Source organism: Cornus florida, unplaced genomic scaffold (genome assembly GCF_030987335.1).
Source record: "Cornus florida cultivar Cherokee Brave unplaced genomic scaffold, ASM3098733v1 CherokeeBrave_3.0.0_Hap2_Chr05, whole genome shotgun sequence".
NCBI lineage: Eukaryota > Viridiplantae > Streptophyta > Magnoliopsida > Cornales > Cornaceae > Cornus > Cornus florida.
In genome coordinates this window covers 70,677,771-70,749,859 of record NW_026775575.1, presented here as the reverse complement: position 1 = coordinate 70,749,859, position 72,089 = coordinate 70,677,771, and the positions used below count along the sequence as shown (strand labels likewise).

Sequence of the window (72,089 nt, the reverse complement as noted above, 5' to 3'; positions counted from 1 at the left end):
ACAAACCCACCCACGTGAAGCATCAGATTTTCCTTTCTTTCCTATCTTTTCAATTCTTTTTATTTCATACCCACTCCAACATTCCATCAAAAACCCACGTGAGAAGCCAATCAAGAAAATCAAGTTATGGGACCCACGAATCCCGTTTCTTTTCTTTCTTCCTTTTTTATTTTTCTTTTCCTTCTGCCATCATCTTTCCACTCCACAGCACACAATATATATTTAATATGCAAAAAATTGCCAAAACCAATAACCCATTAAATCACAATTTTTAGTGGACCCCACAAAAATACCATTGATCTTTGGCAGCCACCTTTCCTCCACCAGATGCACAAAATACATATATACATACATATATATATATATATATATATATATATATATATATATATATATTTATTTATATATAATATATCAAAATATACATATAAACATGTGACAAAATAAAACCCATTAGAAAAAAAACTCGTGGGACCAACGACTGCATCATTACAACTCTCTCTTCTCTTTCAATTTCCAATTTGGCACCTCCTTTCCAACTCCATCAGATCAGATCACACACACACACATACATACATATATATATATATATATATATATTTATTTATTTATTTATTTATATATCGCAATTTATATATATATATATATATATATATTTACTATATTATATATATATATAAAATATAATAAAAATGCAATATATATATAATATAAATATATATTGCATTCCTATCCCCATCACCATTCCTTTAATCCATTTCGCCAACTTGCTTCATGTGACAAAACATATATATATATATATATATATATATATATATATATATATATATATATATATATATATAATATAAATAAATAAAGTAAGAAATACAAAATGCAACCCAACATCGTTTTGGTGGGACCTGTCCACCACTACCACTTCTCTTTCCTTTTCCCATTTAAATTTCAGCCTCTTCCTGTCACATGCAACAAATACTAATGTAACAAAATAATAATAATAATAATAATAATAATAATAATAATAATAAAATAAACTACAAGTCTCCAATTTAAAATTAAATACTCAATTTTTGACAACTAAAAATCATAAAATTTAAAATCCTAAAAATCCGGGTTATCACAATCTCCACCACTTAAAAAGAATTTCGTCCACGACATTCAGATCTTACAGTCTTCATATAACCAAAAACACCAATAATTACAAAACCAAATCCATAAATCCTTAACCCAGGCGATGTGAGATATAGTGATATGTAGGACGTTGTGGTAGCTGACAATGCTAGTCACCCGCCCACACCCTCCGTAACCGTTGTGTTAGCTAGTCGATGCGTCACCCGCCCACCCACTAAAAAAAATAATAACAAATCTGGGCTACCTACCCAACCACACCAATTAACCAACCAGTAGCTGCCAGTGAACGCCATCAGCCCACACACACCCAGTTACGAGTGGTAGCTCACCAGTACTACACACTTGCCCACTCACACCCGTCTACATCATCACTACACTCACACTTTCGGCTGGGTACATCTCTGATACCATTTTGTCACGACCCGGAAATTTTAACAAAATCCTCAATTTATACAAATTCTGATAAATCAAAATACACCCAGGATCACAAAAAAAAATACCATCTTTTATACAAAGTCAGTTTCCTCAAAAATACAAAAAAATTCTCCAAATAATAAAATAAATCTTGCAATGCCAACTCTTCAGTCCTAAGCCCGAATCTAGCAATCCTCGTTCATCTTCAGTACCTGAAACTGGAGGGTGGTGAGACAAAAAGTTTCAATAGGAAAAACCATAACAAGAATTTCATGGAGGTTTAATAAAACAGCTTCACAAAACATACATAATCATGTGAGTATATAAACAAAATAAATATGCATTTAATCAAAACCTTTAATCAAATCATTTGAAACAAAACCACCCCATGCCATTCAAGGTATAGAGAACCTTACCCTGAAAAAAAAGATTAATTCCTCACTGAATCATCAAAGCTTCGAGCTCCAAGACCTCCTCTACAGACTCTCGGACCTCTATGCCTTTCCTCAAACTCTTTGTCATCACCACTTTCTGTTTTTCTCTAATTTTTCTCTCTGTTAACTCTCTCGGCCCTCCATTCAACTCTTTAATTTTTTTCTTATGTTCTGCATAAGCACCAAGTCACAACAACCAAATATATAGGCAAATTGTACCGACCTAAAAAAAAAATCAACCAACAAACCCACCCACGTGAAGCATCAGATTTTCCTTTCTTTCCTATCTTTTCAATTCTTTTTATTTCATACCCACTCCAACACTCCATCAGAAACCCACGTGAGAAGCCAATCAAGAAAATCAAGTTATGGGACCCACGAATCCCATTTCTTTTCTTTCTTCCTTTTTTATTTTTCTTTTCCTTCTGCCATCATCTTTCCACTCCACAGCACACAATATATATTTAATATGCAAAAAATTGCCAAAACCAATAACCCATTAAATCACAATTTTTAGTGGACCCCACAAAAATACCATTGATCTTTGGCAGCCACCTTTCCTCCACCAGATGCACAAAATACATATCTATATATATATATATATATATATATATATATATATATATTTATTTATTTATTTATTTATTTATTTATATATAATATATCAAAATATACATATAAACATGTGACAAAATAAAACCCATTAGAAAAAAAACTCGTGGGACCAACGACTGCATCATTACAACTCTCTCTTCTCTTTCAATTTCCAATTTGGCACCTGCTTTCCAACTCCATCAGATCAGATCACACACACACACATACATATATATATATATATAGTAATGGGATTGATTTCGTGGTTGCATTTTTATTATATTTTATATATATATATTTATATATTGCAATTTATATATATATATATATATATTTATATATATATATATATAATATAATAAAAATGCAATATATATATAATATAAATATATATTGCATTCCTATCCCCATCACCATTCCTTTAATCCATTTCGCCAACTTGCTTCATGTGACAAAACATATATATATATATAATATAAATAAATAAAGTAAGAAATACAAAATGCAACCCAACATCGTTTTGGTGGGACCTGTCCACCACTACCACTTCTCTTTCCTTTTCCCATTTAAATTTCGGCCTCTTCCTGCCACATGCAACAAATACTAATGTAACAAAATAATAATAATAATAATAATAAAATAAACTACAAGTCTCCAATTTAAAATTAAATACTCAATTTTTGACAACTAAAAATCATAAAATTTAAAATCCTAAAAATCCGGGTTATCACAATCTCCACCACTTAAAAAGAATTTCGTCCACGAAATTCAGATCTTACAGTCTTCGTATACCCAAAAACACCAATAATTACAAAACCAAATCCATAAATCCTTCACCCAGGCGATGTGAGATATAGTGATATGTAGGACGTTGTGGTAGCTGACAATGCTAGTCACCCGCCCACACCCTCCGTAACCGTTGTGTTAGCTAGTCGATGCGTCACCCGCCCACCCACTAAAAAAAATAATAACAAATCTGGGCTACCTACCTAACCACACCAATTAACCAACCAGTAGCTGCCAGTGAACGCCATCAGCCCACACACACCCAGTTACGAGTGGTAGCTCACCAGTGCTACACACTTGCCCACTCACACCCGTCTACATCATCACTACACTCACACTTCCGGCTGGGTATAGCTCTGATACCATTTTGTCACGACCCGAAAATTTTAACAAAATCCTCGATTTATACAAATTCTGATACATCAAAATACACCCAGGATCACAAAAAAAAATACTATCTTTTATACAAAGTCAGTTTCCTCAAAAATACAAAAAAATTCTCCAAATAATAAAATAAATCTTGCAATGCCAACTCTTCAGTCCTAAGCCCGAATCTAGCAATCCTCGTTCATCTTCGGTACCTGAAACTGGAGGGTGGTGAGACAAAAAGTTCCAGTAGGAAAAACCATAACTAGAATTTCATGGAGGTTTAATAAAACAGCTTCACAAAACATACATAATCATGTGAGTATATAGACAAAATAAATATGCATTTAATCAAAACCTTTAATCAAATCATTTGAAACAAAACCACCCCTTGCCATTCAAGGTATAGAGAACCCTACCCTGAAAAAAAAAGATTAATTCCTCACTGAATCATCAAAGCTTCAAGCTCCAAGACCTCCTCTACAAACTCTCGGACCTCTATGCCTTTCCTCAAACTCTCTGTCATCACCACTTTATGTTTTTCTCTAATTTTTCTCTCTGTTAACTCTCTCGGCCCTCCATGCAACTCTTTAATTTTTTTCTTATGTTCTGCATAAGCACCAAGTCACAACCACCAAATATATAGGCAAATTGTACCGACCTCAAAAAAAAATCAACCAACAAACCCACCCACGTGAGGCATCAGATTTTCCTTTCTTTCCTATCTTTTCAATTCTTTTTATTTCATACCCACTCCAGCACTCCATCAGAAACCTACATGAGAAGCCAATCAAGAAAATCAAGTTGTGGGACCCACGAATCCCATTTCTTTTCTTTCTTCCTTTTCTATTTTTCTTTTCCTTCTGCCATCATCTTTCCACTCTACAGCACACAATATATATTTAATATGCAAAAAATTGTCAAAACCAATAACCCATTAAATCACACTTTTTAGTGGACCCCACAAAAATACCATCACCATCTCCTTTTTCTATTGATCTTCGACAGCCACCTTTCCTCCACCAGATGCACAAAATACATACATACATATATATATATATATATATATATATATATATATATAAAATATCAAAATATACATATAAACATGTGACAAAATAAAACCCATTAGAAAAAAAACTCGTGGGACCCGCGACTGCATCATTACAACTCTCTCTTCTCTTTCAATTTCCAATTCGACACCTACTTTCCAACTCCATCAGATCAGATCACACACACACACATACATATATATATAAATATAATATATATACACAAACGTATAAAACTAAATCAACCCACTAACTTCTCTTCTGATACACTATATATATATATATATATATATAAATATATATATATATAGAAAATATAATAAAAATGCAAACACAAAATCAATCCCATTAATATCTCAACTGAGACCCGCGAAATCCCCATCACCATTCCTTTAATCCATTTCGTCAACCTGCTTCATGTGACAAAACATATATATATAATATATAAATAAATAAAGTAAGAAATACAAAATGCAACCCAACATCATTTTGGTGGGACCCGTCCACCACTACCACTTCTCTTTCCTTTTCCCATTTAAATTTCGGCCTCTTCCTGCCACATACAACAAATACTAATGTAACAAAATAATAATAATAATAATAATAATAATAATAATAATAATAAAATAAACTACAAGTCTCCAATTTAAAATTAAATACTCAATTTTTGACAACAAAAGATCATAAAATTTAAAATCCTAAAAATCCGGGTTATCACATACTAAACATTCAACATACGTCATGGCAACAAAATCACGTATTTGTACAAATAGCAGACAGTCTAGATATAACATGTTCTTTCACATAGTGAGTGGATATAAGCCAAAATAATTAAGGTAAGCAAGAACTAGTATGTTCATAACCTAACAGTAAGTCAACATACGCATTAGTATTTAATCATACTGATTAGTTAGCATAAATAACAAGGCGTGAAACACGTAACATGCGCCGTCAAGGCTACTAAATAGCATACTCATATAAATGACATCTTAATATCCTAAGTGCTTTATCAAAAGAAATTTTATCATGCTGAACATTTTCATGCTTATCATATAGAATAGCATAAACATAACAACTAGCATGTTCCATCGCATCATAATTAGCTAGTAATCAAAATAAACAACACGAGTAGTACCAATATGCTCACAACCCATCATAAGCTAGCATGAATATTTAACATTTAATCATGTTCAACACTTAGCATAGTCCATAAATTGAAGGCATATAACATGTAATGACATAAAACTATCAATTAACATGCTTATACAGATATCAATTTAAGGTCCTAAGTATTATGTCAAATGGTACTTAATCAAATTGTACAAGTATGCACAATTATACAAGTATTAAATAGTTCATATAAACATGCTCTGTCATAAAACAAGTAGATAAAAGTCAAGGCAAATAACATATGTGGCAACAAGTATATAAAGGTCTAATCTAGCATACATCATGCTCAGTACCGTAAAATTTAAATCGTGCTAGATAAATAGCATACATGCATAATATAAAAACATGGTAAGGCAATTAAAGAATGCTAAATCATTTTAAACACATAGGCATCTAGGTACCTAAATCATGTTAAGTCATACAATGAAACTTTAAACACCTAGGCATATAAGTAAACAGGCATATATGTTAAACAAAAGATTTTCAAAATACTTAAGCAAGTGAGCACATAAGCATACAAGTGCTAAATAAATGTAAAGCATACTATCACATGTAACATACAAGTCATGCTATAATGATTAACGAATGCTTCTAAACACATAGTTACTTAAGCACGCAGACATGTCATGACATAAAACATGTTATTAAGAAGCACGTAGGTACCTAGTATGTCAACATATCCGAAAGAAAACATAAAACATGAAGACAGGTTACATACAATCATGTTAAGGCAAATAAGCATGTACAACATGCTAAGACAACTAAGCATATACGACATACTAAGGCGGTTCATGAAATTTTCTAAACGAATTGTCACTGAAGCGATGCTAAGACATACAACATATATATAACGTGCTAAGGCAGAAAATTATACATAACGCGTTAAAGTAACTAAATAAATTTGTTATGCTAAGATAGTTAAAATAAAGTTTCTAAGCATATTGTCACATAAGCACATAAGCATGTTATCAAGAAGTAAGTAAACATATCAAAGCAAGTTAACAAAAGCATGATATGCACCCAAACCCGTCATCCAAAGTTTTCAAACCCGAACACTTTGATACCACCTATGACGTTTCGAATTTTCTCAAACACGGATGTGTCAATGTGACCTGAAAGTTAACCCGATAATGGATCCAGAATGCAGAAGCAGAAACAAAAACAAAGTCTATAGGAATGATTAGTATCCCTAAGACGCCATGGTGACTTTCCATGAAATAATGGAAATAAAAGAAAACAATTGCGGAAGGGAAAAGTTAAAAATAGACCAAATATGCCCCAAGGGCAAAATGGTCATTTTTCATGCAAACAAAGTCTCAAGAGATGTACGTCATCCTTAAGACACAAACATGACTCCTCATGAAGCCACGGAACTTAAAAGAAAACAAAAATGCGGAAGCTAAGTTTTAAAAACGGACACGTTTAACCCTAGGGCCAAAAATATAATTTTAAAAAGTTATGGGTGCTATCGAGCATACCATTGGATAGATGGCGAAAAATTAATGAAGTTCAAAAAAAATTTTACCCAAAACGTAGTCCGGACGAAGGAGAAAAGACCTGACAAAAAATCGACGTGGCGATGGCCAAAGGGGCTACTGCCACCTGTTATGTGCCCAGAAAATTCAGACTTCAAACGTGATTTTTGACCCCGAAACAACCTTTTTTGGAAAAACACGATAAAGAAACCCCTTTAAAAAAAAAAATTCCAAACTGACCAAGTCGAAAGAAATTTTTTTTTTTGACGTAAAATTCCCAAAATACCCTTGAAATCACACTTTTTTTTTTTTCTTGAAGAAGTGCGCACCAGGAAATCACATTTGACGCAGGGTTTTGGAGGCCGAGACAACATTTTTTTGAAAAAGTTGTGAAGAAACCCCCCCTAAAATCACATTTTTTAAGTGACCATGTTAAGACCTGAATTTATTTTTGAAGAAAAATCCCCAAATTGCCCCTAAACCAGATTTTGCGAAAAATGTAAAAATGAGAGTAACCAAGTGTTCAAATGACTAAATATGAAATTGTGCGCTAAAACGATTGTGCACACAAGTATAATAAGTGTTTTAAAACATACGGGAATGGTCTGTGACCCCCAAATATGCTCAATTCAAAATATGACATGCCAAAGCTTCCCATTTTCTAATTTATCATATTTAAGCATATAACCAAATAGCATAAAAGTAAAGCATGAAGTTCTTGACCCTTAGCCTCATCACATACATGTCAAATAAGTCTCAAATGATGTGTTAAGACACTTATTATATATCCCAAATAAAAATTACAAGTCTTGACATAATGAACCCAAAGTAAAGCAAAATCATGCTAGTAAGTGCATGAATGGAAATACTCTAATCTCCATAGCAAGCTTAAGGATGTTATACATCCCTAAAACATGGTTCTTTACCTGAAAAATGTCCCAACAACGAGAGTGAGCAAACAAGTTTACTCGTAAGAAATGAACATGTGCACAACCTAAAGTTTTGTAAGTCTTTATAAGTTGATATAAGTCAATCCATGTGGTTCATGCCACCTAACGTCTATGTTCAAGGTGAGACTAAGGGATCATCCTAAACTATATTAGAACATCCATATCATAAACCACAATGTAAAAGCAATTAAACTACATTGTAATATCAAATGCCAAATAACAAGATGTAAATTCACAAAGTACACAACTTGGAATTTAAATGCGAAATCAAACAAGCGGAAGAACTAGGACAGGCAGTCACAAAAACGAGCAAGTTTAACTGGGTAATTACGATCCTTAAGGAGCTACCTAGTGCGCACTTATGACTAAGAGAGACCGTGTTCTCGTACTAGAGCCGAACCCTAGCCATCACATAAACTTATGTCCCTACAAGCCTTCCAAAATTAACAAATTGTGCACAATAAGTATATACACATATACTAAATGCACTTAATCAAATATCACACACAATCAAAATATAGAAACACACAAGACATGCCCTAGGTCCTCAACCACCATGGCATGTAACATAATAGGCCTTGAAAACATCAAATGTGCAAATAAATCATTATTTCATTAAATGGAAGCTAGTAAAATAAAAATTAATAAATTCCTCTAGATTGCAAAATATCACCAAATGACATGCAATTAACACATAATAAGCAATATATCATGAATAATTCAAATATCAAATCAAAAGTTTAATTAAGCCACTAAAACACTTATTTAATTTTTAATTAACTTAATTAATTAAAAATCTCTAGATTTCAAAAGTCATCCAAAAATTACGAAAATAATATATGATGAACTACAAGTCATGGGCTCTCCAAATATCATATCATTAATTAAATCTAAGCATGCTTCAACTATGAAATTAAATCATCATTTAATTAAAAGAAAAACTATTTCTAGATCTAAATTTTAAACATGCATATAAGTTATATAAACCTCAAAAATATGTAAAACACTAAGATTATAAACATGAAACACCCCCTATCTAACTTGAGATGAAAATCTCAAATCCCATCAAAATCAAACTCCAAAAAATGCGACGAAACTCCGGGGTTTTGGCGGGGATAACAAGGAGAGCAAGAAACCTTCAAGAACAAGACCCAAATCCAAGCTGGAACTCTCAGCCCAAAAATGAAAGTGCTGCAAATCAGAAACCGATCGGATATAAATGACCTCGTCGTCGAGGAGATCAAAAAAGTATAAACCGCGAAAATGAAAATCAAAGAGGAAATAGATGAAAAGAGGAAAGAGAGAGGGCAGCCTCCAAGTTCTAGAGATGGTGGCTGCTGTTACTTAAGGAAATAAAAAGTTAGAGATGCTTTCTCTTTCATCCGCTAGCCCTAAATAGGTCAAAAAGGTGTCTTGAACAGTCCGAACGGGTCCCGTCCATGTCCAAAAAGTGAAATCAATGAAGAAGCACTCAAATGCCAATGGTCCATGAACGAAAAAGTTTTGAAATGGAATTCTAAGGTCAACGGAAGAAAAGGGGTAAAAAACCGAGTCCTGAGCAAGGAGATATGTCCCGGACAAGATTGACGACTAACGAGGTTCGAAAATTCAAATTAAATGAAATAAAAATCACAAAAATATTCCAGAAGTGCCAAAGTCAATAAAAAGTGAAAATAAACCCCTTATGAAAGTTTGAACTTAAAACAAGAAACTTTTCCGAAAACTTTCTATAATTACACAAATGCCCCTTCACTAGATAACTCAAAAAATAAATTTCTCATAAAGCCCAAAATGAAGTTTCATTCAAAAGATACATTTAAAAGAACCTTAAACACAAAATTTTATCAAAAGATAATTACAAAAAATATCCCAAGTAAAGAAAAGAATTTTCAAGAATATTTACATTTATGCCCCTCCACTAGATAACTCAAAAAGTAAATTTCTCAAAAAGCCCAAAATGAAGTTTCATTCAAAAGATACATTTAAAAGAACCTTAAACACAAAATTTTATCAAAAGATAATTACAAAAAATATCCCAAGTAAAGAAAAGAATTTTCAAGAATATTTACATTTATACCCCTACGGGCAAAAGTAAACATCTAGCATGCTTTTCTACAAAAGTAAAAATGTGGATCACCTAGAAATCAAGTAAAATGAATACATGCAAGGTCGGAATCAAATCCGAACACGACCCGATAGGTTACGCAAAACGAAAAGATAGTGAAAAGTGACGGAAAAAGAAAATTCGAAGAAAGAAATCAACCGAAAAAATTTATCCGTAAAATTTAAGGGAATGGAAAAAAAGGAAAATGACCAGGTCATTACATATGAGGTCCTCAAGATACAAATTTCACAATGTAGAAAACCATATCTTACAAGTTACAAGCAACAAAAGTTTGTGGACAATCTTATAAATTAAACAAATTGCAGATTACAAACAAAAAGCTCTGTTTTTACAATAAATCCCTTTGAAGAAGTCAAAATGGAAAAATTACCCTTAGTAAAGAGAACTCATCTATTGTGTAAACTCAACTTTTAAACACTCCATTTGCTTTCCCACATACAAAAAGCTTGTTTCTTACTCCCATGTATATATTTAGCAAGACAAAAACATCAAAGAAAGTTTAAGGTCGAATAAAAAAAACAACCCACCAACCAATTAAACAAACAACAACAACAACATCAAAGCTGGCCCAGGGGAGTATAATATGACTAAGACAAAAGTAAAAAAACAATCAAACAAACAACAACAGCAACATCAAAGCTGGCACGGGGCACTATAATATGACTAAGTAATTGCTATGAACTTGCTAACATGGTGTGACACGGGCATTTAATTCCATGAACAACAGTCCATCCACGACCGATTCTTTCGTGCAATGTAGTTTCCATCTGTATTATTAAATTTTCCTCTGTTTAGGGGATAATATTTATACGTTGATTAGGTGCCCAATTGACATATAAATTTATTAGTTTATAGAGTATTTGTACTGATTTATCTGGCTCACCAATCTACTCTTTCTGTTTCTATTTCCATAAAGTGGTAGTACCTTTAAAATTTGGAGTTGGGAACCTTTAGGTCTCTCTGAGACAGAGTAGTTGAAATTTATCCAATCAACTTGAATTTTTATATAATCTGATCATATGTATATCATCTGCCACCTTATACATTAGACTCTTTTATTACCGATGATGAGAATGTTATCATCCTGTTTTTTTAATGATGACATATCATTGACAATTGATAAAGTAAAATTTGGGTAGGGATAGGGAGATGATATTCACACTCCCCTTAATGATAATGCACCCTTTTCTGTCTTTTTCTTAATTTAAATGCCAAAAAATATCTATAATACTTGATTCTTTCACAGCTAATATAATTTATTAAAAAAAAAAAAAAACTTTATTTACCCACATTGGAAAACTAATATTGACTTCATTTGTGTGTTTCAATAGTGTTATGGGACATCATAACATGTAAAAGGAGCAAAGAACGAACATCCAACCACACAGCTGACTCCAAACAACAAATTAGTTATCTGTTTGTTGAGTCGACAAAAATTAATAAGCATTTTTAACATTTTTCTCATTAAAAGACCAAAGATAGGACGGCCGTCCAACATAGCCAACTCTAAGCAACTAATTTAGTATCCCATAGCCATCAGATGCATTAAAGTGGAACTTACATGGATGTCCCTCAATGCATTTGATGGCAGTGAGACAATCATTTCCTATTCAAAATAATCTTGAACTAAAATTTGGTAATAAAATAAGATAATGGAAAAGTCGTCTCACATCATGCCTCAATGATCCATGGTCAATGCTATCTCCACCATCCCAGACGATACTCCTAATACATACTGGGTAAATTTTATTGACCTTTCCTATAGTTGGACAAAAATACACGTGCTATACTTGATTTTTTAAAAATTACTCTAATATTCCTTCAAGTTTACACTATATATATTAAAGAAACCTCCCTCCAGTTAACATTGATTGACGGTCGAAACCATCAGTAAACACTGTAATGTTTGTGTTATGCATATATATACATATATATATATATATATATATATATGTAATTGTGTGTGTGTGGAGTGAAGTTAAAGGCAAAAGAAAAAGAGAAAAGAAAATAAAAGAATAGGTGGGACCCACCACCTTCACCTTAAAACCACATTTGGTCTGTAGCTCTCTTCTCCCGCTACTCTCTCTCTCTCACGCCCTTTGTTTTTTTTTTTCTTTTCTTTTTCAATCAAATTTTAGAACTTAATTTCTCCCTCATTTCTTGGCGGATTAAGGTGCCGTTTGAGACAAAACGAAACTCACTACGAGCTCTATGCATCCATACGAACAATTCCAGATTTGGTGCCCTCCTTGGAGTTCGAAATTGAAGACCCATTTTAAGGGTTTTGTGCAAAAGTGAGGTAGGGGTTCTTAATTCCCGTTTTTCTTGCTCCTATGTGAATTACTCTTCCTAATTTGTTGTGAAGCATGCTTGATTGTGAATTAATTGTCTTGTGGATGATGTAGATGTTATATGAGAAGTTGTGATTAAATAGGCTATGTGAATTGTAGGTGAACGTGTTTATTTGGTTAATTTCTTGTCTCATTGTTGATATAACATGCCTATATTGTTTTAAAATTTGTTAGAAATGATATGTGATGGCATGTGTAATTTTTCATCAATATTTATACAGTATGTTCAAATGTGAAATATAAACCCCTTAATTCTATGGCATTGTGAAAGCAAGACATACATGCATACCATGGGTTATGATTGGGAAGATTGTTTGGAAATGAAAAAGGGGGATTTTGGAAAGTGTTTGATGAAAAATGTTTTATGAAAACCCGGTCGCCAAGGAGGTACCAAATGGTCGGAGTGTTAATATAGTTTAGAGGGAACTAGGGAGTCGCCCTAGCGTGGTTGAGCTAGCTGGGCCCTATAATGACGCCGCGGGGGTACCAAGGGCCAATGACACTAGCCAAACCTTCTCTCGTGTCGTTGCAGGGTCACCAAAGGGTGGGTTATATTAACAGTTTGAAAGTGATAATTTTTTAGATGTGAAAATGGGGAGCGACATCGACATGCATTGCATTCCCATTACATTATATTGTTTATATTTGAGTTGATTGTTATATGATATGATCCCGGTACAGTATGACTCCCATTCTCATTACTCTATTCTTTGGTTGAATTCACTGGGACATAAGAGGCGTGTCTTAAGTGCTACCTACTGAGCTTTATGCTCACCCTATTATTTAATAAATTTTTTTCAGGAAACGGGAAATAAGTGGCGGATGACTTTCCACCACAGGCCTAATTTGGATTAGAAGACTTTTTTTGCTATTTTTGTATTAAGTCCCATATTTTTGTAAAATCATAGTTTGTTATATTTGGTATAGAGATTTGTGAACTCTTATTATTGTAATTATATTTATGGATATTTGATATTAATCTTGTATTTTGGGGTTGTAACTATGTTATTTGGATGATATAGTATGTGGTTGTACCACTATGGAATGAACTAAGTTAAGGCATGATGAATGGATGAAAGGGATGTCGAAATGTATTATATGATATTTGTGTTGGGACAGGTTTAAAATTCTTTTAAACAGGTTGTTGTAGGGCGATTTTTAGCAGAGGTCATGCCGAATTTGTTTTGAAATTTTGGCATCAGCTAAGGTCGTTACAAATTTGGTATCAGAGTGATGATTCGAATACCATTAGGACGATGGGTAGAGGCTTACCTAAGATTGTCTGGGAAGTCAATTGCATTGTTATTTCCTTATTTGCAAAAGTGTTTTGCTATGTGAAAAAGCATGCTTAACTGCTTACTTGCTTATGTGCTTATGTGCTTATATTAATATGTTCATTGCGTAGTTTTACATGCTAAATGTTTGTACAATATCTTTTTGTGTTGGGTTGTTCACGATTGGACCTTAGTGTTATCGTTATTGAATTGTTTTCTTTGTTTTATAGAACAATGTCACGGCGTGAGGAAACCAGGGAAGTTGGCCCTAGACCGACTAAGGGTGATGTTGGCGAGAGCTCTAGCTCCAATCCGGAGGAGCTAAATGATGAGGACACACTTCTTAGGGACTTGATTCCCCCGTGAGTTGTCCCCACAAAAAGGGATAATGTTGAAGCACCCATAGAAGTGGGTGAAGGTTCTGTGGCACTGGAGTTAGATCGTTTGTTGCAAAATGCCGTGAGGGCAACAATTGTTGCTCGGTCGCAGTCGGCACCAAAACCTACAGTTCAAGTTGAGGAGATGCCAGCTCAGAAGCATCTCAAGATCATAAAGGGGTTTTCTCAGCTGATGCCGGTTATGTTTGAGGGCGGTGCGGATCCAATGGCAGCAGATGACTACCTGGATCAAGTTGAGACTCAACTAATTTCAATGGATGTGACGGAGGATCATTTGAAGATCATCCTAGCTACTTATAAGTTTGCTAAGGATGGCAAACTATGGTAAAAGTCGGTTACGAGCCGGTACAAGGTGGAGGAGATGAGTTGGGACAAGTTCAAGGAATTGTTTTATGAAAAGTACTTTCCGCTTTCCAAAAGATGGGAGTTACAAGACCAGTTTCATAACCTTATTCAAGGGAGCATGTCAGTGGTGGAAGATGAGAACAAGTTCACTTCACTTTCTCACTTTGCTCCAGAAATGGTGCGAGATGAAGTTAACAAGACTCGAAAGTTTTTTTCTGGTCTTAATGAGCGGATGAGGCCGTTGATCACGGCACAATTCATTAAGGTTTATTTTGAAGCAGTGGAAAGGGCTTTGATGCTGGAGGCTGATAATGAAGAGAAGGATGCAAGAAGAGAGCAGTTGAAGCAAAAGAGGGGTGTAGGGCCATCTTCAGAGGGATCTTCTTGGAAGAGGAACAAGAGTGGTTCATTTCAGTTTCAGGGGCAGCAGTCTGCACGATCCGCTCCTACCACTCCTTTGCCAGCTGGGTCTAATAAGAGTGGAGTCATTTGTTTTCAGTGCCAGCAGCCTGGACATTACAAGTCCAGATGTCCTATGAACTTGACCACAGTTTCTATGCCATCGAGAGCTTGTTACGGGTGTGGCCAGCAGGGCCATCTGATCTGAGATTGTCCTACTCGAGGAGCAGGCATCGGTAGTGGCAGAGGGTCATAGTAGAGGCCATCACAATCGGTTACAGTTCAGTCAGGTTTTAAACTACCGCCACCACCACAGCCTGTCGTGTCTTCTCAGGGTTCACGACCACCAAGAAGGGATACTCCTACTGTGTTGGCACAACAGTCTGGTGTTCAGATTAGTAGTTCACAGGCACAGACACCGCAGGGACGTGTCTTTGCACTTGCATCGACTGATGCATCTCCTGGATCTTCAGTTTTTTAAGGTATATTTCCAGTGTTTGGTTCTTGGGCCCGTGTTTTGTTTGACTCTGGTGCATCTCATTCTTTCATATCATCATCATTTGCACTTGCATCGGGGTTAGAGGTCAGTTTCATGGATCGGGCATTGTATGTTGATACGCTAGTTGGGGTTTCAGTGTCTTTGAGCCCAGTTGTGAGGGATTGTTCCATTGTGATAGCTGGACGGACTTTTGTGTTTGACCTTATCCTCCTGGAGATGACTAGCTTTAATGTCATTCTCGGGATGGATTGGTTAGTTTCCTTTCATGCCACGATCGACTGTTTTAGAGGTAGGTTTACAGTTTGTACTCCCGAGGGAGACTGTTTCTTTTTCGTAGCAGATCGGAGTGATTCCCACATTTCATCATTTTATGGAGTTCGTGGACGGAGTCGTGGTGATTATTTCTTGGCTAGTCTTCTAGCCGAAGAAGATGATGTTGTGAAAGAGGGTTACCCTATAGTTGTTCGCGATTTTCTGGATGTGTTTCTGGAGGATTTGATAGAGTTGCATCCACACCGAGAGGTGGAGTTTACTATTGATTTGATGCCTGGTACCATGCCGATTTTTATGGCACCGTATCGCATGACACCAATTGAGTTGGAAGAATTGAAGAAGTAGCTTGATGACCTGAGGATGAAAGGTTTCATCCGACCGAGTGTGTCACCATGGGGTGCACCGGTCTTGTTTGCTAAGAAGAAAGATGGTTCTTTGAGGTTGTGCATCGATTATCGGAAGTTGAATCGTGCCACCATCAAGAACAAGTATCCTTTGCCAAGAATAGATGATTTGTTTGATTAGTTGAGAAGAGCCTGTTATTTTTCGAAGATTGACTTGAGGTGAGGCTATTATCTGCTGAGAGGAGCCTGTTATTTTTCGAAGATTGACTTGAGGTCAGGCTATTATCAACTGCGGGTCAGGGATGAGGATATCCCAAAGACGGCATTTCGCACTCGGTATGGACATTATGAGTTCCTTGTTATGCGATTTGGCTTGACTAATGTGCCAGCGGCATTCATGGACTTGATGAACCGCGTCTTTCACTATTACTTGGACCAGTTTGTGGTAGTTTTCGTGGATGACATTCTCGTGTATTCACGATCTCAGGAGGAGCATGAAATCCATTTGAGTATTGTTTTACAGATTTTGCAGGAGCACCGATAGTATGCCAAATATGAGAAATGTGAGTTTAGGGTACAGGAGGTGAAATTTTTGGGGCATGTTGTTTCAGAAGGTGGAGTGTCAGTAGATCCATCAAAGATTGAAGCTGTTTTGCATTGGGAGCAACCCAAGAATGTGTTTGAGATCCGTAGTTTTCTTGGTCTAGCGGGTTACTATCGGAGATTTGTGAAGGATTTTTCTCATTTGGCAGCGCCTATGACCCATTTAACCCAGAAAGGGATCAAGTTTACGTGGAATGAAGCCTGTGAGTTATCTTTTCAGGAGTTGAAGACAAGGTTGACTACAGCTCTAGTGTTGGTCATACCTGAGCGTGGCTTGGGTTATGTGATTTATTGTGACACCTCACGTGATGGTTTGGGATGTGTGTTGGTGCAGGATGGTAGAGTAGTAGCTTATGGGTCTCGACAGTTGAAGACTCACGAGCTTAACTACCCTACTCATGATTTGGAGTTAGAGGCAGTTGTGTTTGTTTTGAAGTGTTGGAGACACTACTTGTATGGTGAGAGATTCGAGGTATACTCGAATCATAAGAGTCTCAAGTACCTTTTCTCCCAAAAGGACTTGAACAACAGACAGAGACAATGGGTTGAGTACTTGGAAGATTACAATTTTGACTTGCAATATCATCCGGGCAAGGCAAATGTGGTAGCAGATGCCTTAAGCCGGAAATCTCGTGGGACTCTGGCCTGTTTGGCTATTCGAAAGTGAAAGATGCTTAAGGATTTGGTAGAGATGGGATTGTATTGTTTTGATGACGATGTTGACAGCGAGCCGGCATTCTTATTTAGTCTTGTGACTCAGCCTACTCTTGTTGTACGAGTGATTGAGTCACAGAGACAGGACCCGGATTTAGATGCCATTTACGCTTTGATCTCCAGTGGTGAGACAATAAAAGATTGGGCCTTGCATGCAGATGGGGGTCTACGGTTCAGGGGTTTGTTGGTAGTTTCCACAGGTTGTCGTGAGGACGTCTTACGGGAGTTTCACACTTCCCGCTTTACAATTCATCCAGGGGGTACCAAGATGTATCACAATTTGAGACTTCAGTATTAGTGGAACGGGATGAAGAAAGATATTGCACAGTTTGTGGCTAGATGCCTTACCTGTCAGCAGGTGAAGGCCGAACATCAGAGACCAGCTGGTTTATTGCAACTATTGCCTGTAGCACAGTGGAAATGAGAATTTATCGCTATGGATTTTGTGACAGGTCTTCCAGAGTCACAGAGGGGCAATGAGGCCGTATGGGTCATCATTGACAGATTAACCAAGACGACTCACTTTTTACCTATTAAGGCAACAGATGATGTAGAGAAGCTTAGTGTTCTTTATGTGAAGGAGATTGTAAGGTTGCATGGAGTTCCAGTAACCATTGTTTCAGATAGGGATGCCAAGTTCACTTCGAAGTTTTGGGAAAGACTTCAAGCAACGTTTGGCTCAGCATTGCAACTTAGTACGGCATTCCATCCACAGATTGACGGTCAGTCGAAACGTACTATCCAGATTTTGGAGGATATGCTTCGTGCATGTGTGCTTGACTTGGGTGGTAGTTGGGAGGATCACCTTCCACTTATTGAGTTTGCCTACAACAACAGTTATCAGGCGAGCATTCAGATGGCTCCATTTGAGGCGTTGTATAGTAGACCTTGTAGGTCTCCTGTTTGTTGGACTGAGGTAAGTGAGACAACCGCCTTAGGACCCGACATTCTACTCGAGAGTACTGAGAAGATTAAGTTAATAAGACAGAGGTTACTTACAGCTCAGAGCCGACAGAAGAGTTATGCGGATAAGCGGAGACAGCCATTATCCTTTGAGGTGGGAGACCATGTTTTTCTACAGGTTTCTCCACGGAAGGGATTGATGAGATTCGAGAAAAGTGGCAAGTTGTCGCCACGCTTCATTGGACCGTTTGAAATTTTGGACCGTGTAGGAGAGGTTGCCTACAGACTTGTTTTGCCGCCACAGTTGGACAGGGTCCACAATATTTTTCATATATCGATGTTACGGAAGTACGAGCCAGATCCATCTCACATTTTGAGTTGGGTTGATGTAGACATTGATGAGGATGTTTCCTACGAGGAAGGACCAGTTCATATTCTTGACACACAACAGAAGTGTCACGACCCGACAATTCCAATAAAATCCTCAATTTATACAGATTCAAATACATCAAAATACACCCAGGATCACAAAAGAATGCCCTCTTTTACAAAAATTAATTCCCTCAAATATACAAAAATTCTCCAAATAAATAAAATAAATCCTACAATGCCAACTCTTCATCCTAAGCCCGTCTCTACGATCCCCGTCCATCTTTGGTACCTGAAACTGGAGGGTGGTGAGACAAAAGTCCCAGTAGAAAAAACCATAACAAGAATTTCATGGAGGTTTAACAAAACAGCTTCACAAAATAAATATATACAGACGAGTATAAACAAAATAAATATATATTTAATCAAAACATTTCATAAAACATTTAATCAAAACCTCCCCACGCCATTCAAGGTATAGAAAACCCTACACTGAAAATCATCAAGCCCCAAGCTCCGGCCTCCTCTGCAACTCTCGGCTCCTCTGTTTGCCGTCCATTCTCTCACTCTGTTTCTCTCTCTCTCTCTCTCATTTTTTTCTTAAAGTCTCTCTGCTCTCTTTCTTTATTTCTCTCATATTCTTTGTTTACTTCACAATGCAGACAATACACTCCATAAATAGGCAAATTCACAGACACACCCACGTGAACCCCCATTATTTTCCTTGTTCACACTGTCTACCACCCACGTGAACAAAACCAACGCCCAAGCAATTTTTGACCAAAAAATCAACCCGTGGGACCTACACTACATCATTACAATTTTTCTTCCTTTCCACGTTTTGCCTTGCTGCCCACTTTCCTTCGTCAGATGTAATAAATATATACATATATAATATATATACACACACATGTGACAAAAATCAAAATCCGTTACATTAATTCCTGTGGGCCCTGCAAAAGCCATCATCACCATCACATTTCCATTCTCATTTCTCTCTTCGGCCAACTGCATCCCACCTTCATCATTAGATAAGATACTATATATATATATATAACTATTACTACACTCCACTGAACTGAACTAAAAATATTAAAATTATAAATAATAATAAAATCATAAATTAAAAAAAATCAGAGTTATCACAATCTCCACCACTTAAAAAGAATTTCGTCCTCGAAATTCAGATCCAACAGCCTTCGTATACCCGAAAACACCAACAACCATAAAACCAAAATCCAAATCCTTACCCCAGGCAATGTGAGATATAATGATATGTAGGACGTTGTGGTAGCTGACAGTGCTAGTCACCCGCCCACACACTCCGTAACCGTTGTAGTAGCTAGTCGATGCGTCACCCGCCCACCCACAAAAGAAACAAACAATAACAAATCTGGGCTACCTTCCCAACCACACCAACCAACCATCTCAGTAGCTGCCGGTGAATGCTATTCGCCCACACACACCCGGCTACGAGTGGTAGCTCACCAGTACTACACACTCACTCACTCACACCCATCTACATCATCACTATACTCACACTTCCGGCTGGGTACAACTCTAATACCATTTTGTCACGACCCGACAATTCCAATAAAATCCTCAATTTATACAGATTCAAATACATCAAAATACACCCAGGATCACAAAAGAATACCCTCTTTTACAAAAATTAATTCCCTCAAATATACAAAAATTCTCCAAATAAATAAAATAAATCCTGCAACGCCAACTCTTCATCCTAAACCCGTCTCTACGATCCCCGTCCATCTTCAGTACCTAAAACTGGAGGGTGGTGAGACAAAAGTCCCAGTAGGAAAAACCATAACAAGAATTTCACGGAGGTTTAACAAAACAGCTTCACAAAATAAACATATACAGGTGAGTATAAACAAAATAAATATATATTTTTAATCAAAACATTTCATAAAACATTTAATCAAAACCTCCCCACACCATTCAAGGTATAGAGAACCCTACACTAAAAATCATCAAGCCTCAAGCTCCGGCCTCCTCTGCAACTCTCGGCTCCTCTGTCTGCCGTCCATTCTCTCACTCTGTTTCTCTCTCTCTCTCTCTCATTTTTTTCTCAAACTCTCTCTGCTCTCTTTCTTTATTTCTCTCATGTTCTTTGTTTGATTCACAATGCAGACACCACACTCCATAAATAGGCAAATTCACAGACACACCCACGTGAACCCCCACTATTTTCCTTGTTCACACTGTCTACCACCCATGTGAACAAAACCAACGCCCAAGCAATTTTTGACCAAAAAATCAACCCGTGGGACCCACACTACATCATTACAATTTTTCTTCCTCTCCACGTTTTGCCTTGCTGCCCACTTTCCTTCGTCAGATGTAATAAATATATACATATATAATATATATACACACACATGTGACAAAAATCAAAATCCATTACATTAATTCCTGTGGGCCCCACAAAAGCCATCATCAACATCACATTTCCATTCTCATTTCTCTCTTCGGCCAACTGCCTCCCACCTTCATCATTAAATAAGATACTATATATATATATATATATATATATATATATATATATAAACTATAAAAAAAATAACTATTACTACACTCCACTGAACTGAACTAAAAATATTAAAATTATAAATAATAATAAAATCATAAATTAAAAAAAATCAGAGTTATCATAGGTGTCCCCTGCACACGCTCACACACACCCGCCCACAAGGTCGCCACAATCACCCCCCCTTTGGGGCCCAACGTCCTCGTTGGCCACACTTCCGGCTGGGTTAGGCTCTGATACCATTTGTAACGACCCTCACCCTGGTCAGACACAATACTATCCGCTTTTAGCTCACCCATACCAGAGACTTCCCAGGAGGTCACCCATTCTGGTACTACTCCAAGTTAAGCACGCTTAACTAAAGAGTTCTAATGGGTTCACGGCCATCACGGCTTTAAAACGCATTGTGTCATAGAAGGGTGTTGAATCTACATATAGCACTTGCCCCATCCACACCCAGACGATGTGGGATTGTGCACCTGTAGCTCGCCTAGTGTGGTAGCCTACTGGTGCCCCCTGCACACGCTCACACATACCAACCCACAAGGTCGCAACAAGAAGGTGTTGAGGAACAAGACGATACAAATGGTGAAAGTTCTTTGGATACACCACAGAGTCGAAGAGGCTACTTAGAAGCTTGAACATGAGGTTCATTCCAAGTACCCAACGTTGTTTTCTTTCTCAGGTATGTCTTGATTTCGGGGACGAAATCTTTTAAAGTTGGGGAGAATGTAATGTTTGTGTTATATATATATATATATATATATATATATATATATATATATATATATATATATATATATATATGTAATTGTGTGTGTGTGTGGAGTGAATTTAAAAGCAAAAGAAAAAGAGAAAAGAAAATAAAAGAATAGGTGGGACCCACCACCATCACCTTAAGCCCTTAAGACCACATTTGGTCTGTAGCTCTCTTCTCCCGCTGCTCTTTCTCTCATGCCCTTTCTGTTTTTTTTTTCTTTTCTTTTTCAATCAAATTTTAGAACTTAGTTTCTCCCTCATTTCTTGGTGGATTAAGGTGCCGTTTGAGGCAAAACGAAGCCTACTACGAGCTCTACGCATCCATACGAACAATTTCAGATTTGGTGCCCTCCTTGGAGTTCGAAATTCAAAACCCATTTTAAGGGTTTTGTGCAAAAGTGAGGTAGGGGTTCTTAATTCCCGTTTTTCTTGCTCCTATGTGAATTACTCCTCCTAATTTGTCGTAAAGCATGCTTGATTATGAATTAATTGTCTTGTGAATGATGTAGATGTTATATGAGAAGTTGTGATTAAATAGGCTATGTGAGTTGTAGGTGAACGTGTTTATTTGGTTAATTTCTTGTCTCATTGATGATATAACATGCCTATATTGTTACAAAATTTGTTAGAAATGATATGTGATGGCATGTGTAATTTTTTCCTCAATATTTGTGGAGTATGTTCAAATGTGAAATATAAAATCCCTTAATTCTATGACATTGTGAAAGCAAGACATACATGCATACCATGGGTCATGATTGGGAAGATTGTTTGGAAATGAAAAAGGGGAATTTTGAGAAAGTGTTTGATGAAAAGTGTTTTATGAAAATCCGGTCGCCAAGAGGGTATCAAAGGGCCGAAGTGTTAATATAGCCTAGAGGGAACTAGGGAGTCGCCCTAGCGTGGTTGAGCTAGTTGGGCCCCATAATGACACCGCGGGGGTACCAAGGGTCAGGGACATTAGCTAATCCTTCTCTCGTGTCGCTGCGGAGTCACCAAAGGGCGGATTATATTAACAGTTTGAAAGTGATGATTTTTGAGATGTGAAAATGGGGAGCGACATCGACATGCATTGCATTCCCATTACATTATATTGTTTATATTTGAGTTGATTGTTATGTGATATGATCTCGGCATAGTATGACCCCCATTCTCATTGCTCTATTCTTTGGTTGAATTCACTGGGATACAAGAGGCGTGTCTTAAGTACTACCTACTGAGCTTTATGCTCACCCTATTATTTAATAATTTTTTTTCAGGAAACGGGAAAGAAGTGGCGGATGACTTTCCACTACAGGCCTAATTTGGATTAAAAGACTTTTTTTGCTATTTTTGTATTAAGTCCAATATTTTTGTAAAATCTTAATTTGTTATATTTGGTATAGAGATTTGTGAACTCTTATTATTGTAATTATATTTATGTACATTTGATATTAATCTTATATTTTGGGGCTGTAACTATGTTATCTGGATGATATAGTATGTGGTTGTACCACTATGGATTGAACTAAGTTAAGGCATGATGAATGGATGAAAGGGATGTCGGAATGTATTATATGATATTTGTGTTGGGACAGGTTTAAAATTCTTTTAAACAGGTTGTTGTAGGGCGATTTTTAGCGAAGGTCATGCCGAATTTTTTTTAAAATTTTGGCATCAGTTAGGGTTGTTACAAACCCAAATTTAAACATTGTCTTTTTATCAGTATAATAAAAGTAAATGGAAATTATAAAATTGTCGATACCTGACAGTCAGGTGTCTCACATAGCTAGGGGCGGAGGGAAGGGGGGCTGGCGAGGGTCATGGCCCCCTCTAATTTTTTGGAATTTTTTTTAGTATAGGTAAAATTAAAATAGTTTAGCATATATGGTATAAAATCTATACTTGGCCCCCCTAAGAAAAAAAAAATTTCTTTCTTTAATTAACATTTAACAAAAGATAGCTTATATATAATCTAAAACAAAGTGATTTAATTGACTGACTATAGAACCCCAATAAAAATTTAATGTGGCTATCTTAAAATTTCAACTCAAACGCCGTTTTTTCCATAATGTGGCCGATTGTTTCCATAACTTTATTATCCTAAAATTCTATCTCAGACATGATTCTTTCCATCACTTATTTTTATTTATTTATTTATTTTTATTGGAATGCTTTTATAAGAATTTTATAAGAAATTAATTTTTACAAAATCTAAAACAAAAATTTCATTTGAAGTTTTGAATATCAACAAAAATCGATGATTTAAGAATCTAAATTCTTATTTTATTAATTTGTTTGTGTTTTTTTTATATCATTTTTATTGTTTTGTTAAATTTTCAAAATTTTACTTTTTTAATTTTTTTTTCTTTTCTTTTCGGTAAATATAGAGAGATATTTAATTGAATTTTTTTTATATAATTTTGGCATAAATCTTATTTGTGTTTGTTCAGAAAGTTTGATAAAAAATTTCTTTAAATAACTAATTTTTTTTTTTTTTTTTTTTTAAGTTTAGACAGATATATTTTTGTATGAATATTATAAATAGTAAAATATTTTTGCCTATGTAATATATATTTTTTTTCAAACGTTCTAGGTAGGTAATGTTGTTAATAATTTTGGCCCCCCCAACCTTAAGATCCTGGCTCCCCCCTGCACATAGCAGTGCTCTATGTAAAATCAAACAATTCACTAGCATTGCCAAACATATATTTCTGTGACCTATGGTCCATCCATGACGGATTCTTTCACGCACTAGGCGCAAGACTTTGTCCAGATGTATTATTAAATTTTTCTTTGGCCAATCGATATATTTATATGATGTTTTTTATGATTTAATTAGCTGACTAAGTGCCCAATTGACATTTAAAATTAGTTTAAATAAAAAAAACTCCTTTATCTTGGAACACCTATCAGCTCTTTCCTTTCTCACACATTGCTTGTGTAATTCAGAACCATAGGTCTCTTTCTGTAAACTTTTCCATGGCAACATCCACACAAGGCAGAAATCAAGCTTCTTCCTCCTCTACACCAATTAAAAAATGGACATATGACGTGTTCGTAAGCTACAGAGAAGAAGACACCGGCAAGAACTTCACCGATCACCTCTACTCTAGACTAAACGGTGCTGGAATATCTACATTCAGGGATAAAAATGAATTGAAAAGAGGCGAGAAAATTTCATCCGAGCTTTTTGAAGCAATTCATGGATCCAATATTTGCATAATTGTTTTCTCCAGAAACTATGCGGCTTCCAAATGGTGTATGGATGAACTTGTGGAGATAATGAAATGTAGGAAGCAACTTTGTCAATGGGTACTACCCATATTTTACAAAGTCAATCCATCAGACGTCCGGAAACAAAGTGGGAGCTTTGGGGAAGCATTTGTGAAATATGAGGATCAAAAGGTGGACAAAAACCAGATGTCCAGTTGGAGGGCAGCTTTGGCCGAGGCAGGGGAACTATCAGGGTGGGATTTAGATGACACTGATGGGTAAGGTTAATTAATGTGCCAAATTAATTAATCAACTGCTATATTATTTATATCTGCAAATGCTTATTTTGATTTTATTGGCAACATCTTTGGTATATGCTTACATAAATTCAATTGCAGTGCCTCTCTGTGAAACTAAACATGGTACATTACCGCTCCATAGCTGATATAATAGCCAGTGGACATTTTAGTCCACTTAGCATTCTATATTATTATTTGTCAGATGTCTCAAACTTCCTGAAAACTGAGTCGAGTTTGTTAAGTTTTTTATTCTTAGTTTAGTTTTTTCAAAAAAATTTATTGATCTTGTCTGATACAATACCATTATCCTTGAAATGTCATAAACAGGTATGAAGGAGAATTCATCAAGAAAATTGTTGAAGAACTTGTGAGTGTATTGAACCACACATACTTACATGTAGCCACCCACCTAGTTGGAATTGATACTCGTACAGAATACATGAATTCTCTGTTGAGTGTTGAAAATAGTGATGTCCGCATGGTGTCGATATGTGGGATGGGTGGAATAGGTAAGACGACAATTGCCAAAGCTGTTTTTAACTATTTCTTCCATAGTTTTGAATGCAAAAGTTTTCTGGCAAATGTTAGAGAGAATTCAAAGCACCATAAAACACAAATTTGTTTGCAAAAGCAACTTCTTTTTGATATACTAAAGACAGAAGTCAGAGAGGTGGGCAGTGTTGATCGAGGAATCGAGGTGATAAAAAATAGGCTATGCAATAAAAAAGTTCTTCTTGTTCTTGATGATGTGGATCAACTGGACCAACTAATTGCGTTTAGTTGCGAGTCAGACAGCGCCAGAAGAGATTGCTTCGGTCTAGGAAGTAGAATCATCATAACAACAAGGAACGAGCATTTGCTAGAACGTATTGAAGTAAATGACAATTATATGATTGATGAATTGAATGGCAATGAATCTCTTGAGCTCTTTAGTTGGCACGCTTTTGAGAGATGTAATCCTGCAGAAGGTTATGCTCAGCTCTCAAAAGATGTAGTAAGTTACTCCAAAGGATTGCCCTTAGCCCTTGAAGTTTTGGGTTCTTTTCTAAGAGAGTTCAAAAGCATAGCTGAATGGGAAAACGCATTGGAGAAGTTGAAAAAAATTCCTCATTGTAAAATTCAAGAGCAGCTTAGAATAAGCTTCGATGCATTGGATAATTATCAAAAAAAGATATTCCTTGATATTGCATGTTTCTTTACTGGAAGGGATAAAGACTACGTAACAAAAATACTCGATGGCTGTGGTTTTTTTGCAACGAGCAGTATTAGTATCCTCAATCGTAGGTGCCTTATAACAATAAACGAAGCTAACAAGTTAATCATGCATGATTTGCTTAGAGACATGGGAAGGGAAATTGTTTGCCAAGAATCTGTTGACGACCCTGGACAACGTAGCAGATTGTGGCATTGTGAGGATGTCCTTGATGTACTAACAAATTGCACGGTAAGAGTTCAAAGAACAAATATGTTTTCAAGAATGCATGTTGAAGTGAAGAAACCAATGCAATTTGACTTATATAAACATTAATGCTTATGCTTATTTTATCAATTAACTTTCACTTGCACAGACATAAATATCTTATGCTTCACATTTTTTACCAAGTGCTCTGTTTTATTAGGGAACACACCAAATTGAAGGCCTTGCTTTAAATATGGAAGGACCAAAAAGAGTAGGTTTCAGAGCTGAAGCATTTGCGAGGATGCACAATGTAAGATTGCTACAACTCAATTACGTAAGCATTACAAGAGGCTATGAACATCTTTCTAAAAAATTGAGATGGCTTTGTTGGCATGGATTCCCTCTAAAGTTTATACCAAAGAACTTTTATCAAGAGAAATTAGTTGCTATTGACATGCAATATAGCAACCTGAGACAAGTCTGGAAGTATAACAAGGTATATTTAACACTTTGAATTAACTAGTTATTGTTGAATTTTTCCTTTTTTAGTTTGAATTGTATATGTCACTTTGAACTAATTCTGTGATCCATATCTTTCTTTCAACAGGTTCTCAAAAATTTGAAAATCCTTGATCTAAGTCATTCCCATTTGCTGACTAGAATCACTACTGACTTCCTAACACTCCCAAGCCTTGAGAAATTGATACTTGAAGATTGTAGAGGTTTGAAAACGATTGATGAATCCATTGGAAGTCTTGACAAACTCGTATTACTGAACCTAAAAGACTGCTCAAATCTTAGGAATCTCCCAAGAGGCATTTGTATGTTGAGAGCTCTTGAAATTCTAGTGCTCTCTGGCTGCTTGAAATTTGACAAATTTCCAGAGGAGATGGGTGAGATCAAATCATTAACTGTTCTTCTTGCTGACAAGACTGCGCTAAGAGAAATACCAGTTTCCATAGTGCATTTAAAGAACCTTCAGTATTTATCTCTATGTGGCTGTAAAGGATCACCATCCAAGTCACTCCTTTCACTCTTTTCATCACTGGTGTCACCGAAAAAATTTCCTGATTCCACGAGTTTGTTGCCAAATTCATTGTTTGGGTTAACCTCTCTGACGAAATTGTCCCTCCAAGACTGCTATCTATCTGATGGTGCGATTCCAAAAGACATTGGGAGCCTCTCCTCTTTAAAATTATTGAATTTAGCGGGCAATAATTTTTCAAGTCTACCAGCAAGCATCAGCACCCTTTCTAAGGTTGAAGTCCTCCTCTTGAACCAGTGTACAGAGCTCCAATCACTTCCAGAGCTTCCAACCAGTTTGACCTTCTTTTCTGCACTAAATTCTTCACTGCAAAGATTGCCGGATCTATCAAACTTTTCACACGCACCAAATATACTTCTTTTCAATTGCAGCAAACTAGCCGAGTTTCCTTTCACAGAAAATCTCCTACAGGTTTCTCTCTCTCTCTCTCTCTCTCTATATATATATATATGTCTGTGTGTGTCTCTGGAAAGAGTTCCAGTACAAGTATTTTCTAGCGCATAGGCAAAATCACCCATTTTTTCGAGGATGCAACACCCATTATGTTCAAGGTGTGATACCATTATTTTAAACTGACAATGCCCACCCTCATAACTTGCATTATTAAAATAAAAGTGTTGCTTATGCACGTCTAAGTACCACACAGAAATTTATCTGTATGTTAGCTCACACATCCTCTTTCTCATTATTACAGAGATGGTATGGAGGATATGGGGGTAATAACTTCGATGAGATTTTATTCCCTTGGTCTGAAATTCCAGACTGGTTTGGCCATCAGAGCACAAGTCACGCGCTGTCATTTTTGGTTCCTCCAAATATGCGTAAGATGAAGGGCTTGGTTTTATGTGTCATATACGCAGCGCACGACTTCAAAATTACAGAAACGACTGGTGCAAGATCGAAATCTATTGTTTTTGTCAACAATGTAACTAAGTGCTTTGCTAAAACCTGTATTCGTGTTCCAATTTATCCTTTAATAGCCACCCCGCATGATCACTTATCATTGGGCTATGTGCCCCTCAAAAAATTCGAGGTGAATGGCGGAGATGAGGTGAGTGTTGCAATAGATCCAGGTTGCGATGCTATTGTGAAGAAGTATGGGGTCATACCGGTGTATATTGAAGCTCAGAAGCATGCGATAATGGACATTAGCGAAGAAGTGAACCAATTTAAATCTTCATCTGATAATAATAATGCTATTGTTGTCTTTGATGAAGGATACAACCAAGCCGGGAACAAAGGTAAAAGAAAGCGCGATGATAATGATGATGAGATAGTACCCAGCCTTGCAATCGATAAGGGTAAAAGAAAATGTTATGCTGATGCTGATGATGATGAGATAGGATACCGCAGCCATTATTGGTCTTATGAGGAGCACAATCTTTCCCTCTATGATATGATGGTTTTTCCTCATCAGGAATATTATAGGAGATTTATGTGGACAAGTGATCTTCTAGGAGGAGGAGGTCATGACGACGACGACGACGAAGATTTCTTGGATGAAGATGAAGAAGAAGATAGTGATTCGTCTGAACCAGATGATGAATATGATTGAGCTTCTTGTTTTTGTGTAAGATAACTTTGGGTGTTTACGATTTGCAATGTTTTTAATTTGTTTATGAATAAGACTAATATTAGACATCATGAAATTCTTTTAGAGATACCCCAAAATTTTTATTATTAGTCCATGGCTTCTAACCAGACCCCCATAAATTTGTTGGACCATAAGGATTCATACTGAACTAAGATTCAACCAATTTTAACATAATATTGCTCTTCATTTACACCTAGGTATTTTTCAGGACCAAACTGGATAAAACTATTGATTCAAAACACCTTCCATCCAAGCCAATGACATTGGCATGCTAGCACGCCTGAATAGCCACAAAATTGTGTGAACAAGTTCTTCTCACAGACAATAAGTTATTTTATAAGAAATAACATAATTCAACACAATCCGTTTTACATCAACGTACATTTTCTAGAGATGAGAGAATTATTAAGTTAGAAAATTTATGTGGCGACCTTGTGGGCGTGGTGTGTGTGAGCATGTGCAGGTGGCACCAGTATGCTACCACACTGGGCGAGTTACAGGTGCACAATCCTATATCGCCCGGGTGTAAAAAGGGCAAGTGTTATATGTAAATTCAATATCTTTTTTATGACACAACGCGTTTTAAAGCCGTGATAACCAAGAATCCACATTAACTCCAGAGTTAAGCATACTTAACCTGAAGTAGTACCAGGATGGGTGACTCCCTGGGAAGTCTCTGGTCAGGGGGAGCCAAAAGTGGATAATATTGTGTCTAATTAAGGTGAGGGTAGTTACAATTTACCAGACACGTTGTGGTACCAATTCCAACTTAGTGTCATAGAATCTTGTCCCACATTGGATCAGGATGCGGAGAGTCTTAGGCATATAAGGTTGGGTATTAGTGCCACCTATTAGGTTAAATTTTTGGGTTGGATCGTAAAGCACCCGGCCATTGACAAGTAGAATCAGAGCGAGCCCAATCCTTGATCCAGTTGTTAAGGTGGATGGGTAGGTATGGTGGACTAACTGCAACACCCTAAACATATAAGGTTGAGCATTAGTACCACCGTGAAGCGCCCGACTACTAACATCAATGTACCTAAATGATCAATCACCAGGCCTTATTGACCACGATCCGACCATCTCCATTTTTTTTTTAAGGTCGATTACCCAAATGTGAATTGAAAATAATCCGACAAAAGGTTGTGGATCAAAACCAATATAAATATATATTTATTTAAAAATTTTGGGTCATCTCACTCAACGACTAACATCAGTGTACCTAGCATTTGATCAATCACCAGGCCTTCTTGTATAAGATCCGACCATCTCCATTTTTTTTTTTTTCAATGTCAATTACCCAACTCTAAATTGAAAATAATCCGACAAAGGGTTGTGGATCAAAACCAAAATAAATAAATAAATATATATATATATATATGTATATATTAAATGATTTCAACTTTCTAAACTAACTAAATTACATTTATTGGATAAGTTCCACGTGTGGGTCTAACTAATTCAATAGTTGTGGTTTAATAGGTTTAGTAAGACAGCTTGTATAGCATATCTCTATACATACATATATATATATATATATATATATATATATATATATATATATATATTAAAAAAAAAAAAACTTAGATGCCCCATTCTTGTCACAAAAAATCATGATATTTATTCACAATAATTGACAGGACATTTCACATTAGTACAATTGAGCCAAAAAATTGTATGTTAAAAGTAATCAGATAATCCTAACCGCTATGATTAGCATTTACTTTTCCTTAGCTATTTTATAAAATTAAAAAAAAAAATTAATCAAACTTCAATAGTTGAAATTTATCCATCCAATCAATTTGATTTTATATAATTTGACCATATGAATATGATACGTCACCTAATACGTTAGAATCTTTCTTATTACTATGACAAGAATGATATGATCTTTTTCAATTAATGATGCCATAACATTAAGAATGAATAACTAATAAAGGAAAATTCAAGGAAGGAGACACCATGGGGAGGTGATATTCAAACTGACAAATGCTCTAATTTTCTTATCTCTAATATACTTGATTCTCTTATCAACAATAAGTTAGTAACATGGATACAATTTTATTTCAAAAGTGGAGCAAGTTTCTTAAAAATAAGATAGACTATGAATATCGCAGCTCGCAAAATTTTAGTCTTTATTACCAATCATCATTCTTTCACAACTGATAATATTTTTAAAAACCATATGTATGTCTTTGTTGAGTCCGGGAAAAATTAATAAGCGCATCAAACATATTTTTTTTTTTAATTCAAAGGAGCAGTGATAGAGCAATCGACCAACACAAGTCTAACTCCAAGCAATAAATTAACTATCTCAACACCATCGATGCATTAAAGTGAGACCCACATGAATTGCACTTTAATGCATATGATGGAAGTGAGACAACCGTTCCCTTGAGGATGACTTTTTGGTCTCTGTAAAAATAATTCTATATTCGAACTAACTCCTAAACTAAAATTTGTCCACAAAATTGGAGGGCATATTTGGTCGAGGCAGGGGAATTATAAGGGTGGGATTTAGATGACACTGAACCGGTAATGTTAACTAATTTGTGCCAAATTATTTAAGTACTAGCTAATAGATTCCATTTCTAAGTGCAAGTGCTTAGTTTGATTTTATTAGCATCCTCTTTTATATATTACATACTAGTAAGGCCTATTTAACCCAACGGACAAGAGGTTGATTAGAGTTTTTTGGTCACAATAAAAAGTTCTTGAGTATACTCAATACAGGTGACTTTCCATGGATTCTTTATTGTTAAAAGAAATTTTAAAAAAGAAAAATAAATAAATAAATAAATAACAAATAAGGACGTGAATTAACACAATTGAACCAATTCAAGTCACAACCCAGTGCAACTAACATTCACACAACATATAGTATTGAATTATTCATAGGTGAGAGGGACGTGAATTAACACAATTGATAAACATATATAAGTTAATTATTTTTTGAATAATGAGATCTCTCAAATTTGATAAAATTGACAAAACACTCCCTATACCCTGACACATAAAGAAAATGACTAATTTACCCTTTGACTTGTCAATTAAATTATTTCAATTTTAAAATTACAGTGTTAAACTTCTAACTAATTTTAATTAACCAAACTTACCATTCATCAGTCATCAGTACAACCGTGTACATACACCGAATACATATATGTGTGTGTATATATATATATCATCTCCTCATATATATATATATATATGTAGAGAGAGAATGGGAGAAGAAGAGGGTGGTTGCCACCTCCACTGGCGGCACACTACCATAGCCACCATCACCATACCGCCACCTCCACCAACGCCTCTCTCTCTACCCTCTCATCTTCACAGCACCGCCACACCTACACCCACCACCATCACATCACAGCCCAACCACCTCACAGCCCCGCCACACTCGCCACCACCACATCGATCACGTCTCCGCCACCAGGGCTTTAACCGATGTCTCTTTTTGAAAAACTTTAGTCGAATATAGATGTAAAACCTAAGAAATTGAGGAAGAAGCTTACCAAACACCAACCATATTTGGATTTCAGAAAGGTGTCGCTCGCTGTCACAAACTTTGTCCAACTGAAAAGCCAAATCAACGCGAGAGAATCAAGCAAAGAAGCCAGACTGGGATCAGGTCTCCCCATGCGACGACAACAGATCAGAAAGCGAAGAATAGGAATTTTTGGATCATATATTTCTCCAAACAGTCGATCAAGGAGCCCAATGAACTCAGAGCATTAAGAGCCTCAATTAAGCGGATGCTAAGCTTTCCACCTGTGGACCTTGCCATGCCGATCCGATTGAAGAAGATTCCCCTCGCAATTGTGTACCAATTTGGGAGGATTGGTGAAGAGCTTGACGAATATGGAATTTTTTGGGTTTTTTTTGTGGGAGCCAGAGGGTAGAGAGAGAAACCTATTATTTTATTCTGGAAAAAAAAACTATTATTTCAGAAGGGTAATTATGTTATATAATTTTTCTTTGATATTTTAGATTAATAATTATATTTTATTGAAGGGTAATTTTGTTTTTTCACAACTTTCAAGAACTTGTTTGGTTTAAATTTCTGACAGGGGGTGTGAGTGTTAAAAAAATGGCCACCTTATATATGTTTGTCATTACGACAGACTTTAGGAGATGTCGTTGTAATTAATCTAAAATAAAAAATAAAAACAAAAGTGAATTAGTTGATGCATTCTAACAAAGGTAAAATTGTAATTAATTGTACCACACTAACGGATTGTCCCTATTTTTGCCAACTTTTAGTAATAATTTTGGGTAGCATTTCTTTGCTTCTCTCAAACCATCTATTTCTTTCCTTTTCTCAAACCTATTTTTTAATAACTATACGAATTTGGAAATATATATATACATATATACACACACACACACACGAATGCTGTAATGTAAATGAGGGGAGATAAACAGAGAGACAGCAATGCAATGTACCTCTGATTCTCTGAATCATCTTTGAGGAGATTTAGTGCGAAATCACCTGATGCCTCCGTCTGCGCCGCTGCATCGCATCCTCTCATCGATCTCTCTGTATATCTCTTAATCTCTCTCCATATATATGTATACCCTCTTTCTCTCGCTTTTTCTATGGAAGCCAGCGATCAGAATCTTGAAGCTGGAACGACTGAGAGAGAGAGAGGGGCCAGCCAAACACAGAAAGGCAATTTTGATCTTCAATTAGAAATTATTTGGTGGCATTAACGAATAACGACTTGAAACCTAATAGTATGGTAACTTTTTCTTTTCTGTATCACAAGTTCACAACTGTTTAATTATTTAATTCTTTGCACTTTAGTCCACTTACTATTCTAAATTCCTTTTTGGTCGGTTGCTGTGCCAGCACTTAATTTTCTGAAAATATGTTGATTTGTGTTGAATGAATACTTTATTCCTAATTAAGCTTTCGCTCATTTTATTAATTTTCAATTAATATATATAACCTAATTTTATCCCTATACATCATGAAGAGGCATGAAAATTAGTTGACCAAGAAAATTGTTGAATATAGTGAGTGTATCACACATATCTACATGCCATTCACCAAGTTAGAATAAATTAATACTCGTGTAGATTTTTTTTTTGGCCTAAAAAAACTACCAAACTGTGCTCGTTTCTTAAAAAAGCCAAATAGATATTTTGCTAGAAAGTACTGTCAAGTAGTGAAGTAAATACTAAGGTTTGTTTCGAAGTAAAATAATTTTTTAAAAATATATATATTTTTTTTAGATAAAATATTTTTTTATTTTTATTTTATCGGTGTTCGGCAAACCAAACACCAAAAAAATAAAAAATATATATATATTTTTCAAAAAATATTTTACGTCTAAATGAACAGAGCCTAAGCAATATATATAAACAACCTTTAAATATTATACAAAATCCATGAATCCATTCCTACCGAGTTTGATTTTGGTTATGGCTAAGGAATTACAATGAACAACAATGCACCCACGACCGATTCTTCCATGCAGTGGGTCCATGATTCCAAGTGACTAAGATTTTAAATTAAAAAAAATATATATATATAGTATATTCTCAATCACGGAGCTAATAATTTCATAGTATGATCTCTATCATCAATTGGATTTTTACAGATCTTTGAATTTTGCAATGAAAGAGATTATTATTTTTATGATAATTATTTAGCAAAATATACAAACTGAAACACTGTAATCTATGCAGGGATTTAAATTGCCATGCAGTATAATGGTTTTGTTTAAAATTCTTTTTCAGAAAAAAAAAACAATAATAATTTGCATATTTCAATTTTGTTAGCCACTGTTTGTCGGCCTAAAAGATTACTAAACTCTCTGCTTGTTTCTCACCAAAGTGAGTTGCTGGCAAATTGAAAGTTCCCAACCCTGTATTTTAATTTTGAAAAATGATTCTTGCACCAAATTACTTAATCTATTTGTTATGTCTAAGAATTTATATCCCATTGAAATGATAAAATTTTGCAGTCTTGTCTTATACACCCTGACTTCCAGATAGATTAAAAGAAGCAAAAACCATATCCTATACACATATGGATACTGTTCAGTGAGGAATAAATGTGTTGATTTGGCACTTTTGGTAAAAGTGTATTTATCATCATGTTATTTGTATATATGTGATAATTCTAATTTTTAGCATTTTAGAATTTTCTGAAAATTCGTTAATGCAAGGGCATGTTCGTTTTTTCACTTTACCATCCGGGTTTGTGGTTGGGTCCAGTTACATTTCCTACATTTTAATTTATGTGGTGATGTAGCATTTGTATGATGTAATTGTGTATTTGTGGTGTAATTAGAGACAAAAAAATAAAGAGAAAAGGAAAATAATTTCAAGTGGGGCCCACCACTAACTTATTTGGCCAAGAAATCTTCTTTTCTTTCTCATTTTCTTTTTCTTTCCCGTATGCTCTCTCTCCCTCTCGGTTCCTTCTCTTTTTCTTTCATTTTGGAGACAAAAACTTTGAGGTTTGATTACTCAATCATCTTTCATCGAATTTAGGAACCGTTTGAGGCGAAACAAAGCTTGTAGCGAGCTCTACGCATCCATACTATCAATTTCCAGATTTGAGTCTTCCTTGGAGCTCGAATTTGGAGGACCTATTCTAGGGATTTTGGCTTGGATTGTGAGGTAGGGACATCTTAAGCCATCGAATCTTGCTCTATAATGAATCATGCTCCTCTATGTGTGTTATATCATGTTTAATTGTTGTTGATTTTGATTAAAATGATTTAATTGACAACATGCTAGTTATGTAAATGTGTATAACATGGTTGAATGAAAAGTATGTCTATGTGATGATTGTTTACATTTTTTTTTTAGGTTACTAACATGCTATAATGATGCCATGAGAACATGCTTATTTATTATTGTGCTAAGTTCCCATTTGTCATTATATTGAGATCATAACATGAGCCTACATCTCATTGGGTTGCATGAAAAAGGGAAATGGTTGTCTTGAGATGAATATGGGGATTTGGGAATGAATGTTTTGGAAAAAAATTGGTTTTGACAAACCCGGTCGCTGCGGGGTTACCAACGGGCCGGAGGTTAATGTAGCCTAGGGAGGACTAGGGAGAGTACCCTAGTGTGGTTAAGCTATTCGGGCCCCTCAACGGCGCCACGGGGTCACCAAGGGCCTAGGGACGGTAGCCAATCCTCCTCTCGTTGCGGCGGGGTTACCAATGGGGGTTACATTAACTTTGAACGTGATGGTTTTGAGAATGAAAACGGGGAGTGACTTTAGCATGCATTGCATCTCACTCCATTTGCATTTGTGTGTGATTGAATTTGACTTGTACTTGTAATTATTTTTCCCCTTCAATGCTTGTCCCCAATCTCCCATTGGCCTATGCTTTATTTGGATTCACTAGGATACAAGAATTGTGTCTTAAGTGTCACCTGCTGAGCTATATGCTCACTCCTATATCTATATATATTTTTTTTCAGGTCTTGGAAAGGAACTGGTGGATGACAACCCACCTCAAGCTTGAACGGCGTTAGAAGTCCACTTTTGTATCTTTGTATATTCCCCATTATTTTGTAAAACACTAGAAGTGCAAAGATGTATAATTATTTTGTGGAACTTTGTCATGTAATATAACTAAAGTATTGATGATGTTTTGGATGGGGATTTGATAGTATGCAACTTGTTGATGAATGGATGGATAATCCTAGTTTGAAGTATTGTCTAGATTAGTTGGTTGTATCATTATCTTTTGTTGCCGTGAATTCGGAATTTGAGCCATGACAGGTTAAAAATGCAATTAAACAGGTTGTGATAGGCCTATTTTTAGAGGAGGTCATGCCGAATTTTTTTTTGTTTAAAAAGTATTAGTTTTGAGTCGTTACAAATTTGGTATAAGGTTCGAAAACCTTTAGGACGACGGGTAGAGGCCTACTTAGGGTCACATGGAATGTTGTTTGTGTTGCTTACTTGACTACTTGCTACGTGATATTTTACTTAAATGAGCATGCTTAACTGCCTATGTGCTTACTGCTTACTTGTTTATGTTAAAATGTTTCTTGCATAGTCTTGCATGCTAAGTGTTGTACGGTATCAATTCTTGTTGAGTCGTCCACAGTCTTAGTGTCATGTTTCTGAATTGTTTTCTCGTTTTATAGCACGATGTCACGGCATGAGGAACCTAGAGAAGTTGGCCCTAAGCCAACAAGGGGTGATGTTGGTGAGAGCTCCAGCTCCAATCCAGAGGAGCTAAATGATGAGAGCATGCTTCTTAGGGACTTGATTCCCCCAAGAGCTGTTCCCCCAAGAAGAGAGAATGTTGAAACAGTCGTACCCGTAGAAGTGGGTGAAGGTTCTGTGGCACTGGAGTTTAATCGTTTGTTGCAAAATGTCGTGAGGGCAACGATTGCTGCTCAGTCACAGTTGGCACCACAACCTACAGTTCAAGTTGAGGAGACGTCAGCTCAGAAGCGTCTCAAGATCATAAAAGGGTTTCTCAGTTGATGCCGGTAGTGTTTGAGGGCAGTGCGGATCCAATGGTAGCAGATGACTACTTGGATCAAGTTGAAACCCAACTAACCTCAATGGATGTGACAGAGGATCACTTGAAGATCATCCTAGCAACTTACAAGTTTGCTATGATGCCAAGGTTTGGTGGAAGTCGATCACCAACCAGTACAAGATTGAAGAGATGAGTTGGGACAGGTTCAAGGAGCTGTTTTATGAGAAGTATTTTCCGCTTTCTAAAAGATGGGAGTTACAAGATCAGTTTCATAATCTTATTCAAGGGAACATGTCAGTGGCGGAGTATGAGAACAAGTTCACCTCACTCTCCCGTTTTGCTCCAAAAATGGTGAGAGATGAAGCTAATAAGACTCGGAAGTTTGTTTCCGGTCTTAATGATCGGATGAGGCCGTTGATCATGGCACAGTTCATAGAGGTTTATTCTGAAGCAGTGGAAAGGGCTTTGATGTTGGAGGCTGATAATAAAGAGAAAGATGCAAGAAGAGAACAATGGAAGCAAAAGAGAGGTGCAGGGCTATCTTCAGAGGGATCTTCTTGGAAGAAGAATAAGGGTGGTTCATCTCAGTTTCAGGGACAACAGTCTACAAGATCTGCTTCTACCACTCCTATGCCAGCTGGATCTGACAGGAGTGCAGTTGTTTGTTATCAGTGTCAGCAGCCTGGGCATTACAAGTCCAGTTGTCCGATGAGATCGTCTTCAGTTTCGTCAGCTCCGAAGGCTTGTTATGGGTGTGGCCAGCAGGGTCACTTGATTCGTGATTGTCCAGGCCAGGGAGCAGGCACAGGTAGTGGCAGGGGGTCACGACAGAGGCCGTCTCAGTCGGCTACAGTTCAGTCAGGTTTCAGACCGCCACCACCACAGCCTGCCATGTCTTCACAAGGTTCACGGTTAGTTAGGAGGGATACTCTTACTATGTCAGTGCAGCAGTCAGGTGTTCAGGTTGGCAGTCCTCAGGCACAGGTACCACAGGGACGTGTTTTTGCACTGGCACAGACCGATGCATCTTCTGGACCGTCAGTTCTTCGAGGTATATTTCCAGTGTTTGGTTGTTGGCCCCGTGTTTTGTTTGACTCTGGTGCATCTCATTCTTTCATTTCATCATCATTTGCACTTGCATCGGGGTTGGAAGTTAGTTTCTTGGAACGAGCGTTGAGTGTTAATACGCCAGTTGGGGTTTCAGTGTCTTTGAGCCGAATTGTGCGGGAGTGTCCCATTGTGATAGTCGGGCGGACTTTCGTGTTTGATCTTATCCTCCTGGAGATGACTAGCTTTGATGTCATTCTCGGGATGGATTGGTTGGCTTTATTTCATGCCACGATCGACTGTTACAGAGGAAGGGTTACATTTTGCACTCCCGAGGGAGACTGTTTCTTTTTCGTGGGAGATCGGAGTGATTCCCACATTTCATCATTTTATGGAGTTCGTGGACGAAGTCATGGTGATTACTTCTTGGCTAGCCTTATAGCCGAAGAAGATGATGTTGGGAAAGAGGATTATCTTGCGGTTGTTTGTGATTTTCTGGACGTGTTTCCGGAGGATTTGACAGAGTTGCCTCCACACCGAGGAGTGGAGTTCTCTATTGATTTGATGCCAGGTACCGCGCCGATTTCTATGGCACCATATCGAATGGCCCCAGTTGAATTGGAAGAATTGAAGAGGCAGCTTGATGATTTAAGGATGAAAGGTTTCATCCGACCGAGTGTGTCACCGTGGGGCGTACCGATCTTATTTGCTAATAAGAAAGATGGATCTTTGAGATTGTGCATTGATTACCGGAAGTTGAATTATGCCACCATCAAGAACAAGTATCCTTTGCCAATGATAGATGATTTATTTGATCAGTTGAGGGGAGCCAGTTGTTTCTCGAAGATTGACTTGAGGTCTGGCTATTATCTGTTGCGGGTTAGGGATGAGGATATCCCGAAGACAGCATTCCGTACACGGTATAGACACTATGAGTTCCTTGTTATGCCTTTTGACTTAACTAATGCGCCAGCGGCATTCATGGACTTGATCAACCGCGTCTTTCACGATTACTTGGACCAGTTTGTGGTAGTTTTTGTGGATGACATTCTTGTGTACTCACGGACTCGGGAAGATCACGAGGTCCATTTGAGTATTGTTTTACAGATTTTGCGGGAGCATCGATTGTATGCCAAATACGAGAAATGTGAGTTTTGGCTACAGGAGGTGAAGTTTTTGGGGCATGTTGTTTCAAAAGGTGGAGTATCAGTTGATCCATCAAAGGTTGAAACAGTTTTGACTTGGGAGCGACCTAAGAATGTGTTTGAGATCCGCAGTTTTCTTGGTTTAGCGGGTTACTATCAGAGATTTGTGAAGGATTTCTCCCGTTTGGCAACTCCTATGACCCGTTTGACCCGGAAAGGGGTCAAGTTTGTCTGGAATGAGGCCTGTGATTCATCTTTTCAGGAGTTAAAGACGAGATTGACTACAGCGCCAGTGTTGGTGATACCTGAGCGTGGCTTGGGTTATGTGATCTATTATGATGCTTCACGTGACGGGTTGGGATGTGTGTTGATGCAGGATGGTAGAGTAGTGGCTTATGGGTCTCGACAGTTGAAGACTCACGAGTACAACTACCCTACTCATGACCTGGAGTTAGCGGCAGTTGTATTTGCCTTGAAGTGTTGGAGACATTACTTGTATGGTGAGAGATTCGAAGTATTTTCATATCACAAAAGTCTCAAGTACCTTTTTTCCCAAAAGGACTTGAACAACAGACAGAGACGATGGGTTGAGTACTTGAAATATTACAACTTTGATTTGCAGTATCATCCAGGCAAGGTAAATGTTGTAGCTGATGCCTTAAGCCGAAAATCTCATGGAACTTTGGCCAGTTTAGCTATTTGGAAGTGGAAGATGCTTGAAGATCTGGCAGAGATGGGATTACAGTGTTTTGATGATGATGGTTACTGTGAGTCGGCATTCTTATTTAGTCTTGTGGCTCAGCCTACTCTTGTTGTACGAGTGATTGAGTCACAGAAATAGGACCCGGACTTAGATGCCATCCACACTTTGATCTCTAGTGGTGAGACAATGAAAGATTGGGCCTTGCATGTAGATGGGGGTCTACGGTTCAGGGGTTTGTTGGTGGTTCCCACAGTATGTCGTGAGGATGTCCTACGGGAGTTTCACACTTCCCGTTTTGCAGTTCATCCAGGTGGTACTAAAATGTATCACAATTTGAAACGTCAGTATTGGTGGAGCGGGATGAAGAATGAGGTTGCACAGTTTGTGGCTAGATGCCTTACCTGTCAGCAGGTGAAGGCCGAGCATCAGAGGCCAGCAGGTTTGTTGCAACCATTACCTGTAGCGCAATGGAAATGAGAGCATATCGCTATGGATTTTGTGACAGGTTTTCCAAGGTCACGAAGGGGCAATGAGTCCGTATGGGTCATCATTGATAGATTGACCAAGACGGCTCACTTTTTGCCTATTAAGGTAACAGACGATGCAGAGAAGCTTGGTGTATTTTATGTGAAAGAGATTGTAAGGTTACATGGAATCCCTGTAACCATTGTGTCAAATAGGGATGCTAAGTTCACTTCGAAGTTCTGGGAAGGACTTCAAGCAGCGTTTGGTTCAGCGTTGCATCTTAGTACGGCATTCCATCCACAGATAGACAGTCAGTCAGAGCGTGCTATCCAGATTTTGGAGGATATGCTTCGGGCATGTGTACTTGATTTGGGAGGTAGTTGGGAGGATCACCTTCCACTTATTGAGTTTGCCTACAACAACAGTTATCAGGCGAGCATCCAGATGGCTCCATTTGAGGCGTTGTATGGTAGACCTTGTAGGTCTCCTGTTTATTGGACTGAGGTAGGCGAGACAGCCGCCTTAGGACCCGACATTGTACTCGAGACTACTGAGAAGATTAAGTTGATAAGACAGAGGCTACTTACAGCTCAGAGCCGACAGAAGAGCTATGCGGATAAGCGGAGACGACCGTTATCCTTTGAGGTGGGAGACCACGTTTTTCTATGGGTTTCTCCACGGAAGGGGTTGATGAGATTTGGGAAGAGTGGCAAGTTATCGCCACGATTTATTGGACCATTCGAGATTTTGGATCGGGTAGGAGAGGTTGCCTACAGACTTGCTTTACCACCACAGATGGACAGAGTTTACAATGTCTTTCATGTATCGATGTTACGAAAGTACGAGCCGGATCCATCTCACATTTTGAGTTGGGTTGATGTGGATATTGATGAGGATGCTTCCTACGAGGAAGGACCAGTTCAGATCCTTGACACTCAGCAGAAGGTGTTGAGGAACAAGACGATACCAATGGTGAAAGTCCTTTGGAGACACCACGGAGTCGAGGAGGCTACTTGGGAGCTCGAACAAAAGGTTCGGTCCAAGTACCCAGCGTTGTTCTCTTCCTCAGGTATGTCTTGATTTCGAGGACGAAATCCTTATAAGTTGGGGAGATTGTGATAATTCTAATTTTCAGCATTTTAGAATTTTCTGAAAATTCGTTAATGCAAGGGCATGTTCGTTTTTTCACTTTACCATCCGAGTTTGTGGTTGGGTCCAGTTACATTTCCTACATTTTAATTTATGTGGTGATGTAGCATTTGTATGGTGCAATTGTGTATTTGTGGTGTAATTAGAGATAAAAAAATAAAGAGAAAAGGAAAATAATTTCAAGTGGGGCCTACCACTAACTTATTTGGCTAAGAAATCTTCTTTTCTTTCTCATTTTCTTTCTCTTTCCCGTATGCTCTCTCTCCCTCTCGGTTCCCTCTTTTTTTCTTTCATTTTGGAGACAAAAACTTTGAGGTTTGATTACTCAATCATCTTTCATCGAATTTAGGAACCGTTTGAGGCGAAACGAAGCTTGTAGTGAGCTCTACGCATCCATACTATCAATTTCCAGATTTGAGTCTTCCTTGGAGCTCGAATTTGGAGGACCTATTCTAGGGATTTCGGTTTGGATTGTGAGGTAGGGACATCTTAAGCCATGGAATCTTGCTCTATAATGAATCATGCTCCTCTATGTGTGTTATAGCATGTTTAATTGTTGTTGATTTTGATTAAAATGATTTAATTGACAACATGCTAGTTATGTAAATGTGTATAACATGGTTGAATGAAAAGTATGTTTATGTGATGGTTGTTTACATTTTTTTTTTAGGTTACTAACATGCTATAATGATGCCATGAGAACATGCTTATTTATTATTGTGCTAAGTTCCCATTTGTCATTATATTGAGATCATAACATGAACCTACATCTCATTGGGTTGCATGAAAAAGGGAAATGGTTGTCTTGAGATGAAAATGGGGATTTGGGAATGAATGTTTTGGAAAAAAATTGGTTTTGACAAACCCGGTCGCTGCGGAGTTATCAACGGGCCGGAGGTTAATGTAGCCTAGGGGGGACTAGGGAGAGTACCCTAGCGTGGTTGAGCTATTCGGGCCCTCGACGGCGCCACGGGGTCACCAAGGGCCTAGGGACGGTAGCCAATCCTCCTCTCGTCGCGGCGGGGTTACCAATGGGGGTTACATTAACTTTGAACGTGATGGTTTTGAGAATGAAAACGGGGAGTGACTTTAGCATGCATTGCATCTCACTCCATTTGCATTTGTGTGTGATTGAATTTGACTTGTACTTATAATTATTTTTCCCCTTCAATGCATGTCCGGCCTATGCTTTATTTGGATTCACTAGGACACAAGAATTGTGTCTTAAGTGTCACCTGCTGAGCTATATGCTCACCCCTATATCTATATATATATTTTTTCAGGTCTTGGAAAGGAACTGGTGGATGACAACCCACCTAAAGCTTGAACGGCGTTAGAAGTCCACTTTTGTATCTTTGTATATTCCCCATTATTTTGTAAAACACTAGAAGTGCAAAGATGTATAATTATTTTGTGGAACTTTGTCATGTAATATAACTAAAGTATTGATGATGTTTTGGATGGGGATTTGATAGTATGCAACTTGTTGATGAATGGATGGATAATCCTAGTTTGAAGCATTGTCTAGATTAGTTGGTTGTATCATTATCTTTTGTTGCCGTGAATTCGGAATTTGAGCCATGACAGGTTAAAAATGCAATTAAACAGGTTGTGATAGGCCTATTTTTAGGGGAGGTCATACCGAATTTTTTTTTTGTTTAAAAAGTATTAGTTTTGAGTCGTTACAAATTTGGTATCAGAGCAAAGGTTCGAAAACCTTTAGGACGACGGGTAGAGGCCTACTTAGGGTCACATGGAATGTTGTTTGTGTTGCTTACTTGACTACTTGCTACGTGATATTTTAATTAAATGAGCATGCTTAACTGCCTATGTGCTTACTGCTTACTTGTTTATGTTAAAATGTTTCTTGCATAGTTTTGCATGCTAAGTGTTGTACGGTATCAATTCTTGTTGAATCGTCCACAGTCTTAGTGTCATATTTCTGAATCGTTTTCTCGTTTTATAGCACGATGTCACGGCGTGAGGAACCTAGAAAAGTTGGTCCTAGGCCAACAAGGGGTGATGTTAGTGAGAGCTCCAACTCCAATCCGGATGAGCTAAATGATGAGAACATGCTTCTTAAGGACTTGATTCCCCCAAGAGCTGTTCCCCCAAGAAGAGAGAATGTTGAAATCGATACAAGTCTGTCTCTTCTCAACTTTGATGTTTATGTATATGTGTGTGTGTGTATATGTGTCTAGCTCACACATTATATATCCTTCTAATTGCAGGGATTGTTTGAAACGCATGAGAGTATTAAATTTATAATACCCAAGTCTGAAATTCCTGAATGGTTCAGATATCACGGGACGAGTAATAAGTTGTCCAGATATGAGGATAATGAAAGGCTTGGTTCTATGCATGATATATGCAGCACATGATTTTGTGTTTACAAATATTTTGTTCAAGTACTTTATTACTAATGTAACCAAGAATTTTTTTGTTCGCTGTATTAGTCGTCCACCTTATCCTGCACGACCCATCCAAGATGACCACCTATTATTCTACGATGTATCCATGGGAGAAATATTTGAGGTGGATGGTGGAGACCAAGTGGAAGTTGAAATCGATACAGGTTGCGAGTTCATTGTGAAGAAATGTGGAGTCATCCCGGTCCATACTGAAGTTAGCAAGTGTACCAGGATGGACATTGAAGAAGTGAATTGTGGAAATAAAGGTAAAAGAAACTGTGACGACAATGAGTAGCATACTCTTTCTAGTAGATCGATTTCTGTGGTTAAGAGATCTTGCAGCAAATGATGATAATGGTGATAGAAACAATGATGATTTGTAAATGATTTGTGGTTTTGCTAGTTTTTTTGTAGATCTTGGTTGGGCTAGTTGGGTAGTCTATGTTGGGCCTGTCTTGTGGGCTGCTGCCCTGTTTTGAGTTATTTGTTCCTCTGTATTACTTCTTTTCAATTAATACAAATCGTTTCTCTGCCTGAAAAAATAAAAAATAAAAGTTTTGAATAACACTAAACTATAAATGTAGTCACGTTTACATATTTTAATTGGGGTTGATCTTGTAATCTTAATTTAAAATTCATAAACAAAAATAAAACACAATACCAATAAATTTATGCAACAAAACGAAAAAAAGCCAATAAGAAATTAATCATAATTATAATAATACAGTAGAAGGCTAATCAATTATTTCTTTCATTGCCCCCAAACATGTCAATATTGGCATTGATGGTACCTTATTAGAATTCCTTAGTCAAATAACTTTTGGTGAGTCCCAAAAGCTCCTTGTATGGCTTGTTGAAAAAAAACTTTGTTTATCAATTTCCTTTATGCCCTCATTTTAAACGGTTTTATTTTTTTATTTTTTTTTTATTTTTTTTTCAAAAACAATGGAAAAACACATTGTGTGCACGGAAGAAAACTATATTACCACACTTTGTTGAAAATGAACACCTTCCCAGTTAAGGTGAATTATGAATTACGCAAATTTAACCAAACTCCAAGAACACAAAAATTAAATCCTTGATCACCATAAAGCACAATCAAGATATCAAATTATCTTTAACAAAAATCCTCCAAAGAAAATCCACTAAGCAAGAACTGAGAGCATAAGAGGTCATGAAGTTACAAGTTGCAACATACACAAAAAGAGAAATGAATAAAATATGAGTATTACCTCAAACTCTAAAAAACCATTTCTTACAATTTACAACCTACCAAAGTTTGTGAATCTTCTAAATTGAACAAATTGGAGATGACCCGATTTGAATCATGTCCTGTAAATACAATTAATCCCTTAAAACAATAGGCTGATCTCCAATTTGCATTCACACACAAAAAAGCTCAATTCTTACTCCCATATATATATATATATATATATATATATATATATTCAGTCATGTTCGGTTACTCTTTGACGTGGATAGAGCAATATACGTAACTTTTATTTTAGCGGTTGAATTTCATCCAAGAAAAATAAGACTCCAAAACCACACATTTGAAATGGTTGAGTGGTTTTTTTTTAAAAAAAAAAAAAAAAAAAAAAAAAAACCCCATGTATCAATGTATTTTTTTTAAAAGAAAAAAAAAACATAAAAATTCGTTTGGAGATAGAAGAGTCCTTTCTAATTCTATTAGAAAACAAAAATTCTCTCTTAAAAAATAAAAAAATAAAAAAGAAGGACTTTCACTAAAATCGTTTGGAGTTACGGTTGTATTTATTTTTTGTTGCTAGAATAAATACAACCTAAGATGATAATCATCTTTGAAGGTGGAAAAGAAACAGAAAAGACACAATGAGAATTTCCTAGAATAAACTTGGGTGATGTCTATCAAGAGAGTATTATCCAGGATTTTTCCTGGACAACAACAAAGAGAACTGTAGTATATATACATTTTTTTTTTGTCATATTTATTGTCTTTTAGATTATCAAGACTTGGTGGGAGTTGCACGCAGAGACATTTTTTATCTATTTTTTTTTTTTTTTTACTTTTTAGAGATAATTGACTTTTACGGTTAATTTTAGTATTATGCTATTAGATTTTGTTATGATTTCTTTAATATAATTATTTGTAGTCTTGTAGGACAGAAAGTACATTATTCATTTTATTATCAATAAAATATTAATTTCTCCCAAACTTTTATTTATTTTATTTTTTTTTTTTTTTAAAGTTAAAGCAAGTAAACACACACTATTTTCATGGAGGTTCGAACCCTCGACTTTTCATTTGGAGAGAAACGGGTGATACCACTGGGTCATTTGGGCCTTTGCTTCTCTCGAACGAACTTGTGTAATTTTTAGTATTTTGTTATATAAGTATGATTTTCGTATATTATATTTACAATTGTTAAATGTTTGTTTAAAATCAATTTTCGTTCTAAGTAAGGCGTAGTAGATGCTCTAAATTTCCAACAACTTTGAAGAAAGATAGATAAATTACTTTCGGGCTTAGAGATGGGTTTTAGGCTGGACTCTTATATATATATATATATATATATATATAATTTTTATTTGGATCGGATTATTATCGGATCGAATCAGTAAAATTTATATCCGATTTGTTAACGGGTTATCGAATTCGGATCATAAACGAGTTATCGAATTTTTTGTTCAATCCATATTCGATTAATTGGATCGGATTCGACAGATCTATACGTAACGGGAATGGTTCAAACTGACTTTTCCTTAGGAGAAAGGTTGCAGCCAAGTCTATATCAATTGAAGGTTTTCACATGGTGGAGCCCTTATCAAGAAAATGAAAAGTACAGAGTAAAGCCAGTCATTGAACTTACCTTCGAATATGAACTATTCTCTGTTCACATTGAAAGTTGACATCAATTACAGCTTATGGTAAAACTTGTTGCGTTGTTGGAGAAGGAAGTGAGAGAGAGAGAAATGGGCACTGAATTTTTTTTACTAGAATATGGACAGCTACAATTTTTTATTAATAACAATTTTCATTTTAAAATGATCATGAGGTAAAAAAATTAGTTAATAAGGGACTGACTGACCTTAAATGACGAAAGGTAAAGATCAAAAAAGACAAGTGAAAAATTGGTGCTTTATTATTTAATTTTTAGTGACAAACAAATTCTGGACTGGACGGTGCCAAAATCTATACGCTCAGGGATAAAAATGAACTCAAAAGAGGTGAAAAAATATCATCCGAGCTTTTGGAAGCAATTCATGGATCCAAGATTTTCTTGGTTGTTTTCTCCCAAAACTAGCTGGTTTTAATCATTTCCTTCACTAACATCACACCAAGCTTCGTTGCTTTTAATGGTACTGAGGAGGCCCCGGACGACATGGGCCAGATCCGACTCGCAAACACAACATTCAGTTCGTACAGCTGGGTCAGCCCATATAAAGACACTGCCATATGGGCCGAACGGGAGTAAGCCCATCAAAGGTGACCAGGGCTTATGGAGGAATAGGCCCAGACCCAGCAATCAGTAAATATCTTGTAAATATCTAGTAAATATCTTGTAAATATCTATAAATAGGATATTGAATGGAAAGGAGAGGGATCTTTTTGGGTTGAGGTGTAAGAATTCTAGAGAGAGAAAGAAAAGAAGGAAATTCTTGCATCTTCAATTGGCGCCGTCTGTGGGAAACGCATGGAAGTTTGGTTGATCAATGAGGAATATCGAATGGATTCAAACCAATTCGGTTGATCGAGACTCGATCTTTGGGATTTGAATCCAGATCTGAGCGATTGTGACCTACTCTGGAGGAATTACAATTCTTGAAGCTTTGGCAGGAGTGACTTCAGATCTACGCAACAACGAGTTGTTCGATTGTGGCAGGATCTGACGGATTTAGAGTTCAGACAATTCAGATCTCGTAAACAGTGAGCATAATTCGGAGAATTAGAAGCCAGATCTAAAAATTCCTACTCACGAAGCTCGGATCTGCTTGCGAACTTGAGATTAATGCCTTTACTCCGTTCGGGAATAATGATAGGTGAAAGCTCCAATCCGATGGAGACTGTCCAGCAAACAAAGCTTGAGGAGTTGATGAACTTGATCGACGCTCTCAAAAAAGAGAATGCAGAATTGAAAGCTGGACTGCAACATCGGCAAATACCTGCGGTTTCGCATCCACTTCCAGTCGGAGAAGAAGGTGTTCAATCTAATATCGCGCATCAAGGCGAACAGGACGAGAACAATCAGTCAGCTCATCACCGTGATGAAAGGATGATGGACAATTTGCCGCCAAATGTTCGTCGAGTTGAAGATCACGAAGGATCGACTCACGTTGATCCGCAGCGGGAAAGGTTCGACCGAGAGGAAGTGATGGAGGCTGATCGCCGTCGAATAGCGTCGCCTTGGCAAAGAGAGTTCATAGAGGAACGGTCGTTCGATCCGTCTTACCGGCCCTCCATGGTTACTATCACTCATCACGGTTCGGAGGGCAGAACCGTAACTCACAGAGCTACCGCTGGACTCCAGAGAGAGAATGAAGCTCTCCGATCCGCGGCTCGGACGGTGGATTCACCATTCACCGACGAGATCTTGAATGCCCCGCATCCAAGGAAGTTTGCTATGCCAGTCTTTATTCTGTTCGACGGAACGACCGATCCGATCGATCATGTGTATCATATCCAGTTGAAAATGGCCCTGAATACGGAAAACGACTCTTTAATGTGCAAATGTTTCCCTACAAGCCTGGCCGGACCGGCGCTCAGCTGGTTCAAAAACTTGCCTAGAAGCTCCATTGGTAGTTTCAGAGACCTGTGCGATCGGTTCATAAGCCAGTACTATGGGAACAAATGCCCGCCGAAGGATATCTCGAGCCTATTCACGATGAGGCAGCACAAGGATGAACGTCTCCAGGCCTTTCTTACCAGGTTTAATCTCACTAAGAGTATGGTGATCGAATGCCACCCTTCTACGGCAGTTCAAGCCTTCAAGTTAGCCATAACACGCGGAACTCCGTTTCACACCAGTCTGGTAGTGAACACGCCGACTACTATGGATGAACTCAATGAGAGAGTCGATGGCTTTGTGCGCCTAGAAGAAGAGGAGGCAGCTAATGCTCGGACAACGTCGCTGGTGTCGACCGAGGAAAAGTCCAAGGCAAAGATCAGGCAGAAGCAGGCTCAGCCGCAACGTCAGACCTCTTGGAAGGCAGAAAAAAGGTCCAGGGAGGAAGAGTTGATTACTCCGCTGAAGGTCACTCTGGCAAGGTTGTATCAGGAGAACAAAGACAAGTTTCATCCACCACTGCCAATTAGGCAACCCCTCGAACAGAGGGATCAAACTAAACATTGTGCTTTTCATTCTGATTTCGGTCATCAGACTAACGAATGCAGGAACCTGAGGAGGCAAGTGGAGATGTTGATAGCTAGAGGGGAGTTCGCGAGTTATGTTCAAGGTTCGGCGATGGAGCAGAATCGACCGGTGGAACAAATAAAAAGGAGTCATAAACAAAGCTCCCACAATTCACAACCAGTTCGTATAATCAATGCTATCCATGGTCGACCCGAGCCTAGTGAAGAGTCAGATGAGCTGTTCCGGGTGCGCCTGCGGCAGGCGCAGATGAAGAAAAGGGTCGGCAATGTGACTACTCTACACCAGCAGAGCCCGTCGATGCAGATAAAGTTCGACTGGACAGACCTGCAGCGTGTTCAACTGCCTCATGACGACCCGTTGGTAGTCAGTTTGACAGTGGCAGATTGCCTGGTGCGCAGAGTTCTGATCGATCCTGGGAGCAGTGCGAATGTCATGCCGAGGGACACATTTGACAGGCTCGACATTAAACCAGAGAGGCTCAAGCCCACCGGAAATCCCTTGTTAGGGTTCGATGGGAAGAGGGTGGAACCCGTCGGGATGGTGGAAGTGGAAGTTCAAGCTGCAGAACGAGCTCAATCCGACCAAGTGTTCGTTCGGTGTGAGTTCCGGACAGTTTCTCGGACACGTGGTCAACCGCAGGGGCATCGAAGTTAGCCCCACTCAAGCAGAGGCTTTGATTAAGAATGCCAAGCCAAAGACGATCAGAGAGGTGCAAGCCCTCACAGGACGAATAGCTGCATTAAGTCGATTTATTTCAAAATTGTCAGATCACTGCAAACCATTCTTTGACACGATTCGGAACCATGGAAGGCAGGTCTGGGGGGATGAGCAACGACAAGCATTGACTCATTTGAAGGAATATATGCAGAATCCACCAGTCCTGTCAGCCCCAGAACCGGAAGAAAAGTTATTTCTATATCTTGGAGTATCTGGTGTCGCGACGAGTGCCGTTCTGATTCGTTGCAAGGAAGGGGTGCAATACCCGGTATTTTATGTAAGCAAAACACTGACGGAGGCGGAAAAAAGATACTCAAAGGCCGAACGGGTGGTACTTGCCCTTGTAAATGCAAAAAGAAAGTTGAGGCATTATTTCGAATCCCACCCCATAGCTGTTCTAACAACTTTCCCAATCAGAATTCTTATGCACAAGCCAGAGCTCTCGGGCAGAATGACAAAGTGGGCCATAGAGTTAAGTTCATTTGACATAACGTATGAGCCGAGAACAGCTGTTAAGGGGCAAGCGGTAGCCGATTTCCTACTAGAATGTGACACCGAAGATACGGAAGAGGACCTTAGATGCGGCTCTTGGAAACTTTTTGTGGATGGCTCCTCTAACCAGATGGGGGCTGGGATTGGGATCAAACTGCAAACCCCAGAGGGTACTTCCTTGAGCCAAGCACTCAGACTTGAGTTCCGAGCCACCAATAATGAAGCGGAATACGAGGCGTTGCTAAATGGATTAAAGTTGGCCAGAGAGCTACAGATCAAAAGTTTGACAGTGTATAGTGACTCGCAGCTGATTGTTCGACAGGTAAATGGTGAGTACGCGACCAAGGATGACACGATGGGGGCATATCGTTCTGCCGTTCTGCATAGAGCCAAGGACTTTGCAAAGATTGAATTCATACAGCTGCCGAGGGAACAGAATGCAGATGCAGACCGTTTAGCATGCAGTGCTTCGAGTTGCGGTGAAACATTGGCGAGGGTGATTCCAGTAGGAATAGTGACCCAGCCATCTATTTTCGAAGAACCGTTGGACTCTGACCCTTGGCAAGTCAACGTCATACCGTATGAACTGAGTTGGATTGACCCCATCATTACCTATATTCGAGATGGCGTTTTGCCTATGCAAAGGGATGAAGCTAGGAGACTCAAAAAGAATGCTGCCAAGTACGCCATCGTGCGGAACCAGCTGTACAGAAGGTCCTACTCTGGCCCATACTTGAAATGCGTCACCCCCGCGGAGTCGCAGCAGGTATTGCGAGCTATTCATGAGGGTGTGTGTGGCAATCATTCTGGGGGGCGATCGTTAGCGCATAAAGCAATGACACAAGGGTATTTCTGGCCAAACATGTCAAGAGATGCGGAGGAGTTCTCTCGAAGGTGCGATAAATGCCAACGACATGGACCATTGATCCACCAACCACCTGAGGAATTGCACGTAATGGCCTCGCCATGGCCTTTCGCGCAATGGGGGATGGATGTGGTCGGTCCTCTGCCAACTGCAAGAGCTCAGAACAAGTATGTGTTACTGGCCACGGATTACTTCACTAAATGGGTGGAGGCAGAACCGTATCCTAGCGTGACTCAGACTCATGTGAGACGGTTTATTTGGAACAATATTATCTGCCGTTTCGGTGTTCCCAGATCAATAGTCATGGACAATGGCACAAACCTCGACAGCGGGCAAGTAAGAAAGCTGCTGGAGGAGTATGGAATCAACCAGAAGTTGGCTGCAGTAAGTCATCCTCAGGCCAACGGACAAGCAGAAATCACAAACAGAACCATTTTCGCCTGCATTAAGAAGAAGCTGGAAGATCATAAGGGGAAGTGGTTGGATGAACTCCCGAACGTTCTATGGGCTTACAGAACCACCCCAAGGCGGCCGACTGGAGAGAGCCCGTTCGCAATGGCGTATGGTACCGAGGCAGTTATACCGGTTGAGCATTTAGTCCCCACTATCAGAAGCTTAGCATGGAATCGAGATCAGAACGACGAGATGTTAAGATTGAACCTCGATATGATAGACGAAAGGAGGGACGCAGCGGCTATAAGGCTAGCATCGTATCAGCAAGTGCTGGCGAATAGTCACAACAAGAGAGTAAAACACAGGGATTTTGCCCCTGGCGATCTGGTTCTGAAAAGAAAGGTGGGGATGGTCAAAAAAATGATGCCACCCTGGGAAGGCCCATACAGAATTGCAGAAGTCATTGGCAAGGGGGCATATACGTTGGAAACCATGGCGGGAAGGTTGGTCAGCAAGCCCTGGAACGCCACGTCTCTGAAGAGGTACTACCAATAAAAGCTAAGTTCCGGCTTCAATTGGATGTTGTTTGTTGTCAATCAAATACATATGAATGAGCAAGTTATTGAAATTTATAAAAAAAAAAAAAAAGAATTTTCTTTTCCAACGGTCTACTATAAAAACTTAAAGCCAAGTGGCAAGTGGCATTTTAGCCGAGCGCCAGGCACTTAAGCAAGATAAGTGGCAGCTGGCACTATAAGCCGAACGCCAGACACTTGCTAAAAACTTAAAGCCAAGTGGCAAGTGGCATTTTAGCCAAGCGCTAGGCACTTAAGCAAGATAAGTGGCAGCTGGCACTATAAGCCGAACGCCAGACACTTGCTAAAAACTTAAAGCCAAGTGGCAAGTGGCATTTTAGCCGAGCGCCAGGCACTTAAGCAAGATAAGTGGCAGCTGGCACTATAAGCCGAACGCCAGACACTTGCTAAAAACTTAAAGCCAAGTGGCAAGTGGCATTTTAGCCAAGCGCCAGGCACTTAAGCAAGATAAGTGGCAGCTGGCACTATAAGCCGAACGCCAGACACTTGCTAAAAACTTAAAGCCAAGTGGCAAGTGGCATTCTAGCCGAGCGCCAGGCACTTAAGCAAGATAAGTGGCAGCTGGCACTATAAGCCGAACGCCAGACACTTGCTAAAAACTTAAAGCCAAGTGGCAAGTGGCATTCTAGCCGAGCGCCAGGCACTTAAGCAAGATAAGTGGCAGCTGGCACTATAAGCCGAACGCCAGACACTTGCTAAAAACTTAAAGCCAAGTGGCAAGTGGCATTCTAGCCGAGCGCCAGGCACTTAAGCAAGATAAGTGGCAGCTGGCACTATAAGCCGAACGCCAGACACTTGCTAAAAACTTAAAGCCAAGTGGCAAGTGGCATCCTAGCCGAGCGCCAGGCACTTGCCATAAGCAAACACACGGCAAAGCTAATATAAAAGAAAAAGAAAGAAGAGATATGTATGTATTGAAAATAAGTTGAATAGAGCACAACACATAGGGAAAAAGAGTTCTGTCGTTTCATTAATATTGAGCATTGAGTTTACAAAAGAGAGATGTCCATCATTACAAAAATATATGGAATGGAAGAATTCAAAGGAGCCCTAGCTAGACGCCTCAGTACCAACAGCATCCTGGTCGTGCCGACTCGCTTCCTCGGCCCCATCAGCCGTCTCGCCTTCATGAGGTGGGGAATCAAGGTGAATGACTGAATCGTTCGGCTGGGGTTCAGCGTCAGCAGTGGCTATGGAAGGAACCACGGTTGACGATTGAGGAGCGGTCAGTGGCAGAGCGGTAGGAGGAGCTGTGATGATCCTGGAGGAAGCAATGTCCTGGCACTCATCAAATATACGCTCCGCTTCGGTGGGTTCTGGGTCGACATAGACCCCCAGAGGTTCGATCCCCAGATCCTTGTCTACCTCATCCGGAGTGGAGCTGGTCTGTCCCTCATCCGGAACCCGGTCGGCGAAACCTTCCCGGAATCCTTGAGCATACCTAAGAGCACCGACCCTTGAGAACCGAGCGTGAAGGGCCAGCATCCCACCACCCACTCTGCTGATCGCGTCGATCAGAGCGGTACGCTCGTCCAGAGCTCTTTTTTCAAAGGCCATCCGAGCAGACTGTTCATCAGCTAGAAGGCGCTGGAGTTCTGCCTTCTCTTCTCTAATTGATTCCCGCTCAGTCTGCCAGACGCTCTTCTCAAGCTGGAGGGCGTCCTTCTCATCCTGAAGGGAATCATTCTCCTTCTTCAGGACATCTCTCTCCTGCTCGGTTTTGTCAAGCCGAGCCAGTACCTCGGTATTCTTCATGGCGAGGAGGTCGTTTTCTTTATTAGCCACCTCCAGGCTGTCAGAAAACTTACGGGCCCTGGCGTTCCCCATCTCCACCTGCTTCTGCATGGCCATCATTCCGAACAATGTCTGCATAGGTGCACATTAAAAACGGTTAAGCCAATAGTCAGGTCGGGCGAAGGCAAGACCAAATAATATGAGAGAATGCATGAGTTAGAAAATAAAAGTCACCTCCATAGCAGATTGGGGAAAACGGCTGAACACATCCTTCTGGGAAAGGCCCTTTGCCGCCTCAAGGTCCTTCGGAGTCCACATGCTCCTGTAGTAGGCCATAGCGGTCTGGCCATCCTTCAGCATGGTCTCGTTCGGTTTCACGAACGTCCCATCCGTTCGGGTATACCGAGGGGCCCATGGCGGTAAGGAGGGGATAGAAGAGGGGCCTGAAGCAGAAGCAGAGCCACCAGCTGCAGCAGGCCCAGAGGGAGCAGGAGCTCTGACCGCTCGGTGCAAGAGAGCACCCGGCCCGGATACCCGGGTCCTTCTAATGAGAGGCTCCTCCTCAGGATCGACTTCACTATCAGGATGAGGCCTTTTGCCTCGTTCTTTGTCCCGACCGCCCCCCGCAGCGGCAGGAGCTATGGTAGCTGGGGGGGACGCGTTCTGGTTGGCAGCAGGGGCGCTGGCAGCAGGGTTAATACCCACTGCGCTCGGGACAGTGTCAGATATGGTGGCTGAGGAAGAAGCTGACGCTGGAGAGGAGGTCGCCTCAGCAGCAGGAGTGGCTGGGGGAGTATTCTTCTTCCTGCCAAAAGAAGGAATCTGAAGTCTGCTCATGTTGTAGCCGAGTGATGAGAGCGCTAAGAGGTTGTCTAAAGTGAGGAGATCTGAGCAGGAAGGAATATCGTTCAGAACGTATTTCTTCAAGTAGTTACTCCTATCCCTGCAAACACTATAGCTCAAGTCATCACAAGGTATTCCCAAGGAACGGCATAAGAAAGTGCAAAAACGAGGAACGCATGTTTCGCAGGGGCAGTCATGTTTATGAGATTTGAATTTTTTATAGGAGGAGACAGAACAGACACCAAAGGCGCTCGGGATTGGGTAATCCTCTGCAGCCGGCGAAGACCAAGCCCCACTAATGCCCACTATGCTATCCCTCCAACCCTTCTCAGATTTTATTGTGTCAGTACATATGGACATCTTCTCGAACGGGTAGAGGTGGTAGAAGGGTTCGTTAGTACGGATCTTACTGACCTTATAGCACAGAAGGAGGTCTATGAGGTCGAGGTCCAGATTTCTGTCACGCATCAACAAGAGCATAACAGATATGATTCTAAAGAAGTTGGGGTTGACCTGCAGAGGGGATATCCCCAATCTATTGAAGACATAACTAAAGAAAGGGTGCAGAGGGAACCTAACAACATTCAATTGAAGGTTCGTGAATAAGACTTCGCCGGGCAGGAGGCCGGCGCCGGTCGTAATGTTAACATCCTGGGGGCAAACCCTAACTTCGATGTTGTCAGGAAGTCTAAGTCTCATACGAAGAACATCCAGATCTACAACCATGGTGGAAGTGCTAGAAGAATCTAAAAGGGGGAAAATGGAAGCCTGCCGAAAGTAAAAAGAACGAAACTAACCTCGGAGGACTGCAAGATCGCTGGAAGAATGACTCTTGAAGGATTTCACCAGAAAAAGCTTAGCACTGTTCTAGAAAGAGAGAGACTTGGCTGATGATGGAGACGGTAAAGGGAAGTGAAGTGGAATTCTAGAGCATTATAAAGGCGAGGGGGCCCGAGGGCCGAAGCGTCGGGAAGGCGAGAAATTCCTCGAGCCCCGGAACATTGATTCTGGATCTGACCGTCCGCTCCCCCACGTGGTTGTCTCGAGCCGTCAACATCATGATGAGACGCCATCAATAATTACCCCTTATTAAATAGGGGGCAATTATGGGGGCAGTTGAGGAGGCCCCGGACGACATGGGCCAGATCCGACTCGCAAACACAACATTCAGTTCGTACAGCTGGGTCAGCCCATATAAAGACACTGCCATATGGGCCGAACGGGAGTAAGCCCATCAAAGGTGACCAGGGCTTATGGAGGAATAGGCCCAGACCCAGCAATCAGTAAATATCTTGTAAATATCTAGTAAATATCTTGTAAATATCTATAAATAGGATATTGAATGGAAAGGAGAGGGATCTTTTTGGGTTGAGGTGTAAAAATTCTAGAGAGAGAAAGAAAAGAAGGAAATTCTTGCATCTTCAGGTACGGTCATGTTTCTTGGTTCAATAAATAATGGGAAAAGCAATTGTAAAAGCCCTTAATTTTACCAAGCGAGACCAGAAGTAGTCTTTTTTTTACAATAATTAAATCAAAAGTTGTCTGTTTTGATTGAGATTGGTGTCGATTAATTGGACTAATTAAAAAGCCTTAATCACTATACTCGACAACTTTTGTGGGTCGTGAGTGAAAAGCAGAATTGTTTCATATCATATTCTACTTTTTTACACACACACACTCTCTCTCTCTATATATGTATATGTAATTGTCTGCTCAAAGATTAAAGACCATGCTTTACCTGAAAATGCGGATGACTTTTGGTAAATTGAAATGATGGAATGTATTTCTTTTGCCAAACCCAATTAGTGATATCAGATGAAAGAAATCCCAGCATATGTACCAAAAATATGATGTAACTAAAGAGTTGGTAAATCACTCTGGTATTTTAAAATCATTTTTAAATTAGCATTTGAATATTGTCACTCATCGGACCAAATATGAATTTGTACTTTAAATGTTACTTATATTGCGGTTGAGGTATCATTTCAAAAATTTTGAATTAAATATTTTCTAATTTTATTGTGTAGATATCAATCCAACACTCGCAAGAGATCAAACTCAAATATGAAGAAAATATTAAATATTCTTAGAGTACGATATCTGGACGGTAGAAATTGTTGGACCATAATAATGATAGACCCATCACATTCAAGCCACCCCAATGTATCATACCCCAAAATATTTAATGTTTTCTTATCAATATGGTGGGAGTTGCACACACAGACATCTTTCTCTATCCTGCAGCTTCCAAGAAAGAGGATTACCTACACTTAATTGAATATGAACATTGAAAATTGAAAAGAAAGGAGAAAGAAAACAAAAAATAAATTTCTTAGAAAATACTTCTGAAGTATTGTGTCCAAGATCAGGTTCTTGATGTTTATGGAGATAATTTGGACCACTAGAACATCAAACACACCGGTTAAAATAATATTTTTGGATAGTTTTAACTTGTTCGTTTTCTTTATAAAAGAACCATTCCCAATTAGAAACTGAAAATCAATAACTTTGTTGCTGAGGTATGCTCAATTGAAATCCATCATCTAATAAATATTAAATATTTTCAAATTTTTGTCACAGATCTAAACCAATTCAAATTCTTTTGATTTTTTTTATAATTAATTACTAGTTTTTAGTTATTACATTTTTTATCCCATTTTTTGTAATTTTTAGAGATAATTGACTTTTACTGTTAATTTTAGCATTATGCTGTTAGATTTTGTTATGATTTCTTTAATATAATTACTTGTAGTCTTGTAGGACTCATGGACTGATTTTTAAATTATTGTCATTGTTTCATTCAATCCATACAAAAATAGTCTCCTACAATCACTTTACTAAAGTTGTACAGCGATAAGTAAAGTCGAACTCATATTTAAGTTGAGACTTCGTATTGGAACTTAGATTCAAATTATTATTTAGAGAGGAAAATATATATTGAAACCATTTTTTTGTGTTTTGAAAACTAATTTACTGAAATTTAAAATATTTAATCTGCTAGACAAGAAATTAAGAAAGTATTTAAATTAACATAAAAAAAAAAAATACATAATTTAAATACATAAAATGAAAATAATGCAGAAAATAAATTCGCAAGCATTGAACTAGCTAGCTCCTCGGAGCACTTCTCCAGCGGAAAGAACCTATCATAGCTCCCGTTGCATTGGTCTTCCACGCTTCTGTATAATCCCCATGCTTTCTGACTTTTGACTTTACCTGCTTTCATCATTGCTTTCAACTTTCACTTCTTTAGATGTCTTGATTGAGTGTATAATTACTCAACCAACCCTGCTGGACCTTCCTGGAGTTAAACTTTGGCCATAAATATATATAACCTACTAAGTTGCGTCTTCAATTCTTCATTTATCCTCCACTTTTGCTTGCTTTCTGCTAATTCTCTACTTATTACAAATAAAACATAAAATATCTCAATAATAGTATTTACATAATATAAATAATACAAAAATATATATATTGAGTATATATAATATTGATTTTTGTACCCTTATCAAGGACAGAAAGCACATTATTCATTTTATTATCCATAAAATATTAATTTCTCCCGAACTTGTTTAAGCATTCAATCAATTTAGCTTTCGTTCAGTCACAAATCACTAAATAATAATTTAAGAATACCAAGCATTCAACCAATCTTCATATGAACATATAATTCACTATTTGAGTTTTCATTCTTTTCATTATTCTGAATAATTTTTCATATTTTGTAATATAAATATGAATTTAATATATTATATTTACAATTTTTAAATGTTTGTTTAAAATCAATTTTTGTTCTAGGTAAGGCGTGGTAAATTCTCTAAATTTCCAACAACCTTGAAGAAAGATATATAATGGGAATTGTTCAAACTGACTTTTCTTCGGGAGGAAGGTTTTCACATGGTGGAGCCCTTATCAAGAAAATGAACAGAGGGAAGCCGAAGCCATTCATTGAACTTACCTTCGAATATGAACTATTCTCTGTTCACATTGAAAGTTGACATCAATTACCAGCTAATGGTAAAACTTGTTGCGTTGTTGGAGAAGAAAGGGCGAGAGAGAGAGAAATGGGCAGTTAATAAACTTTTAGATTAGGGGAAGCAATTGTCCCCACTGAAATGGGCAGTTAATAAATGATCATGAGGCAAAAAAATCAGTTAATAAGGGGCTGATTGACCTTAAATGATGTAAGGTAAAGATCAAAAAGACAAGTGAAAAATTGGTGCTTTATGATTTACTTTTTTAGTGACAAACAAATTCTGAAGTTATATTAAAAATACTTTTAACTGTTTCTCATTCTTTACAAATTTGAATGCCAAGACGTTGGAATCTGAATGCTACGCCTAAAATGATTATAGACCCATTTTTCCAATTGACTCAGAACCATTACTTTATAAATCAGTTTCTCTGTTCAAGGGATTATATTTCTCTGGCTCGGAACCTTTAGGTCTCTCTCTCTAAACTACTTTTCCATGGCAACCTAGCGCCATCATGTTAGGCAGAAATCAAGCTTCTTCCTCCTCCGCACCAGTTCAAAAATGGAGGTATGACGTGTTCGTAAGCTACAGAGGCGAAGACACCGGCAAGAACTTCACCGATCACCTCTATTCTGGACTGAACGGTGCCGGAATCTATACGTTCAGGGATAAAAATGAACTCAAAAGAGGGGAGAAAATATCATCCAAGCTTTTGGAGGCAATTCATGGATCCAAGATTTTCTTGGTTGTTTTCTCCCAAAACTATGCGACTTCGAGATGGTGTTTGGATGAACTTGTGGAGATAATGAAACGCAAAAAACAATATCCTCTGTTGGTAACTGTACTACCCATATTTTACAAAGTCATTCCATCAGGTATGGATGGATTTGGAGTACTACTTGAGTGTCCTGTATCTATTCTGTTTGTTTTGTGTTTGTGGTCTCTCTCAATAAATTTATTACATAAGCCAAAATAAATTATCATTTTGCAATCATTATTATCATGGCTTAATGATCTCTTCTAGAATTTTGGTACTTGCATGTGGTTCCTTTTTCTTTTCTTTTTTAATTTAAAATTTTAGACTTATTTTACAAAGTCAATCCATCAGATGTGAGGAAACAAACTGGAAGCTTTGGGGAAGCATTTGCGAAACATGAAAAGGTGGACATAAACAAGGTGTCGAGTTGGAGGGCAGCTTTGGCTGATGCAGGGGAATTATCTGGGTGGGATTTAGATGCCACTGACGGGTAATCTTAATTAATAAATGCTAGAACATATATATGCTTATATTTTGATTTCCTTTGCATCATCTCTGGTGTATGTTTCTATAAATTTAATCATCCTCTCTGGCATATTAGTATATTACTGCTCCATAAATGATATAACAGTCAGTTGATATGTTAGTCCACTTGGCAGTTTATATTCTTATTTGTCAGGAACTTTTTGAAAGTTTATTCAAGTTTTTTTTTTTCTTATTTTTCATCTTTATTGATTTTTGCCTGATATATATTTACACACACACACTTATCTTTCTTGAAACATCATAAACAGGTATGAAGGAGAGCTCATCAAGAAAATTATTGAACAAATTCTGAGTGTATTGAATCACACCTACTTACATATAGCCAACCACCTAGTTGGAATCGATGCTCGTATGGATTACATAAAATCTCTGTTGAGTGTCAAAACTCCTGATGTCCTCACAGTGGGTATATATGGGATGGGCGGAATAGGGAAGACAACTCTCGCAAAAGCTGTTTTTAACCATTTCTTCCATAGTTTTGAAAGCAAAAGTTTTCTGGCAAACGTCAGAGAGAATTCAATGCAGAATGAAAAAATCATTCATTTGCAAGAGCAGTTTCTTTCTGAAATACTACAGATAGATGCCAGAAAAGTGCGCAATGTTGATCAAGGAATCAACGTGATAGAAGATAGGTTGTGCAATAGAAGGGTTCTTGTTGTTCTTGATGATGTGGATCAACTAGAACAACTAAATGCATTCAGGTGCCAATCAGACAGTGTCAGAAAAAAATACTTTGGTCCCGGAAGTAGAATCATCATAACAACGAGGCACCTGCATTTGCTAGAACGCATTGAGGTAAGCAGCAAGTATATGGTTAAGGAATTGAATGCCGATGAATCCCTTAAGCTCTTTAGTTTGCATGCCTTCAAGAGAACTGGTCCTTTGGAATGTTATGTTCAGCTCTCAAAAGATGTAGTAGGTTACTGCAATGGATTGCCCTTAGCCCTTGAAGTTTTGGGTTCATATCTAAGAGAGTTCAAAAGCATAGCTGAATGGGAAAATACTTTGGAGAAATTTAGAAAAAACCCTCATGCTAAAATTCAAGAGAAGCTTAAAATCAGCTTTGATGCACTGGATGATCATGAAAAACAGATATTCCTTGATATTGCATGTTTCTTTATTGGAATGGAAGCATACAATGTCTCAAGAATACTTGATGCGTGTGGTTTTTACGCAACAAGCGGTATTGGTGTCCTCACTCGTAGATGCCTTTTAACAATAAACGAAGGCAAGCTTATGATGCATGATCTGCTGAGAGACATGGGAAGGAAAATTGATTGCAAAAGATCTGTTGACAATCCTGGACAACGTAGGAGATTGTGGCATTGGGAAGATGCTCTTGAAGCTGTAACAAATTGCAAGGTAAGGCTTTAACCGAATGAATTTGTTTTCAAGAATTCATGTTGAAGTGAAGAAACCAATGCAACAACTATAATTATATAAACATTAATGCTTATGCTTATTTCAATTTCTTTTCACTTGCATAAACATAAATGCTTAAGCTTCACATGTTTTATCAGGGAACAGACCAAGTTGAAGGCCTCGCCTTAAATATGGATGGACCAAATAAAGTTGTTTTGAGGGGTGAAGCGTTTGCGGGGATGCACAAACTAAGATTGCTACAACTGAAGAATGTAAACATCACTGGAGGCTATGAACATCTTCCTAAAAATTTGAGATGGCTATGCTGGCATGGATTCCCTCTAAATTCTATACCAAGTAACTTGTATCAAGAGAAATTAATTGCTATTGACATGCAACATAGCAACCTAAGACAATTTTGGAAGGAAAAGAAGGTATAATTAGCACTTTGAATAAACTAGTGATTGCCTAATTTTTTCCTTTTTCAGTTTGAATTGTATATTTCACTTTCAACTAATTATGTGCTCTAAATCTTCTTTCGACAGGTTTTTGGAAAGTTGAAAATACTTGATATAAGTCATTCCCATTTTCTGACCAGAATCACTACCGACTTCTCAACACTCCCAAACCTTGAGAAAGTAACACTTGAAGATTGTAGATGTTTGAAAACGATTGACGAATCCATTGGAAGTCTAGATAAACTCAGGTCCCTAAACCTGAAAGATTGTGCAAACCTTAGGAATCTCCCAAGGAGCATCTGTATGTTGAAATCTCTTGAACGTCTTCGGCTCTCTGGATGCCTGAAAATTGACAAATTGCCTGAGGAGATTGGGGAAATCGAATCGTTAGTTTTGCTTTCTGCTTCCCGAACTGCTATAAGACGACTACCAGTTTCCATAGTGCGGGTAAAGAACTTTCGGTATTTGGCTCTATCTGGTAGTAAAGGATCACCATCCATGCCCATGTCATTGCTGAATTCGTTGTTGGGGTTAACCTCTCTAACGAGATTGAGGCTCCATAATGTATCAACGGTTCTGAACGACATCGGGAGTTTATCCTCGTTAAAATATTTGGAATTTTTTCACAGCGGTTTGTACAGTCTACCAGCTAGTATCAAGAGTCTTTGTAAGCTTGAAGTCCTCATTTTGCGCCATTGTAGAAACCTTAGATCACTTCCAGACCTTCCATCAAGTTTGACAATTCTATTTGCTTCAAATTCATCATTCGAAAGATTTCCGGATCTATCAAACTTCTCACACCCCCCATTGATGTTTCTATGGAATTGCAGCAAACTAGTTGAGTTCCCTTGGACGGAGAATGTACTGCAGGTCTCTCTCTCAAAGTCTCAATGTTTATAACATGTGTTTGTGTGTGTTTCTGTGCATGTCTCTACCTTACACATTATCGATCATTCTAATTGTGCAGAAATGGTATGGAAGATATGGAGGTACTAGAGTCGATGACATTACATTCTCCTGCTCTGAAATTCCGGATTGGTTCAGTAATCAGAGGTCAGGTAATGTACTGTCAATTCAAGTGCCTCAAAATATGAGTATGATGAAAGGCTTCGTTTTAATTGTTATATATGCAGCACGTGATTTCAAATTTGCCAACAGTACAGCAAAATATATTGTTAGTGTTACCAATGTAACCAAGGATTTTTGTGCTCCATGTGTCCGTTATCCGATTTATGGTGTATTACCAATCCCACATGACTACCTAACGTTGAGCTATGTACCCCTTGAAAAATTTGAGGTGAATGGTGGAGACGAAGTGGAAATTGAAATAGATGCAGGTTGTGAGTTGATTGTGAACAAGTGTGGAGTCATCCCGGTGTATATTGAAGCTAAGAAGCGTACCAAAATGGACACTGAAGATGATGAGACAGGACTCGGCCATGCAGGGGAGAAGGGTAAACAAAAATGTCACGATGCAGTAGCAGGACCAAGCCATTACTGGTCTTATGAGGAGGACACTCTTTCCACATATGAAATGGTGGTGGTTCCTCGATTTACAGAACAGAGGAGATTTCAGTGTTTGAGAGATTTCAGCGTAGGAGATTTTTGATGTGTTTACTGAATTTGCATGCAGAACTCCTCTATGATTTCCATGAGCTATGTCAGCATTTAAATATTGATTTGTAAAGGTCCAAATGTCATTGTTGCCGGAACATTTAATTGGATAATTTTTTTTTTTTTTTTAAACTAGTTTATGATTAATTGCACGACTTGAAATTACTTTGCACCTAATTTGAATTTAGTTTAAAAAAAATTTATGACTCAGGTCATTTTTAGAAGAGTTCTGAAGTGCTTTTATACGTAAAGTAAATGAATAAATAAATTTGTTTATTGAATCTGTCAGATATTATGAGATGTGTGGTATTGAACATTGGATCCATTTTAAGATTAAGTAACTCTTTTGTTAGGCACTGCTTGGACCGTTTGGTTGACCCAAAAAACAGAGAAATTTTACATAGAGCATATTAATTTAGAAATACATCATCTTCATTGAAATCATAGCGAATATGATAAGAATAGAAATTTATTCATTTCAATTCAACCAAAATAATAATAATAAGTCCGTTTGGTGAATGTGGTGTATGTAGTTTTATTGGTACTTATTCGAAACCGCAATTATCCAAAAAATATAATTATATAAATAAATAAATAAAATTGGAGATCAGCCTACTTCTAACCTATCATGTAATAAAATGAATCCCTTTGAAGAAGTAATCATGGATAAATAAACCATAAAACCTTGGTAAAAAAAAAAAGCTGTGTTATTAATCCTTTTTTTATTTTTTTTTGGGAAAGTGAAAGCTCTGTTCTTAATCCCATACATATATTTGTAAAAGGTCCAAGCCTAGAAAAGCATGTTATATGATCAATACATATATTAAAGCCCAATCCAATTGTCACTCTCTTTTCTTCAATTCTCGGCCCATTTTGATAGCCCATGTCCAAAAGAAGGAACTTGGACTATCAAGACTTTGGAGCTAGGTGCACACTCTAAACATCATTCTCTAGCATGCAGCTTCCAAGAAAGAGGTAAACTCCACCTGCCTTGATTGAATATATATATTGATTATATGAATCTGAATATTGAATCACATAAAAACATCTTTGAAAGTGGAGAAAAAGAAGAAGGAAAAGACAGAGATTTTCCTAGAAATTTCTGAAGTTGGTGAAGTGTGTCAAAACATAAAAGTACTAGCGAGAATACTAAAAGTGATTCAAACAATCTTATTATATATTAAAATCAGTTCACTATCAGTGTGTGTGCATGCATTCAACCATATTTCGTTTTTATTGTAGAGCCACAACACAAAGACCAAACCTGATTTTGTTGGCCCCACCTAGAAAAGCATGTTATATGATCAATACATATATGTATGGACCTATATAATAGTCATAACATGCATTAAGATAAACTAAACAATTATATATTTCATTAGTCTCCTACAACTTCAGATGAAACATTTTTTTGAACGTTGAAAGATTTTCAAAATTTTCTTGATTCTTTCTTGATTTCAATGCCAAAAAGCTTAAACCTACAATGATATATATATATATATATATATTTTGTTTGGTTGACAAGCTATGTGAGGTTAATTTATAGGAGTTTTGGTTAGCCAAAATTCATCATAGGCACGCATGTATTGACCATGTTATGACTAGGGAAATATATATAATTCAATACAACATAAGATAGCACCATTTTTTTGTAAGATGCAATGATAGTGGGGCATAATTAACTACATATATGTGGTCAATGGGTGTAACAGGTGGTGTGTGCACATTTATTTAAATGTTTAAATTATTGGATAGTGCTGCATACTTATTATTAATACTCATTTTACTTTTCATCCAAATTTAATGTGAGATAAATTAATACTTCTTATAATTAATGAAAAATAAATGAATAAATAAAAATTTTAAATGAATAGCATATGACTGCTCTCAAATCCTACACGGAAATTGGCATAGTTGGAAGCTAATCCATGAATTCAACCAAATTTCACCAATTCAAATATAAGAGTTTGTGAATTCAATTTTCAATTCGTGTATTATGTGCAGGTCACACTTACATGCAATCAAAACACAATAAATTAAACAGTTTACACTTGCTGGCGTCCACATGCGGTTACTTAATACATAGGTTACACTTAAACACCAATTGATATATAAGAGCAAAATGATACTTATTATTAGGGTTGTCCCACGTCAGATTTGTATGGGAAGTAAAATGGGTGAGTAATAGGCAGAGCAAGGATCCAAGGTCGGGGGATGGGAATATGACGGATATGTACAAATATAATTCAAAAAGGACTAATCTTTTTTTTTAGAAAGCACACTAATAAAATATATTACCCTTTTTTTTTTTTTTGCCTATATCTAGTCAAATATGACATAGATATGTACAAAAATAATTCAAAAAAGATCAATTTTTTTATGTTTTTTTAGAAAACACAACCAAAAAATAAGTTAGAGAACCATGTGAATCTAAACTAATAGCTTGAAATATTGCAAACCATAAATTATATATACTCAAAAATAATGATTTCAACAATTAAAATGAATCCAATCCATTAATTAAAGAAAATAGACTAATATAAATTAGTTAAGGCTTTGAAATCACAACAAACTCATTAATCAAATATACGAATCTAAACTGATTCAAGCTACATAATTAGGATAAACACATTCATTACGGACGTTATTGATTGCAAACCAATCAAAATATTTAAAATCAAAATCCTAATTTTTTTTTTTTTTCAATATTCTTATATATTGATATACATACATTATTTATATTAAATACACATATACATATATGTAATGACAAATAAATTTAATATACGGTGTATATATAACTCTTATGTTAACATTTATATCTTTGGGGTTTTTTTAATTAAGAAAAATAGAGAGAAGAATAGGAGAGAGAGTGAAACTTACATAGTACTTAATCTCTTATAGCTTCTTACCAGGACGTACCACCATGAATAAGAAAGAATCAATAAAGATGATTACAGATTTTGAAGGTTTATAACATTTGCTACTGTTTCACTTTTGGTAAGATAAAAGTACAGTTAATGTATGCGTATATATGTTGGGGGGCCATGACCCCTGCTGGCACTCACCTCAGCCCTTGGGTAGGTATGCAGCACAACCTAGTAGATTATATTTTGGGGTTAGAAGGTACGCTGCCCGACTTTTTATAATTGGTATCAAAAATAGATTTCAACCTTAATCTGATGTCATACTTAACGTTCGCTCGGAAGATGTCTAGAACCCCACCAAAGTTAAATACTGTTACCCAAACCAAAACGAAAACGTTGCAAATTCAGATAAGGATCTTTGAATTACACCTATAATCTTGAGTTTTTAGAGAATATTCAACAAAAAAAAAATTAAAAAAAAAATTTAAATGATATTTTAAATAAGTTATTTAATTTTTTAAACTTATAACACTTTTTACCAAACATATTGTTATATTTTTATTTTCAAAAATTTTACAACAAATATATATTATTAAATATGTTTTAAATTATTATTGATCACATTTTAAAGAAGAAATATTACTCCAGATTGGAGTTAAAGCAAAAGTATAAAGTAATTTTGACAGGGAGGTAAGATGTTTTTGCCATCTCTCTCTTACTCCATCCTAAAAGCATTTGTCTTATTAAGATTAAAGTTCCGTAATTGTGTGTCATTGTAGTTGTGTCAAACAAAGAATTAAATGATAGATCAAAAGATGCATGCACTTGCTTTGTTAAAGTAAAATCATACAAGAGATTTTCTTAATTAATACAATCTTATGACGAATGAATGAGTGCTTAGCTGTGCTTATCTGGTACCTATATATAGCCGTATAGGCATTATCCAATTAAGCAACAAAACTAATTGGCTTATTGGTACGTACATGTAGCCATATACTTATATACGCATGATCCAATTATGCAACAAAGCTAATTGGCAAGAGTGGTGATAAATATTCAAATAATGAATTGTGTGCGGTTATCGAATTTCATTTATACAGAGTTTATAGGTTGTTGAATTTTATTTATCCGTAAATATAGAATTTTGTCCATAAATAACTACCCGAAATACTTCGAGTCGAAAATTTTAATTTAAAGGCCGAATGTTGGAATTTTGGACTAAATGATTTTTTTTAACAACTATTCATAGAGTATGATGTTGAAAATCTGAAATTCAAGAAATTTTCAACAAACATGTTTATTAGTTTATTACTCCTTCCGTCATAAAAAGAGTGACACTTTTTTTTTTAGACGAAGGGAGTATATTCTTTAGTTGAAGTTGATAAAAGTTATTCATTTGACTATAAATACGTAGTTCTATATACGATAAAGAAAATCAGATAACAACATTTTTTTTTTTTTTTTTTTGTACAAATTCACGTTATTCAACTTTTCTTCTTCTAAAATCTTGCGTTCTGTAGCATCGTTTGATTAGAAGTCATTTTTTTCCTTTATAGTTATATTATATCTTAGTTATAAACGTGGATACAAAATTTTATCTTACTATAAACATCATACTTAAATTGCTGTCTTCTGATAGTGAAAGACAAGGGTAGAAGACAGAATCTGCCTTAGGACAGTGTGTTAAACATATGTACCTCAATCTCAAATCGATATTTTTTTTTAATATTACAATGTTTAAATGTTACTGTTACAATACATCTATTATTTTTGGGCATTTCAAATATTAGATGAAATATATATATATATATATATATATATATATATTTTTTAGACATAATGGTCACTAGAAATTGATGTCAAAATTGTCTTTAAAAAGTTTTGGCCAAATGGGCATAGATACCACTTGAACTTGACCAGCACAAAATACTCATGTTTAACACATGAATCCACAAGTTTCAGATTCCACAACATATAATCCAACATGAAAACATATAGGACAGTACTAGCCATGATACATAATTTTATCATGTTATATTTGTGTAACATATTTGATGAGTATAAAGATTGGGTCATGAGTTCATAGGTTCATGCACCATTGCCAAAGGGGTTCTCATTCAATGGCCCCAATATATATATATATATATATATATATATGCATGAATAGCCCCATGTTAAACGAGCCAACACTATTACTGAATCTGATTGAAAAAAATAAAATAAAATTGTACTAGGAAGAAAAATGGAACACTGAGTTCGACTAATATAATTTATTTGTCTATTGCTTTAGTGTTCCTTCATCCAGGTCTCAAGGGGTGTGTTTGGATAAATTTGAAAGAGTTTCGTGGAGTGTACTGACCCTAATTGAGGGGTGTCAAACCAAAACTTTTTACAAATTCATTTATTTTATTCAAAATATGAGAATATGTCACTTGAGATTAGTCCCCGTTCGTCATAAGACAGTTTATAATTAAGGGTGCGTTTTGTAACATTTTTGTTTTTTGTTTTTGCAGTCGCAAAGAAATAGAAACGTAATTTTATTTTTTGAAATAAAAACAAAAAGTAAAAATAACGTTTAGTAACCTTTGCTTACCACAATGTTAATAACAAAAAACAAAAAGCAGTGTTTAGTAAAACATTTATTACAAAATTTTTTTTTTTTGTTTTGGAAATTTTTTTAATTTATTTTTTGATCCATCTATCAAAATCTAACTTTCAATCACAATAAAAGATATAATCTAAAAAGGAAATATATATATATATATATATATATATATATATATATATATGTATGTACAGGGCAAGATAAGCGTACAATTGTATAATGTATATATGTAGAATATAAAAATAGATTTTATATATTCATATATATTAACAAAAAAATCTGAAAACAAACCACAACCAATACATGTATAACAATTAGAAAAAGGAAGAAAAAAAAAATACAAGGCGTACAATTATATAATGTATATATATATAATATAAAAATAGATGTTGTATATTGTATATATATAGAATATAAAAGTATTAATGGAGTAATGTCAGTGGTTGTGTATTAATGGAAGAGTAATGTCAGTTGTTGCGTAAAAAACGAGGGTAATAGTGGTGAAAATGTTTCCTCTATTATAGTGAAAAAATACAAGAAACGTCATTTTGATGTTTTCTCTTTCTTATATAAAAATGAGAAATGTTTTTCATTAAGAAGGAACAAAAACAAATTACTAAACATGATTTTTGTATTTATTTATCCTTTTTAAGGATTGGCAACCGAAAACAAAAATTGTTTTGAGTTACTAAACTCATCCTAAGTTCAGTGGTCAGTACTTTGTTGTTGTTATCTAATGCACAATTGGAAATTTGATATTAGATTTGTCAAGTTGAATGAATAACATTATTTTTAAAAGGTCTTAATTCCAAAGGTATGATATCTCTTTTTAAAAGGAGAAGGTTAAGAATTTGAGTCCACTAAAAATATATTGTGAATAATATCTGTGTTTATTTTAATTTTTTAAAAATAAAAAATAAAAATAAAATAGTAATATTGTTCACGAAGATTAGATGATGCGTAACTCATTTTTCTTTCTTACGGGATATTTTAATTTGGCAAATAATGACTCATTTATAAAAATTTTGAGGTAGTCGGAGTGTCGAATAATGACTCACTCATAATTTTGTTCTTACAAACTTAAATCATTAACATTTTATTTGAGATGTGTGTAATTGCCCCTTAGATAAGTCTTCTTAATAGAAAATGACTTCTGGGTGTCTTTCAATAACACAATTTAGTGTTTAATTCATTCAATTAATAACTGTGTTTGATAAGGCAATTTTTAAAAAAAAAAATATCACTTAAAATAAACATCATTTATAACTAAATACTAAACATTAAAAATTCAAAAATATATATGTATCAAAAAATATTTATTTATTATTTTTTAATTATCACCTAAAATTTAGCCCTTAAAATTTTTAATAACTTTTACCAAACAACACTTTACTTTGATATACACTTTCATTTTTTATGTTTTTATCTTTGTCTTCTTGTGAAATAAAGTACGGTGACTATGTGAAATAATATATATATATAAATTGTTTTATTTTTCTTGGTAAAAAGGGCAAATGTCAAAGCTTGAGAACTTTTATTATCCCGCATTGAATTATTTTTTTAGTAAGAAAAGTTGGGGGAAAAAATGGGACCCAAAAGTTGGATGAGATCTTTAAGCAAATTTAATAATGAAAAATAAATTAAAGCTGCATAACCTAAGAAGTGACCATATACCATGAATCTGAATGGCATAAAGACCCAAGGGCTTTTGGTCAA

At 37.0% G+C, this 72,089-nt stretch overlaps 3 protein-coding genes and 1 long non-coding RNA gene across 4 annotated transcripts; all 4 read left to right on the top strand.

The window, feature by feature from the left end:
* Positions 1-14,983: 14,983 nt before the first annotated feature.
* LOC132309439 (uncharacterized) lies at positions 14,984-15,472 on the top strand. Its single transcript, XM_059807749.1, has one exon. The coding sequence runs from the start codon at positions 14,984-14,986 to the stop codon at positions 15,470-15,472; it is 489 nt and encodes a 162-aa protein (XP_059663732.1).
* Positions 15,473-25,519: 10,047 nt separating this feature from the next.
* LOC132309438 (disease resistance protein RPV1-like) lies at positions 25,520-29,769 on the top strand. Its single transcript, XM_059807748.1, has 5 exons — positions 25,520-25,749; positions 26,098-27,214; positions 27,390-27,665; positions 27,777-28,625; positions 28,909-29,769. The coding sequence occupies exons 1-5, from the start codon at positions 25,520-25,522 to the stop codon at positions 29,767-29,769; spliced, it is 3,333 nt and encodes a 1,110-aa protein (XP_059663731.1).
* A 6,450-nt stretch (positions 29,770-36,219) lies between these two features.
* On the top strand, positions 36,220-37,454 carry LOC132310208 (uncharacterized). The gene is made up of 2 exons (XR_009482575.1): positions 36,220-36,441; positions 37,261-37,454. It is a non-coding gene; the product is annotated as an uncharacterized LOC132310208 (long non-coding RNA).
* Positions 37,455-60,494: 23,040 nt separating this feature from the next.
* On the top strand, positions 60,495-64,974 carry LOC132306805 (disease resistance protein RUN1-like). The gene is made up of 6 exons (XM_059804377.1): positions 60,495-61,039; positions 61,273-61,411; positions 61,716-62,829; positions 62,988-63,263; positions 63,375-64,157; positions 64,255-64,974. Exons 1-6 carry the CDS (start codon positions 60,679-60,681, stop codon positions 64,894-64,896), a joined length of 3,315 nt encoding a protein of 1,104 aa, XP_059660360.1. The 5' UTR covers positions 60,495-60,678; the 3' UTR covers positions 64,897-64,974.
* Positions 64,975-72,089: the final 7,115 nt, after the last annotated feature.

Bases quoted from the DNA above. Each gene is read 5' to 3' on its own strand.
- LOC132309439 (XM_059807749.1), top strand. From the start codon at position 14,984: ATGTCAGTGGTGGAAGATGAGAACAAGTTCACTTCACTTTCTCACTTT.
- LOC132309438 (XM_059807748.1), top strand. From the start codon at position 25,520: ATGGATGAACTTGTGGAGATAATGAAATGTAGGAAGCAACTTTGTCAA. The intron at 27,215-27,389 runs GTAAGAGTTCAA...CTGTTTTATTAG, and splicing joins ATGTACTAACAAATTGCACG to GGAACACACCAAATTGAAGG. The intron at 27,666-27,776 runs GTATATTTAACA...TTCTTTCAACAG, and splicing joins AAGTCTGGAAGTATAACAAG to GTTCTCAAAAATTTGAAAAT.
- LOC132306805 (XM_059804377.1), top strand. From the start codon at position 60,679: ATGTTAGGCAGAAATCAAGCTTCTTCCTCCTCCGCACCAGTTCAAAAA. The intron at 63,264-63,374 runs GTATAATTAGCA...TTCTTTCGACAG, and splicing joins AATTTTGGAAGGAAAAGAAG to GTTTTTGGAAAGTTGAAAAT. The intron at 64,158-64,254 runs GTCTCTCTCTCA...CTAATTGTGCAG, and splicing joins GGACGGAGAATGTACTGCAG to AAATGGTATGGAAGATATGG.